Source organism: Lissotriton helveticus, chromosome 8, assembly GCF_964261635.1.
Source record: "Lissotriton helveticus chromosome 8, aLisHel1.1, whole genome shotgun sequence".
In the NCBI taxonomy this organism is placed as follows: domain Eukaryota; kingdom Metazoa; phylum Chordata; class Amphibia; order Caudata; family Salamandridae; genus Lissotriton; species Lissotriton helveticus.
Genome location: NC_136069.1, coordinates 24486892 through 24558980, shown reverse-complemented (window position 1 = coordinate 24558980; position 72089 = coordinate 24486892). Strand labels below are relative to the sequence as shown.

General features: G+C 44.3%; 1 protein-coding gene across 1 annotated transcript; it reads left to right on the top strand.

The window, feature by feature from the left end:
- Positions 1 to 25395: 25395 nt before the first annotated feature.
- On the top strand, positions 25396 to 52122 carry LOC144772255 (uncharacterized). The gene is made up of 3 exons (XM_078656478.1): positions 25396 to 25537; positions 47762 to 50798; positions 51528 to 52122. Exon 2 carries the CDS (start codon positions 48866 to 48868, stop codon positions 49838 to 49840), a length of 975 nt encoding a protein of 324 aa, XP_078512604.1. The 5' UTR covers positions 25396 to 25537; positions 47762 to 48865; the 3' UTR covers positions 49841 to 50798; positions 51528 to 52122.
- The last annotated feature ends 19967 nt before the right edge of the window (positions 52123 to 72089 follow it).

The window sequence follows — 72089 nt, the reverse complement described above, 5'->3', positions numbered from 1 at the left end:
TATGAATCCCAGGATGCCTGCATTCTATATCCTACCGAAAATACATAAGCCTGCCCGGCCACCGCCTGGCAGGCCGATTGTATCCGGAATCCAGTCGATCCTTGAGCCTTTGTCTCAGTTTGCAGACTATTTTTTACGGGAGTCTGTAATTACTCAAAAATCTTTTGTAAAAGATACTATGGATATCCTGAATGTGATCGGAGAAATTTCTTTTGACCCCACGTGTGAGATATTGGTTACCATCGATATCGAATCTCTCTACTCTTGTATCCCTCAGGACGCCACGCTGGTGGCAGCAGCAAGGGCCCTGAGGGACCAAGAGTGGTTTTATGATGCCCCGCAGACATTTGTGCTCCAATGTATCGAAATAGCACTCACTCGCAATTTCTTTTGCTACAAGGACAAGATGTATCTGCAAACCACGGGCACCTCGATGGGGGCCACAATGGCACCGAGCCTGGCATGTATATATGTAGGCCAATTCGAAGAGCACATCATCTATCCTACCAGCAATCCCTTCAGAGACCATGTGCGTCTCTGGAGGAGATATATAGATGATGTGCTCTGCATCTGGACTGGAAATGAGACTACCCTGCTGGAGTTTCTTAATTGGCTCAATTGTCAAGATCAAAGCCTGAGATTCACCTGGTCTTACAGCAGGGATTCCGCTGTGTATCTAGATCTGGACATTACTGTCAAAGATAAAACCCTGACCACGAGCGTGCACCAGAAACCCACAGATAAGAATTCATTATTATCTTATCAATCTTACCACCCGCGGGCGCTCAGGGACAACCTGCCGGTAGGCCAGTTCCTCCGGTATAGGAGGAATTGCTCTAGCACCGAGACTTTTGTGGAACAATCACAGGTGTTGGGGGAGAAACTTTTACAAAGAGAATACCCTGCAAGAACTATTAAAACTGCGAAGAAAAGAGCCCTCAATACACCACGCAGTGCTTTGTTAGAAGTAAACAAAAAAGAGAAAAAGGACTGCTTACCGGTAGTTATGACTTTTAACCCTCTAGCCTCCAAAATCCGGCAGTCAATACGAAAACATTGGGCGATCCTCTCTAATAAAGACTTCAAAATGCCTCAACCCACTTTTGCTTTTAAACGTACCAGCAACCTAAAAGACAAATTGGTCCACACTCGTGTACAAACAACAAACGCGAATAGCAAAATACATCTGACCGGACATCATCCCTGTGGCACTTGCTCTGTATGTCACCTTACTGAAAAAACAACTAAGGTCACCCTACAGTCAGGCAGAGAATGGGAGCTCAGGCAATTTAGTAATTGCAATACCACATGCGTGGTGTACAAACTAAGTTGCGAATGCGGCCTTCAATATATAGGCCTTACGACACGGAAAATAAAAACTCGCATCCAAGAACACCTAAGCACCATAAAATCTGGAAAGCTGACAACGAAACTTGTACAACACTGCCACACAAATAAACATACATTCAAGTGGGTAGTTCTTGAGAAGGTGACAGGGGACACATACACAGTGGAACGTCTGTTAGCCAGAAAGGAAGCTAAATGGATTTTCCAGGAGAAATCAGATAAGATGGGGTTGAATGATTTATTGGAGTGGAATAAAATACACTAAGTTTCGCTTTGGCATCTGTATGAGGTTGCTTGTACACTCTCATTGCTGTAAGACATGGCCCGGGCGCACTTATGTATACAAACTGGAGCACCCGTAATGTGTTCTTACTATGTTCTTGAATATGTATTCTGCCGAAGATATGAAAGCACGTTCAGTAGATTTACAGAAATAAAAATTGGGTTGATGACAAAATAACTGCAATTGTTCCTATCCAATTTTAACATTTGTGGCTGGTCCAATAGGTCCTATGAATTGAATCAGTGGTAATGGATCCCAGTTAAATATATTTAAGCAATGTGCATACTGGCTATTTGCAAATTACATATAAGATGTGATAGATAGGTGCATAAAGTTCCTATCCAATTTTAACATTTGTGGCTGGTCCATAAGGTCCTTTGAATTGAATCAATGGTAATGGATCCCAGTTAAATATATTTAAGCAATGTGCATACTGGCCATGTGGAAATTAAATATAAGACGAGCTTGTTCTCAAATAGGAGCATAAAGTTATACAAAGTGCTGTAAAAAGCGAGATCGAGATCACGCGCCGAAATCTCGCGTGAGTTTTCGCTTTGACGAGCACTTTTCGTTTTGTTGAATATGAACTTGCCCAATCCAAAATGGCCGACGCGGTTTCCCGCGAGATCACGGGCGGCTTTACAAGTACTTTCCTAATGCAAAGGAAAACACGGCACGGGCTGAGATACAGCAGCCGCTTCTTCACTGCTCGGTAAGGCAACTGGGGGTCCCAAACGGAGGGTGTCAGGAAGCGACGTTATGCGCATATGCTTAGAAGGTACAGGCGATGGCTTGCAGACACGCAGTGTCCGTGCTGGAAACCGATCTCCATACACGCTGCAACTTGGTGCAGGCATCAGAGGCGATCCGTTTTTATCTAACATGGTTCTTAAATAAATCGATGTGTGGAACGTGCAGGGCGTTTTGGGTAACTTGAGCAGTGCACAGGTTTGCTTCTTGCCTATCGCTTGTGAGTCGGTGTAGACTTAGTAATAGGGGAGGATAATACAGAAGGGCATGTCATATTGTCACTCCGCCTTTATCTATACACTATGTACCACGTAGTTATAAGTGAACGAGGGTTTGCATGATACACATATGTTTAAATACGAACTAAGTATGGTGTTTTGTCTCTCCCACCTTCATAGCACTCGCAAAGGGAGAAGTGAACAATCGACTTGTCGCGATTTGTTTTATCAATTTTTTTAAAAATACAACCTCGTCCCGTCTGGCTGGTAGGAGCACCTATGGCCTGTTGAGGGTAATTATCAGAGAGTCAATTGTGTGTGAGAGCAAGACACAGACTAGATGCTTTATGTTAACCACAATGGTGCGGATTTTATGTATTTACAGTTGCGAAGACATGTGGGTCCACCTGCAGTGGCTTTAATATATTTGACGCCCTGATGAAATTGCCTACAAGTTCACTAGGCAATGAAACATGTCGGCAAGTACAAGTATGAATGGTTGAATAGGTGATAACCATCTCTACTTGTTTTCTTTTATTATTTCCATACACAACACAAGAAATTGAATAAAAGTAGTGTGTCTGTGTTGTGTTATGAGTGTTTTAAGGTGTTGATTGACACTATTTTGGTCCTTTTGTTTTCTGTTCACTGCACTTTTTCCTGCACAATTCTTTTGTGCATTTGGACACTATTTTCTGCTCCAAGCTTGATGGTACCGATGATGACAACAGGGCAGTCCTGACGAGTACCAGTCAGGTCCCCGCTTGGTGGTGCGCCCGTGAGGTGCCATCTCGCTTTCACCCACTTTTTTCGGTTTATCACTATATTAGTTTTTGTCACGAGATTAAGTGTGGTATGATTGGTCTCGCAACTGTATTTTATTGTTTTATGAGAATCAGGCAATTTTTTGAATTAAGCACCAACCCAAGATATTTTGGCTACCCCAATTAATGATGTAACAAGGGGAGTTATGTTTGCTAAAGAATAGCAACGAACAAAATATTTCAAAAAGAAGGGTACATTTTCACATGTGCTTCTACAGTCTAGGTCATTGTGTTTTTGCTGCATACTGAGTGGAGGGCGACCTATTGACTGGCTTTTCCCTCTAAAGCTCCTCTTTTTCTTGAACTCCATTTCTGTTTAACCTGTACATTAATAAACTGGTTGTTTAAAAAGCAGATTGTTCGCAAGTGGGTTCCCAGCGGTCTGCCGGTGTTATTATATGCAGATGATGCGGGTTTTATGGCCAAAACCACCAGGGACTTGAGTCTCAGTTGAACTCCTTTGCTAGTTTTAGTGGAGGAGCTATCAGTTAAGAAGAAAAAATGTTTTGTGATAGTTGTGGGTACTCGTTCCACTAATGTGTCTAAGTTTAATCTTAGGCCCTGTGTGCTTCCAAAGACAGGGGTATTTTCATACCTGGGCTTGCTGTTTGATTCTGCAATGAGTTGAAAACCCCTTATTAGTAGGAAGAAGAAGGATTTCCCCACTCCCAGTTCCCACTGTTCTACAGATGAGAACAGTACTGTAATATTGGCAGAAAATGTTATGGTATGTGTATTGTGCATGCTACCATAGGTTTTACTGCCTTGTAGAACCATATGGTGAACATTCTGTCTGAATGTTCATATGTTATTATGTGTGCCTAGAGAATGATTAAGTTCGACTGTTATTGATGAGCTGTTGCTGGTGGAGGTAACGCTAGCTGTGTGTCTCCCCTACTCTGTAGTCTCAAGAATACATTTTACTTGTATAAACAGTTTGCCTCCAGCAGGGGCGGCCTTAGGCATGGGCAAGCTGTGCACCTGCACAGGGCCACCAAACCCCAGGGGCCGCCATGCCAATATATATCCTTAATATAATAATCCTCTGAGGATGGATACATATTTGCGTGGCGGCCCCTGGCAGGGATTTGGCGGTCTCTGGCTCTGTTCCACTTCCAAACACCCTGACCCCCCCATCCCCCTCCCTCTTCACTGGCCTTCGCACTCCACCCCGCCCGGACCCCCTCTTCCGGGACCCCTACCTACGCTCCCTGCCCAGGGCCGCCATGAGCTTGAGCCGCCCCTGCCTCCAGAGTTTCACTACAAGTACCTATCACCCGTAACAGTGACCTTGGACCATCTGAGGTCAAGGAGAGAGGAATGAGAGCACAGGGTGGCAAGACTTTGGCCACTGGCTGGAAATTCCCGACTTTCTATTCACATAAATATGTGAATAATGTTGTTTTTTACCCATACCATACTTTGATGTTATCAGGGTCTTCTGGGTCCTGGGTTTCAGAAATGTACAGAGTTGGTAAGCTCCCTGGTAGCCAGCTGGCGCAGAGCATGAAGAGTGCAGTCATTCACCACGGCAAGCGAGAGACAATTGGGATTTCTATGGCCATAACTTATACCTTTCACTGGCAGAGAAGGGGTATACTCCCATGTTTTCTCCCCCCGAAGGACAGAAATACTGTTTTGTGGCAGGATTTGGGGTCCGATGCCAAGGTGGCGTAGCATACTACTCCTTTAATATCTCAACTTTTTACTGGTGTGCATTCAGCCCCACTGATTGGATTGTTTCCCACCTATCTGCCTGCCCCAAGGGTGGTCAAAAAATGCACCAGACCACAAGGATACAAGTGAAAAACAGAATAGGGTGCAGGGCTAACCTGCTCTGGCACTTCATTGCAGACCCCACCAGCCAGGGCTAGCGCCTCTCTGCCCACTCACTTGTCAAAATTGCACCCTGAAGAATGCAAATGTCCTCATGCATGGAATGGTGGTGCTACAGTATTCAGGCTGTAGGCCCCAGGGGGGATAAAAAGAATGGGTGCTTTGGGGGAGGGTCTTATGGCCTTATGCCGGGCCATGCTGTCCCCTTCGCATTAAAAAAAATAACTATACCTGACATCCAGTGGCTTTCTGCCCTCTATGGGGGCAAAAAGACTGTGAAGGCTTTAGGAGTGAAGGGAAAGGCTCAGTGCTTGAAGGGGCCATCCCCAGTCAAATATCTGTCCCTAACATCTTGAGGAGGCCCCCTCTCATGCCCCACCAGGAAGTACAAACGGGGGTGGTGATGGACGGAGCATCTGAACCAATCAAGCACTCACACCCAGTCAAAAGATCTGGGTTTAATCCATCACCGTTCTTTAGCCTACTCTGCCACGCCAGTTCAGACATGGCCATATGCAAATCAGTCTGACCCTGTGCCTCATGAGAACAGTCCAGCCCGAACTGCCAAGCCATGCCTTCCCTGGACTGGAAACAAGCTTCCTAAGACCAGTTTCTGGCATTACAGCCGTCTTCAGCCAGGCTTGCTTGAATCCAGTGGAAAAATGAGCAAGGGACTCACGTCTGAGCATACCCTGCCACACTTATGACGAACAAAGCGGTACAAAAGGGGGTGGTGATGGACGGAGCATCTGAACCAATCAAACACTCACACCCAGTCAACAGATCTGGGTTTAATTAATCACCGTTCTTTGGCCCACTCTGCCACCCCAGTTCAGACATGGCTATATGCAAATCAGTCTGACCCTGTGCCTCATGGGAACAGTCCAGTCTGAACTGCCAAGCCATGCCTTCCCTGGACCAGAAACAAGCTTCCTAGGACCGGTTTCTGGCATTACAGCCGTCTTCAGCCAGGCTTGCTTGAATCCAGTGGCAAAATGAGCAAGGCACTCACGTCTGAGCATACCCTTCCAACTTATGGCGAACAAAGCGGTACAAAAGGGGGAGGCGATGGACGGAGCATCTGAACCAATCAAACACTCACACCCAGTCAACAGATCTGGGTTTAATCCATCACCGTTCTTTAGCCCACTCTGCCACCCCAGTTTAGACATGGCATATGCAAATCAGTCTGACCCTGTGCCTCATGGGAACAGTCCAGCCCGAACTGCCAAGCCATGCCTTCCCTGGACCGGAAACAAGCTTCCTAGGACCGGTTTCTGGCATTACAGTCGTCTTCAGCCAGGCTTGCTTGAATCCAGTGGCAAAGTGAGGAAGGGACTCACGTCTGAGCATACCCTGCCAACTTATGGCGAACAAAGCGGTACAAAAGGGGGTGGCGATGGATGGAGCATCTGAACCAATCAAACACTCAAACCCAGTCAACAGATCTGGGTATAATCCATCACCGTTCTTTAGCCTACTCTGCCAGCCCAGTTCAGACATGGCCATATGGAAGGCAGAAAGACTGTTGTGATAGTGGGGTGGAGGATGTGTTCCAATTGCATGATGCGATTGCCACCATCCTGTTCTCTTTTTTTAAATAGCCAATTCCTGGGTTCTAGTGCCCTACTGCACCCCACCTCTCCCCACACAAGCTAGGGCAAATTGCAGAAAAATCAGTTTGTAGGACAGTAGGCAAAACAACTGCCCATGCTTGTACGTTTGCTTCTCCCACCTTACACAGACCTTTTACTTTAATGATCTTTCCGGCCTCTCCCAAGCCTCCATGTGGGAAGGTTAATTCCCACAATCTTCCCCCAGAGCAGGGAAAGAAAGTCTGTTGGGGCATCAAGGCCTGAGGATGTTGTTTGATGTCGTGACGGACTACTTCCCACCTCATTATTTTTTCTTCTTCAAATGAACAATCCCTGAGGTCTAGTGGACCATCTACCACCTAGGAAGGACAAATTAGGTGTAATATCACAAATCAGTTTTACTATTAGACATGGAGGATCCACATCTCTAGTCTGTATGTTGTGTATAAAACAGGGACCCAAACCACTCTACTTTGTTCATTTCCAAGTCCTTTACGGCTAGGGAAAAAAGGGTCTCAGCAGAGTCCGCAAAGAACTGCTGTACAACCATGAAGCTAGATCCAGTGAGTTCCAGAGGCTGGGGATGCCCTTAAGAAGCAGACTAAGTGAGGGGGATCTGGAAGGACCCTGGACCTGAGGACCCCCCCAGGCTCTCGTGCAGGCTCCCTGTGGCAAAGGAAAGGCTGGGTGGGCACTGCCAAATGCAACTCTGCGCCAGACACCAAGTAATCTCCACCAAAGAATGCCAATGCAGCTCAACTCTCATGATTGCGCAGGCGCAAGAACATAAGAGCTCTTTTTTATCTTGTGAAGGGATAAGAGTTAAGACTGAGTGCATTTGTAAACTGAGGGTGATTGATCTGCAGTCAAGCTTAGTCCATGCTACTCATGATAGCATCTAGAGACAGAGGGGAGTCCAGAACCAGGAAAGAGAGCATGGGGAGGATTGCAGAGAGGGTGTAGGGTGGGGATAGTGCCTACAAAAGATATGGCCCAGTGAAACTGACTTCTATATGAAAGTTGTGGTGTAGTATTTTGTAAAACACTGTGTTTAAAGTGCTTCCTTTCTTGTAAAGATATTCACTGGGCAGGATATTAGTTTTATTGATCTGTTGGTTGATTGTTGAGCTCTGAGTGCGAGTACCCACTTCCTCGACTAACTCTCTGGGAAGAAGAAGAAGAATTTGTACTTGTAAAGCGCACTTATACCCCAACTGGGGTGTCCTGGCGCTGTAACGCATACTGCTGTGGAACCCTGCCTGACTTTTCCCTGTGAAATGTCCACTCCTGGGCAACCCCAAGGTGAAGCCAGGCATCCCAGCGCTGTTGGGGCCATTTTGGAGATTAAGCAAGCTATTGCCTAGAGTTGCAGAGTGGGACCCATGATTAGAAAAGGCACGATGCAAGAATTATCAGGTCCGAGGAAATTGAGCCCAAGTCCCGCCGAGGTGGGAATTGAACCCTGGTCCCGGGCCAGACCTCTGCATCAGGGTCTGCTGCTCTAACCATTGTACCACACTTCTCCACAAGCCTAGGTGTTATATGGGGTGTAGTGTAACTAATGGTAATATATGTATAAGAAAGTGTTTTTGTGTGAAATGTAATAAATGTAATGTTTATATGTCATAATATAGCCTTCTGGAAGTAAGGGACACGTCAGATTTGTAAAGGCACAGCTGGTGAACGGTCATGGGTTTCCTTGTGAATTAATCTGCTTTCAACTGGGATACTTTTAAGCTTCATTGCCTTTATTTTTAGAAGTTTGCAACTCCTTTCCTTTGTCCATGATTTTGGACGATCTTCTTTGAGGAACCGGGTGAGCTGAACAGAGACTTGAATGGACCATCACAGCAAGAAATGGAAACAGCACAAGCAGGAACAAGGAAAAGCCCAAGACATAGGAGAGAACTAACAACCGATCACCCCAATTGTCAGTGACACAAGTTGGCTGCCTGCCCAACGACTCTTAAGCAGCCAAGCTATGGTGTACTTTGAGACCTCTTCTACTAACCGAGGGTCTCTAAGGTTAGCCAAACGGCGGGCTGGGGGGGGGGGTGGGTGGGTGGAGGACACATAAATTGAGACACCTGAGGTACTTCTCGAAAAAACCCAATATTTACACCGACATTGGCTTGGTCCCCTATGAAACGAGGATGGGGGGAGAGGGCAACTGAATCCAAGAGTATAATCGCCCAGGGGGACAGAGCGGGGATATTGCCGTCACTAGTCCAGTATACAATATTTTGCTTGGGGGGGGTGGAGGGATTGAGGGGAGGAGGGATCAGGGAGGAGAGGGCTGTTTGTACTGTTTGTACTGTCTGTTTCGTCTATATACACATACGATATCCATTGTCCTCTGCTCTATCACTTTGATATCCACTTTTCATAGACTTACAAGAAGGAGCATGGAACCAGACCCTGGGGGGGTGGGCCCTGCACAAGAAAACATAGACAACACACACAGAAATCAAATGCGAAACCCATGAGAAAAAAGCGAACGGCCACAATCACCAATGACACACCCCAACGGTAGCTCATTAGCACTGAATCTAAAAATAGTGTCTCTGAATGTCAAAGGCCTCAACCACCCTGTAAAAAGGAAAAAGACCCTACACTAACTCGCTAAACCAAAGGGGACGTTCTCCTACTGCAGGAAACCAGACTCTCACTAGATGGCCTGCTCCCCAGCTTCGGGTAAGAAGCAAGGGGTGATCACGCTGGTATCTAGGAACTCCAACATTAAGATAGTGGACCAACAAAATGATGAGACAGGGAGGTTACTCATCACCGCCCTCATCGCAGTCACTGACGACATCAGGACCATGCTGGATAATGGTGAGACCGTAGCCCTCATCCTCCTGGACCTCTCCGCCACCTTCGACACCGTCTGCCACTGCACATTACGCGCACTCCTCCACGCTGTAGGTATCCAAGACAAAGCCCTGGAATGGACCACCTCCTTCCTCTCCGGCAGAACCCAGAGCGTCCGCCTCCCCCTGTAGTGGGGACGAGCTTTACATTCACACAGTGTTAAGTTAGCATGGGTTTATTAGAAGCTTAAACACCATTTTTGCTTTCCTGCTCTGCTTTGCACACGACACGCACTTGCGATATTGTTTAGAGAAGGCTGAGTATTTTGCTTCACATGAGAAGAGCTTGTTATGCTACATTTCTGAACTGCCTCGCTAGTTTAGTCTGCACATGGAGAGCAGAGACCGTCAAGGTTATCTTGGACACTGTGTCTGTTATTCGGAATGATCCTCGCACGTTCTAGCCATAACACATATGCAGCTGGGGCCAGGTCTGATACTGGCGCGTTTAATAATGCACTGTGCAGGCATGATCAGACACTTGGAGAACATTCGTATCCTGACAGCGTATGCAGAACTCGATGTGATCCACTACTGCTGAGTACCAGAGGTATGGGGCCGCCCATGTAATCCTATGAGACCTTCTTTAGTTATACACTTTCCTTATAGGTAGGGAGGGTGAAATCCAGGTATATTTTAAACCTGTTTCCCTTTAGCATTATAAGATGCTTTCTCCCTTTGTATTTTATGGAATAGTAACAATGCTGACAACCTTGTTTCTGATAATATGTTTGCTTCCATTATCTAAGGTACTGCGCATGAGATCACGGCGTTAGAAATAAACATTTCAAACTTGCTTGTGCCTCTATTTACTCCGTGTTTTGGACTGTTGTAAGATTGTAACGAAAGAGTGCTCCTGTTTTCCACCTGACCTGAGGTAACCTAAGAAGCATGTTCTGGGTTGACTAATCATTGATGTTTTTGCTATAGGACGAAGAACCAATGAGTCACTGATGCTAGTCTGGTAGGGGATTTTGGGTACTAAGGTGAGTTTTGGTACACTCTAATTCACTAAGGGCCTAAGTCGCTGTGCACAGTTCTGTGTAAGAGCAGAATCCCTGCAACATGGCGCCCAACGTGGTTTGGTCATATTTACAAGGCGCTTGAGTTGTGCTTATATCCGTCCTTGACCCCCTCACTATCGTTTCCGGATAACGATGGTGACGGATAAACCTACCTATAATGATATAGGTCTTTTCAAGCTTGAATCTATCAAAACAGTTTCCTTTTGAATTACTACCCAGTTGTGCTATATAGATTCTTCATTGTACCACTTTCTTACTGTGTCGTTATGGGTGACGTTGAAATACCGCAGCATAGTCGCATTGTGGTTCGCAATCATTTGCAACCTTATAACGTCGCCCTGGAGGGCATGGCAGTTATCTTGGTTGTGAGTGCTGTAGTAGCTTACCCTTTTGAGATCTTTTACTCGTGGGTGACCTTCCCGGCTGTGAACGCAAATACTGGTGTGCTCCACACATATACTCACACAGCCGTGCCCGTGGAATATGTTCCTTATAGGACACAGGATGTTCCAATTACAATTAATGCTTGGCAGCACCGAGTTTGGTTTAATGGCTACCTTCCCCACTCTTTAACGACGACTAGATTAGGTTCTTTGTCCATTCCAGGCGCTACTTGGACCGTTTTGGCTGGATTTACACCGCATCCTCAAGCAGGGGCGGTTCCCGTTGCCGACCTAAGGCGCCTACATACAGCCGCCATTAGCGTTATTAGGTCCTTAGTACAATACATTACCTGCAATCTCCCGGGCGGGGCCCCGGGTGTTGCGGCGCTTCCAGCCAGACCGAGCGGAATGAAACTTAGTCCTGAAATGGTTAATGCAGTAATGGGCAAGCGTCCCCAAGATAAGCATGATATGCCTTTCTGGCTTGCTGAGAAATTTGACCAGCTGGAAGCAGTATTTCCTAACACGACTCCTGTTGAAAAATACAGGATTCTTACAATTAGTTTTCCTAAAGACTTGATACCGGAAGCTGGTGACTGTGAGTCATGGGGTAAGATATTTGCGGCAGTGTATACGAGGTGCTACGGCACACAGTCAATGACTGTCCTTCCCTCGGTCATTAAGCGTGTTCAAGACGAACACGGACCTGAGGCAGCGGTTGAATTGGGAATGAGACTATGTGGCACATTTGAAGTAGTTTCCGATCTCATCCTTTCTAATATAAAGGGAGATGCGGTGAACTTTCAGGTGTCTAATGCTTTGCAAGCGGTCCCCAATGCCGATAAGCCCCGTCAGTTGCTGAGAATTACTACGGCTGCTTATAAAACCATTGGCCGTAATAGTTTGGGTGTCAAACCGTTTTCTACTAAAGAGAAAAAGCAACCCCAAGGGCCGAAGTCTGAAAAAGATGATCAGCCCAAATCTAAAAAGCAAAATTGGTCTAAGAACAAAAATCAGGGTAAACAACAACAGAAGCAGCAGTCTCGTCCTGCATCTCCCGTGCCTACGTCTACTGAACGCATGCATGACTTGCGCGATCGTGCGGATGATAAAATCACCTGATCGTTTTCAGGTTTCTGATCAACGCTCTCCTCGTTCTTTACAGGACACATCGGCCTCTTCGACCGGTGGTGAAGGTGGCAGCAGAGGTCGGAGTGGCCAGCAGAGTCTCGACCAGCCCCGCCCGAAAGACGGAAAAGGCAAGCAGGGCGATTCTATACCGAAAAGAAAAAGAAAGTCGCTGCATTAACAGCGAGATATGTCACAGATAGTGAGAACGCAGCTTCGGAATCAGACATGGGCGCTGACGCTGTTGGACAGCGCAGCGGAGATTACCATAGTTCGCGAGGCGCTCCGTCCACTACTGAAGGTGACAGCGACTGATACTTATGTTGTTGTGGAGACAGCTGACACTAGAGTAGCTCCCCCTGACAGGCTTTTTGAGATTCAACTCTTAATTGAAGGTGACATACAACGTTCTATAAAAGGGGTATTTGGTGAAAATCTAACTACAACGTATGATATTTTGTTAGCGGAGGCTGACTGGCCCCCACCTTTTGTTCTCGCTGCTCCGAGAGGGGAGGAGGTAATCCTCCCTGGTTTTGCACACACGGTGTCGAAAGAGTATGCGCTGAATTTTGCAGAAGAGTGGGCTAAGGCCCTAGCTCCGGCTTTGTACCGTACTCACTGTGGTTGGGATAAATTCTCCCCCGACACGAGATTCCCCTACGGTCAATGCCCCAGCCTCAACCTCAATATCCCATGCGACGTGAAGCCAAGGCTTCCGTGGAAGAAATCCTTGAGCAATTGGAATATCAAGGAGTAATTGAAACTTGGTGTCTCCGATGAATAACCCGCTTTTTACTGTGACCAAACCTTTGCCCACAACTTGTCTGGCTTAAGTAGTCAATGGACCAGTTTTACAAGTGGTGGCAAACAGGGCCAATACAAACGTTTACCTATGGGCTATAAGAACAGTCCAGGCGTGTTTGCTGCCCGTATTGTCTCTCTTTTAGAGAGAGTGGACCCAGAGGCGTGTTTGTACATGGATGACATCTATCTCACGGATTATGAAATTTGGGCGCATCTGTGTCGCGTTGACCGAATAATTTGTTGTTTTGCGGACTTCGGTTACAAATTCAATTTTGCGAAGTCACACATTGCAGAGCTCTATAAGAAAAGGTACCCCCTGTTTCTTAGAGATCCAAGAGGAGGGGGATCTGCAAACAAAACTAATATAATGACCTCTTGATGGATCTATATACTTTATCTACTTGGGTTACCTCTACATCACATTACAAAACACAGATACGAAAGGCCCGATTCACAGAATGAACTTAAGACTAAATCCTAAACTTACTACTATTTGATATTCACAGAATGCACTTACTACTTTCGGGATTCACAGAGTGAACTTACTACTTTCGGGATTCACAGAATGAACTTACTACTTTCGGTATTCACAGAATAGATGTAAGACTACTAACTTTACGTCCGCACTCGGGCTGGAAATTCCGGCCCGGAGGCGGAGCTTCCGGCTCGGGCGGAGCTTGCTGCCCAGAGGCGGAGTTTCCGGCCCGGAGGCGGAGCTTGCGGCCCAGAGGTGGAGATTTCAGCCATGGCTAAATCCCCACCTCCGAGCCGAAAGCTCCGCCTCCAAGCCGCAGGCTCTGGCTCCGGGCCGCAAGCCCCGTCCCCAAGCAGGAAGCTCCGTCTCCGGGCTGGAAACTCCGCCTCCGGGCCGGATTTTCCGGCCCGAGTGCGGACGTAAAGTTAGTAGTCTTAAATCTATTCTAGCTCCAAGGGGTCCCCTCGGCACTGAACTCTGGCCGGGAGAGCTCCTGATTGAGCTTGGAGGGGCCCCCCCTAAGTACCGTGCAGGGAGGCCCCTCTCTTTTCATTACGCCAGTGCCCCAGGGTTGACCCTCAGTGCCCCCTTCCCAGTATTCTCTTCCTAATCTGAGCCCGATGATCGCTCAGCAGGGGGTGAGGACAGCATACGTGGCAAGGCTCCCCCTCCATCCGGGGCCACGGGCAGTCCGAAGACAAGGTTTTTCAGTTTGCTGCTCTCTTGCGGTGAGTGTGGAATTCGAACCCCGCACTATTATTCCCACCCCCCCATCGTCCCACCTGACTACCCACGAGCTGAGGTACGGCAGACGCTCTTCTGGAGCCCCGAAACCTGATAAATCATGGCGGGGTGATGGGGATCCAAGCAAGGCTCACTGCCCCGCTTGGTCCCCCTTAGGCCCTGCCGCAGTGCTGCCACCTATTCAGAAACGGAGGGGGGGAGGCTGCCATAGCTCGCTGCCCCTCAGGCCCCTCACTGGCCTGAGTTTCCACCTGCCCGGCCGGACAAGGTGCGCCACGCCATGCTTGCGCAGTCCGAGCTGACCGCTGCCGCAGGCCCCCACCCCTAGTCACCCAACTGGAAGGGGTGAGAGCCGAGGGCTCTCTGTTTTTGCCCCCACCTCGCACGATCTCCTACCGCCAGACCCACGGGGCTGGAGGATAACCTCGCAGGCTCCATTCCCCTCACCCACGTGTCCTACTCAGCACCTCGCTCGCCTGAGAGCTGGCCATGACGGGGTGTTAACGGCGACTGCCCTGACTCCCTGGAGCTGACCAGCCCCCCTTCCCTAGCGTCAGCCCATGGCAGTGGCAGGGCATAGGAGAAGACTCCGCCGCCACGGGACCACATGGGTAGGGGGGGCTGGGGCAATGCACTCACCGCTTCTCAGCTCCGAGGGATCATAGGTCAAGTCTAAACAGCGCGACGGGCAGCGGTCAAGAGACTGCCTAGTGGGCAGGGGGAAAGTTAAGTACCCCTGTCCCCCCTCCCACTGCCGGAAGTGACGCGGCCAGCAGACCTCTTTGGTCTCTCGCCCAGGGAGCCTGGGCAGCCAACTTCTGTGCCTTCCTGTGGCACTAAGGCGGCCGCCCTGTTGGAGAGTCCCCTACGGGGCCCCTCGGGAAGCCTTGGCAAAACCAGCAGTCAGCTGCTTCTGCCTCCCGCAGCTTTGATGGTGCAGCGCTTGGTTTTACTAAACATTCATTTAGCATTAAGCATTACCATCAGTGCTAGAAGGATGTATGACGTTACAACGCATGCTTTTACCACGCATGCTGTTACAACGCAGTTTTTACAACGCAAACCTTTACAACGCATAGCGCTTTGGGGTGCTGGATAGTGAATAGTTTAATTTACTATTCCAACTCCAGTCGCCGTGGACACTAGGGAAGGTGTTGGATAGTAAATTAAATCTATTTCCTATCCTAGAGCGCCCCCCAGCGCAATGCATTGTAATGGCTTTCGTTGTAAAACCTGCGTTGTAAAAGCACTGCGTTGAAAAAGTTTTGTTGTAAAGGATGTTTCACGTGCTAGAAGGAGCCCAGTGCTGCAGTGAGCAAATATTGCATTTGGGATGTCACTTGACCATTTGTTTCGTTCCAACTGAAAACTATGGGAATACACTTACATCGAATCTATAGTTCAGGTTGGCATCTGAAGCTGTGAAGAAACCTACTGTCACTAGGGCACGCATGTAATGCATCAGCAACTCAGTGCATTGTGCTGGGCAGTAGCAGTGACCCACAGGAAACAGTTTCAACTCTTGCTAGGCAGGCTGCACTGTGAATGATCTCATTGATAAGCTTACTAGGCATTAAGAATGCCACATCTGGCGAGAGCAAAGCAACAAAATGCAACAAAGAGGGCCCACGTTTCCATGATCACTGATTGCCTACTCTACCATGAATAGTTCTAGACAGTTTTACAAATTCAGGTAAGGATATCGCAGTTCTGTTCCTCAAATTTAGAATTTACCATCATGCAACCCATTGCAAGTCAACTACAAATAAAAGGATACACAAAGCAATTCACAAAGGGATTTTAAGAGGCAAATGTATGCGTACGACTAAAAAAGTCTCTATTTTTGTTATGAGTTCACAGAGAGAATTTTATCAAATTGGTTTATTACTGTGAACTTCTATACCACAATTGGGGAGAATCCACAGTACTCAATCCCCTGCAAAGGGTGGGAAGAGGTTTGAAGTGAGAGTTACAAGGTGTAATTAGCCTTGTAAGTTTGAGAACACTCACAACTTGGTATATTTGTGGGCATTCCCAAACAGCTGTTCAAACCTTTTCCTCCCAGGAAAAGGTCTGATATTTACTGGGGAAAGAATCACCCCTTGATACAGTGGAGGTGTAAGGGCCTTTTCTACTCCGGGAAAAATGTATTTCAAAGGGACACCATTGCCCATCAATGATTCTGCACTATGTAGATTTACGCGTCAGGGAAATAGCTGCCTATGGGATGTGTCACGCAACTCCCAGTAATACACCAGGAGCCCTGAGACTGGACCAGCTTTCCTGTCATTCTACGGGGAATGGTTATTAATACCAAAAAATAGTAACTCTGCACTCGTATCGAGGTGAATTTTTACAGGTGCACATTTAGTACGTTTTTGTGAGTTGCCCCCCATAAAGTCCAAATGTTATTGTACTTTTCACAGTCACTGTATTAATTTAATTGTTAACAAAAATAATAATAAAATAATACTGAGCTTATAAAGCGCCTGGTTACACTAGCCAGTGTGTCCGCGCTGTGCCGCTGAGGAACCCATCCTGGCCTGTTCCTGTGAGGTGCCCACTCCTGGGCACCCCAAGGTGAAGCCAGACATCCTAGCGGTAGGGCCGGTGTGGAGATTAAGCAAGCTATTGCCCAGAGTTGCAGAGCGGGACCCATGATTAGAGTAGGCACCGAGGCGAGAGAATTATCGGGTCCGAGGACATTGAGCCCAAGACACTGCCGCGACGGTAATTGAACCCTGGTCTGGGCCAGACCTCTGCATCAGAGTCTGCCGCTCTAACCAGTGAGCCACACTTCTCCACGAGAGATGTATTTAATATTGTGATTCATTTACTGGCTGGGGGTGTTTTAACTCCTTTGTAATATGGAATTGTAGATATTAGTGTGTAGGATAGTCTGTGGTTTGTTTGGAGTTTTAGATGAACTGGAGGTTTAACTGCCCAGAACTGTTTTAGGTTTTTACCTAAACAACAATAAAGGCCTCTGATCAATGATCAGTCACATACTTAAGACTGGCTTTTTAAGGTATAGTTCCTCACCAGTCTTTTTAACTATTTTGGAGTCTTTTACAGTCTTTGCCTATCTAATTTTTAGGTTGTGCATTAAAGACCTCTTGTATATACTTTAGTATATATTTATTATATACTTATATGTGTATGTACTTTGTGGGCTCTGGGGATCAGCCCGAGGACTTGTCTGCTTCTGCTTAGGGACTTGGGAGGATGTGATCACCCTTAACCCCTGGGTATGCTGAGCTTGTGTGCTCAAGTCAGACTGAGTGTTCGGTTCTCCCCAGCAACTATGCATGCTCCTTGTGCAACAGGCAGCGTGCCCATCTGCCCAGACTACCAAGCATTAAAAATGCAATAGGTCTCGCCTATTAATAAGTTAAAGCCATTTGCTTTGCTATACAATACCATTAGCAAAGCAAATGGCTTTAAATTAAGCAAAGGCGAGACCTGTTGCATTTTCAATGCTTGTTTTGGGTTTCATTACAGTGAAAACATTTCTAGCTGACGCAACAAGAATTTTCAATTCTATTAAGGACACGGAGGCGAGGATTAGGCTTCTCTTTGCTTTACTGCAAAAACACAGCAATCAATCAATCAATCAATCAGTAAATTTGTAGAGCGCGCGAATTACCCGTGAGGGTCTCAAGGCGCTGGAGGGGGGGGAGGTTGCACCACTACTGCTCGAACAACCAGGTCTTGAGGTGTTTCCTGAAGGTGAGATGGTCTTGGGTCAGTCGTAGGTGAGCGGGGAGGGAGTTCCATGTCTTAGCTGCCAGGTAGGAGAAATATCTTCCTCCGGTGGTGGTTCTGCAAATCCGTGGGACGGTGGCGAGGGCGAGGCTGGCGGAGCGGAGCTGGCGGGTGGGGGTGTAGAACGAGAGACGGTTGTTGAGGTATTCGGGGCCCATGTTGTGGAGCGCTTTGTGTGCGAGCAGCCAATAAACAACTTTAAAACTCAGCATACCCCGGAAGTACAACCCCCTGTTCAGTATGCACCAATCACTATCAGTCCACTATATTATATAGTCCTGAGTGACCACATTACTTCCTCTTTCTTTGCATTAAACTTTAACACAGTCCACAAACTGGATCACCGATTTCTTCATCGCGGTGGATCCCAACTTGAACACGGAATATCATCCTCAGAACTAGAGTCGATGTCACCATGCTTATGTCCGCCTGTTCTGTCCTTCTTTCCGAACAGCGTCATCCCGATCGTTCAGGCCTATATTCCTTGATCTCCTATAAAGAGAGTAGTGGTCGTAATATGCCATTCATGAACTATGTGCATTTCATAACCATTATGACATTCACAAATTAGCCTCCCCATATGACCAAATATCAACGGGTGGGAGAAAATTCAAATCATCACCATGAATTATACATGAACATTCAATTTGCAATAAACATGTTATCATAGGAAAATCATCATTGTGTTACCTGGGTGGGATAATCCTCGCCTCCGTGTCCTTAATAGAATTGAAAATTCTTGTCGTGTCAGCTAGAAAAATTTTCCTTCTATGTCAGTCCAAGGAGGCTCCGACTATGCTAGTCTAAAGTTGTTGCATAACCATCGAAGCCACATCCAAAATCGGTTTATGATAAAATGTCTTAAACGTTGAGTCAGATGACCAGTCTGCCGCAGCCATAATATCCTGTAACCTAGAGCCTGTAAAAAGAGCCTTGGAAGCCATTGCTCCTCTAACGGAGTGAGCACCAAACATGGCAGTATCAACACCTGCAAGCCTCATTAACCAAGTAACCCACCTGGCTAAAGTCACTGCAGTGACTGGGCGGAAAGGTCTCTGAAGAGAGATTAACAATTGTCCTGCAACATCGTTCCTGAACTCTCTAGTACAATCCTGATAACATTTTAAACATTGAATCACACATGAATTGGTATGATTAGGAAAAGCAGGATATGAAATACATCTAGAATGTATTTTTGTCCGCTTGGATATCGTGAAAGAAACTCCCGAAGGAGTAAATACTCTACCTGCTATATCCAAAGCTCGCACGTCCGTGATTCGTCTGCAGGATACCAGACATAAAAGCATCTGAAGTTTTGCCGATAACTGTTTCCGGGATAAACCCTCATTGGCTGGCCAAGCTTTAAGAAAACGTAAAACTAAATTAACATCCCATAAAACAGAGTATTTGGGTTTCGGGGGTTTGACCAATCGGATACCCCTCACCACTTTACACACCAGGGGATGTTCCCCCACCGGTTTACCATCTATATGTGGATGACCAGCCGAAATCGCTGAACGAAAATTGTTCACTGTCCGATATGCCATTCCCGAGCTGGAGAGTTCTGAAAGAAAATTCACTATGAGATGGACACCGGATCCCACGGGATCTGTTTACCGTTCAGAACACCAACTAACCATGCCAAGCTGACTCATACCGCTTGTGCGTAGCAGGCACCCATGACTGTGATAAGAAAAACAGAGACTCTCGTGAAACTCCTGGCACCTGCCATCATCGCCTGAAAGTCTCCACGGCATGAGAGTCAAGAGGCCTTGCATTACCAGCGGATGAAGTAAACCCAGAGGGTCCTCCAGAATCTCTGGAAACGACTGTAGCCGAACCGGAAGAGTGCATGACAAAGCTAGCGCCACAGGAAACCACGCTTGCGCTTTCCAACAGGGAGTGATTAATATCACCTCCGCCCACTGTCGACGGAGTTGCGCCAATACTCTTGGAATCATGGCGAAAGGTGGAAATGCATATAGAATGCCCATCGTCCATGACTGAAGAAATGCGTCCAAGCTGATCGCCAGAGGGACTGGGCGGCAGCTGTAGAACCAAGGAAGTTGCGCATTGAGTCTGGACCCAAAAAGATCCACTGCACATGGGCTCCATTTGTTGTTCAACTGATTGAACACTCCGGGATGCAACCTCCAATCGCTGGCATCCCTCAAGAAACTGGAATTCCAATCCGCTACCACATTGGAAGAACCCGGAATGTACTCCGCCGTCACCGATATATGATGGGCCAGGCAATAATGCCCAAAGTCCTTGGCTATCTCCACCAGAAGACGAGACCTCGTACCCCCCAGACGATTGATGTATCGTACTGCTGACACATTGTCCATCCGCAGTAAAATACAGCAAGTCGTCCGTTGCTGGGAGAGTGTCCGAATCGCAAACGAGCCCGCAAGAAGCTCCAAGCAATTGATTTGGAGTTTCAGTTCCTCCCGGGACCACCGACCCCCAGTTTCGACCGAACCACAGTGGGCTCCCCAGCCCCATCTGCTGGCATCAGATTCTATGATTATCTCCGGACTGGCTGAGAAAATGGCTTTGCCATTCCAAGCATCCATGTGATCCAGCCCCAAGTCATCTCGATCCGTGCCTCGTCGGAGATCGAGATCTGCTCTGCATAACTCAGACCCTTGCGTAAGTGCAGAATCTTCAGACACTGAAGCGCACTGTAGTGTACGGGCCATGGGAATATCACCTGTATTGAGGCGGACAGAGGTCCCACCAATCTGGCCAATGTCCTCAAGGATATAGTCTGAGAGGCAAGCGCTCTCCTCAACTCCTTCTTGATAGCTAGTCTTTTCCTCAATGGTAATAGTAACTGAGCCACAATTGAGTCTAGCTGAAACCCCAAGAACTCCATCGACTGCGTTGGAGTCAGAATGGACTTCTGCGCGTTGATGACAAATCCCAATTCTTGTAAGAGTTGGACCGTCCAGTTCAGATGAAGAAATGTGTCCATATTCTGTGCCATAATCAGAATATCGTCCAAATAAATTATGAGTCTTACCCCCGTTCTCTCAGATATTGAACCACAGGCTTTAGTAACTTGGTGAAACACCAAGGAGCGGATGAAAGGCCAAAGGGCATGGCTGAAAACTCGAACCACTGGTCTTTCTATTGAAATTGAAGGAACCTTCTGTGAGGGGGAAAAATAGGCACCGCCAGATACGTGTCTTTCAGATCTAGACGCACCATCCGCTCCTTTTCCAACAGGATGTCTCTCAACAAGTGTATACCTTCCATTTTGAAGTGGCGATACACTACCCAGGAATTGAATTCCTTCAGATTGAGCACTAGCCTGAAACCTTCGTCCTTTTTGGGCACTAGAAAGATGGTACTTACAAATCCTAGCGGATGGGGCCACGTGTGCACGATTGCCCCTTTTATCAACAACGACTGAACCTCGGCGACCATGAAAACCATCTCTGCATGGGAAAAATGTAGGGAGGAGGAACCCGAACCTGATGGGGTGAGGCGTAGAACTCTATCTGAAAACCTCTTACCGTCTGAAGGATCCAATGATCCTGTGTGAGATTTGCCCATACATGATGGAACAAGGCAATCCGACCTCCCAACTTGGTGTCCCCAGTTTGCATCAAGCTTACCTGAGTAAGAGCCATCTCCGGAGGAAGCATTCTGTCCAATGTAACCTCCATGTTGTCTCCCTTGATCACCGCGATTGCGGGAAGGGTAGAACTTTGACCACTGGGGACCACGTCTGCCACGTTGTTCGAAGCCTCGAGAGGCCTGGTTAAATCCACGGCCGGCCGCTCAACCCCTGAAGCGCCCGGCCCTGTTAAAAAGGCCAGTATAGATAACTTTCTTGATATTCGCTTGAGCCTTATCTAGGGCGGAAAATGTGTTCACATATTTCCCCATCTGTTTCACAAATTTCTCTCCGAACAGCATGCCATTAGCGAGCGTGCCCGGTTCCGTATTAGCCATTTCAGCAAGTTGCGGATCAATACGCATAAGGAACGACCTTCTCCGTTCTGATGACAGGGCGCAGTTCGCGTTCCCTAGGAAACACATAGCTCGTTGCGCCCATTCCAAAACCTCTGTGGGATCCAATGGAGTGTTGGAATCCTTAGCGGTAATTGCGGCATCTAAGATCTCAGACAGGGGTCCTGTCCTGTCAAGGCGTTTATCCTGACACCCCCTCCAGGCCCAGTCTAGTCCCTTCTTGGGATCCTTCGCAAACTTTTTCATAAAAGTAGTCATGTTCGGGTCGATTTCTGGGGTGTCAGCCACCTTTCCCATCAGTGATGGTCTGGGACATTCGGAACGCAGGGTGGCCCTGACCTCCTTCTCGAAGCCTTTCCGGAGGTTGTTGTGAGGAAGGACCTACCAGCACGATACCATGGGCAGATTCCCCACCTCATAAACATGGGTTCCACGACAGCCTGAACCGACTGGCTTCCCTTGAGAGGAGAAATACAGTCCGCTGTTTTATGTATTCACAGCGGAAGTATTAGAACAGAACCCCGGAAGTACTGTCAATCCACCAATGAAAGGAGACGAACTAGAGGAGGAGGCGGGTCAGTGGAGAAGCGCAGAGGAACCAGGGAAGATGCCAGAAAGGATGACGGAAGAAAACGCGCCGAACCGGGGGAAAACCGGAGAGACCAGGAGTGAAGACGCCGTGGAGGACGTGGATCAGGAGTCCGGAGAGCGGTGGTGCGAAGACTGGTGGAGTCCGCCGGAGGATGCTGGAGAGCAGCCGCAACTCAGGAGAGTTGGGGCGGAGCGGGTGGGTGGCAACGGCTTCAGGGAACAAGAGGGTGCCGGGAGGACTGAGGGTGGAGACCTACAAGGAACAGTGGGTATGATTTCCGAGGGGGAATGCGTGTTCCACATACCATGCTAAGTAAGGATTGATACTCCGTTCTTGCATTACCTGATTTTGCATTACCTGAAGTGGCAAGTGTTTTCTTTAGCCGACCTCCTCACTGATTAGACGCCCTATTTTCTTTTCATAAGGAGAAACCTTCTTAAAATCCCTCAGTTAATGCAACATCGGGTCCATAAGTGACCCTGATACAATTCTACTGCCCTTATCTACGTTTGTTTCCTTCTTTAAATAAACCTACCACTAAGTTATTTCTGGTGCACTTCGCGGTGTGGTGAAGGGTTCTTTAAACACAGAAGTAACTGGAAACATCTTGCTGAGGCTCCTTTCTTTTCCCTCTCTATGATCCTCCGGGGTGAAGATTCTGACGAGCAAGAAGAGGAGTTGAAAATGTTGCCCTCTATGGACCCTTTCAGCTCAGCCAGCCTTACATCAGAGGAAGAAGATAAAGATTCTCTTGTTGTGTCATCCCCTTGTGTTGCTTCTGATGATAAACAGAGACCATTTGGCAAATACATACAGCCTCCTCGCCTGTATATCAAACCCGCCCTCCCACAGATGTCTTGTACATAATGTGCCACCTCGACACAAGGAACCCAATCAGTGGATCTCGGGTGTATAATGTTTCTGGGGTCAAACAAAAGGTTCTTATTGACCGGTTTGTCCTCAACATTGTGGGATTTGCTTTCCGCTTCTTCACTGTCTGTGAAACCTGCGACGCCTGATCGGAGTCGGACGGGTCAGGAACAGCAGGAGACGACTCATCAGTCTCCTCCGTCTGCGTCACTGGCGCCTTACGCGCCTTAGAACTCACACCACCATGATCATGCATCACATTATGGGCCATCTTAGCAAGGACCTCAGCCGAGGTGTGGCAAGATGTCTCCCCTTGCGCAGCACCAAACTTAAGCCTGCCATAATTCTTCAATGGCTTGGTAAAAGGTTGTAAAGCCTTAATTAATGCCCTGTTTACAGAGCCCTAGATGTGGGGATCCAGGGCTTCAACCAACTGCTCCTACATCTGGGGCTCTTCGGGCTCATCGTACTCTGCGTACTCATTGAATTCCACCCACTGATCACCCTCCTCGGCGTAGTATGCCATTGTGTCTGCAGGAGGTCTGAAGGAGCTTCAAGAGGGGGGGGAACCCTGGGGTGTATGTATACAGGCACTATTCTGTCCCTAAAGCACCAATCAACTGTCCCTAAAGCAGTTCAAAAATGCGAAGAAATAACTGCAATTGCCCAAACGTATACATAAAATATCAAAGTGGAGGGAGCCACCCCTACTCTCCCCTAAGGCAGTGCCCTCGTCCGGATAAAGCTCCGTTTAGCGTTCAATAGGGATCGGGGATTATGCAGTCAGACGTCTACTAATGTGCGAAAAGCCAATCGGTAACTTTCACTTGCATCGGCTCCTCACGCAGCGCAGCGCATTGGCACAGAAACAGGACTGCTCCCCAGCAAGCGAGGTGCGTCCCGCTTCCGTACCACTGAAAAAAAACATACAGCCCATAGAGGCGCCGGACCGCCGCGCCAAGAAAGCCAACAAAGCACAAATACTGTCGCGCACCTCACACGAGTCAAAACCCCAAAGAGTCGAAAGGCCAAATTCCTAAACATTAATTAGCGCGACCAAGCGCGTTGAATCGCAAGCGCTCTACAGCGCGACCAGAGAAATCCTGTAAGATAATTCAACAATGCCAAATAACAATATCTAAATCCCTCAAACAGAGAACAAATGAAAAGTACTTATCTCGCTGCTGCAGCAGCAAAGAAAGAGGAACTGATGTGGTCACTCCGGACTATATAATATAGTGGACTGATAGTGATTGGTGCATACTGTACAGTACTTTCGGGGTATGCTGAGTTTTAAAGTTGTTTATTGGCTGCTGTTTTTTTGCAGTAAAGCAAAGAGAAGCCTAATTGGAGCCTCCGTGGACTGATATAGAATTTATTTATTTATTTATTTATTTATTATTTTTGGGGGTGTTGACATTTTTTATTGAGTTTTATAATGAATTACATAGAATACACAATAAATGCAAAAGCAATATAACCAGAAAGGGTAAAATTGAAATACATATGAAAAGTAAATATGTACATAACGATGAGGTAAAATAGGAAAGCATTTCATATGTATAAATATGAGGTGAATAAATAGATTGCGAAATAGATATTAAAACTATTATGCATAAGAAAATACATTGTAACAATTCTAATATATGAGTGGATCTAAATTTAAATAAAAGACAATAACCATACAGAATATATTGATAGTAATAATATTAGAATAGGAAAAGAAAAAAAACGGAAGTACATTTTTCACTTCTCAGGCTGATGTTTCTCTCAGTCTAGTCCCTTGTCTCTTTCAGTTACTCTCAGCCCTGGGGCCCGTGATTTCCTCTTCCGGTCAGCGGTGGCAGAGACAGCACCAGCAGTGAATGCCGTCACTTCCGGCCTCTTCCTCGGCTCCAGCAGCAGCTGTAGGGGCGGAAGGATCCTCGGTCTGTGCGGTGACCTTCACCCTCTGACCCCGGACGTCACCTCCGGCCTCGGATTGTCATCTTCACCGTCCCAGGACGAGAGAAAGGGTCTGCACATCTCTCCACACGGACCTGCTCAGGTAGGAGTCTGCTTGTCCCCCCCCCTCCTGCCTCTCCTCCTCACCCCATCCTCTTACTGTCCCTGACCCTTTCCAGGCTCTAATAAGATCCATCAGACAGACACATTTACTCTCTCTTTACCTGGGTGCCCTAGATAGAAGCTGTGTAGAAAAGGGAGGAGGGGATTGAGGTGAGGGTAGTAATAAGGAGGGGAGAGCCCAGAATACAGTGGACATAATATTAAGTTTGGGCCTCAGAAGCAGGGGTTTGGAGGGAAAGAAGGGGGCTAGCTAAGAAGCTATTACCTTCTAAGATAGATTGCTAAAGCATTGAGGGAAAATTAAACAGTACAAATGCAATCACATCTTGGAAAACAGCGGACTACACTTACACCACAAACTCCAGCAACAACAAGCTGTAGTATTCAAGCAGATGTGCGGCTCATACTGCTTTTGAATGTGCCCCCCTTTAATGATGTCTGGGAGCCGAAACTGCGTCAGCACAGCAACAAACAGGGCATTGAGGGCTGCAGATGAAATCTCAGATTGGCTGCAGAGGCTCCAAACATTGGATACTTTTGCAAGAAGTGGGAGATTTGAAACTTACTCTGTGTTTGTAGAAATAGTCAAAATGATCCTCTTTGACTAGTCTTGTGATATTGATTGAGTGCATACCTTTGCACCCAGTTTCACTATTTTTAGCTGTGATTCTCCTTTGACAGAATTAAAACACATTGGAAGGACACTAGTCCTACACCTTGAAAACACCTCTTGCCGATAGTTTGGATCCTTCAGATTATTGGCCTATATTGAACCTTCCTCTGACCTCTAAATTTGCTGAGAAAGAATTTAACAAACAGCTTATTAATTATCTTGAATACAGTTATCTTTGTGGCTCTTCCCAGGAAAAATACACCGCAGTCGCTGGACTTCTTGCAGGCAGAGCTGAGCTTTGCATCATTTATTACCAGGGTCCCCCCACCGTCGGCATCCTGCTTGACCTTTCCCCGACCTTAAAGTATCTAATTTCATCTTCCTCAGACATATGAACGAAATTCAAATTATTGTCTCCTCTACTGATAACTTTTCTGTCATCCAAGCCAGTTTTCTATCTTGTTTGTCATGCATTGTGCCATGAAAAGACCCAAATACTTGAAATTAAACGGTGACAAAACTGAGGTCCTTCTATTCGATGAACAATCTTCCAGCTGGTCTCCACCCTAGTGCCCTGCTGATTTGGGGTCATGTTCCTCCCACATGTTTTTGACTAGAAAACACAGTCGTACTCTAATTCTTTGTGAATCCTTGCCTGAGGTCAATAAAGTTACAGTAAACTGCTTCTCTGTCCTTAGAATGCTGCGGAAATCTGTCACCTGGGTACCTATTATAGTTCAGAAATCTGCTATTTATGGACTATTAACATGCCATCTAGACTACTGCAGCATCTGTTACTGTGGCATGCCGGACTACCAAATGCACAAATTCCAATTGATTCAAAACTCAGCAGCAAGACTCGTTCTGAAATTGCTGTTCAATTTCTCAACATTTGTAGGACCTTCATTAGCTCACCATAAACAATTGTTCTGTTTTTAAGATTCTGTGCTTTCCACACTAATTCCGAACACCGTAGCAAATGATTTAAACTTCACCAACCCAAGTGATCTCTCTGTTCATTCAATCTCTTGCTTGTGGCAGTTCAATGTTGCTACATATTTGGCAGCCAATCTTTCTTGTATCTTGCTGCAAAGAATTGGAATCTCCTGTCCACATCTACTCGACTCTTGGCCAATTTTTGTTTTTTATAAAACATAATTAAATTGGTCTTACCAACCAGCATCCATTACATATATTTCAGACTCCGTCCCTTTTTAGCACTATCTTCTCTCACACTAGGACACCTTTTCTAGAATATTTGTTTGCACTCTATAAAATGTATAAATAAATCTTTGAAAGGCAGAGTGCGCAGCTGACATATTGGACAATCTGAAGGCATCCGGATATAAAAGGCTTTCTCCATCTACTCCCTGATACAATGACAGGCTTAGGGTGCTGAAATAAACATGCTGTCACCACCAGCGAGCATGGAGGAAAAATCAAGACAAACAAGAGGATCTCATATACAATCCCCAGTAAAGAATATAAACTTGCAATATTTGAAGAAAAGTCCAAGTACTGCACCCAGAAAATTGAAAATGCTGCCTCCACAAAAGAGCTTTTTTAAGCTAGTACAACTGCTCTCGGCCTCACAATTAAAGAGTGGAACAATAGAGCTTGCATGTGTTCTGCAATCAACTGGCCAACTTCTACTCCAAGATTATGGATATCCATGCAGGCTTTGACCTGACTTCCCTTACACCAACCCATCCCTCCACCTCCTGTGGGCCTCCCCTAGCATTGCAAGACTCATTACTAGGCACGAGCCATGAGACCAAGGGCATCTCCGTCTTCTCTACACTCTCTCCCAAGTTGGTCGAAAAATACCTCCTGAAAACCTACGTAGGGTCACCCTCCGAAGCCTGCCCCCCCTACGGTTCTCCATATGGTAGTCAGCAATATAGCTGCCCCACTCTGTAAGCTATTAATTAGTGTGATCCTCTTCGGATCATATCCACAGTGCTGGAAGCAGGCTATTATTAGGCCCCTCCCAAAAAAATGAATCTTGACACCACGGACTGTAAAAACTATCGCCCTATTTCGCTGCTTCCCGTACCTGCAAAGGTTCTGGAAAGGCTTCTCAATATCCAGCTGATGGAGACTGCTGAACAACAACACTTGTTCAATGACTCCCAGCTTGGCTTCAGAAAACATCATGGGACAGAAACTGCATTGATCTCAACCACGGACAGTATCATACGCCGAGTGAATGAGGGACAGGGACTTCTGCTAATACTCCTGGGTCCGTCTGCAGAGTTTGATACCATCCCTCCCACTCTGCTACTGGACAAACTCCAAAGTCTGGGCATCTCATTTCAAGCCTTAGCCCTCCTGTCCTCCTTCCTAGGGGAACGATATCAAAAGGTGAAGCTTCAGCGCTTTTACTCTGAAGTCATCTCTTTGCCCTGTGGAGTTTTACAGGGTTCCTCTTTAAGCCCCACACTTTTTAGCCTTTATATGGCACCCCTAGCGACCATCATCCATTCCTGTTGAATGGAGGTAGTGTCATATGCAGATGACACGCAGATCATGGTATCAATCCCTAAGAACTCATGTTCATTAGCTGAGAACTTTCAATGTAGCATGACTAAAGTGGAAGAATGGATGTCTGGCAACTTTCTAAAACAGAATGGGGACAAGACGGAGGTGATAGTTTTTGGCCCAGGGGCACCAAGCTGGAATAGCAGGTGTTGGCCTCATTCTCAAGGAATGTGACCTACTCCAGGAAAAAAGGCTTAGAACCTTGGAGTTCTGATGGACACGGAACTCAATTTCAACACCCAAACAAATTGCACTATCACCACCTGCACTTGGATCATAAGGATGCTGAAGAAAATCTTTCCTCTTATCCAGCAGCCTGCATGCAAGCAGCTCGCTCTCACATTGGTAATGTCCATCCTGGATTATTGCAACTCACTTTACCTAAACTCAAACAAGAATTTGCACTACAAACTCCAAGTGGTGCAGAATTCCCCCTTGCAAGACTGGTTCTGGACATTCCCAGAAGACATTTGGGTGCCTAGGGTCTGGAAACCCTACACTAGCTTACAATTAACAAGCGCATCAGCTTCAAATCTCTCTGTATGGGCCATAAGGCTCTCTATCTCCCCTACCCAGAGAGATGAAAGTCCATGTTCAGCTGGTACTCCCTCATTTTCTAACCTACTGCTCATTTTCTAACCTACAGCTTCACGTACCCAGAACAACAGGGAAGAGATAAGGCGACAGAGCATTCTCGACTGCCGCCAGTAAGCTCTGGAATACTCTTCCAATAACATGAAGGCCATTTCCCATCACATGCCCTTTAGAAAGGCTTTAAAGACCTGGTTATTCTGCATGTAGCCATCTCCAGAATCGCCCTCGGGTATCTGTCTTTATAAATTCAAAAATCAAATCAAATCAAACGTCTGCAAACAATGATTATTAACACTCATGCAACCAACATGATCCATTTATTTTTTAAATGATTTCTCTATCACTGTGTCTTCAACAGTACTTTTGCTGTTTAATGACAAAAATAATTCCGTTTATGGAATTTCATTCTCATAAGATGGCATGCACTGGCACCTGCACCATCCACAGCAAAACACTAGAACTTTATTTACATGTTGGTGGTATCTTTACACAATTAGGTCACTATGGATGATCCAGCAAGGGTAGTATGTGTCATACAGCTACGGTACATAAAATCAGGGCTGAGAGGGATAAAATAAATAGACCTGTATTGACATTAAAATAGAGAGTACATTCTTGAGGATTCAGGAGCAGCTTGGTTAGAAGCAGTTATTAGCCATCTGTATATGTCTGTCGGCATTACCCCCAGGCCTTTGTGACATCGACTCATATTCTTGCTGGGCTTCAAAATGGAGCATAGGGGGAGCAGGTTATGAAACATTCATTGTGGATTACTACAGAAAACGTTTTTGTGTTTCTGTTGACATTAGTTTAAACCAGCAAACAACATTGGTTGTGATCTAGGTAATTTTCGGGTGTGTGTAGTTGTAAGTCTTTTAGGTACTAACAAAAACAAAACTTGACCTCATGATGTGATCAGAGAATAATCTGATTCTTCCCACTGTTGATGAATAACTGAATTAAGGGTTCTATCTTAATCATGGTCTATCTTATTCCCTTGACTTTGCATAAAACTTCCCTCCAGAAGATTTTGAAAAAACTACAGGCTAAAAAACATGAGTCATTGTACCCCATTCAGGACACGCCCACTACCAAGCCTGTTAGTACGCAAATATTGCCTTCGGTTGTTCAGGAGTTGGGTATCTTCTGATCGAGATCTTGCATTAATTGTCCTTGTATCGGAAAATTAATGAGATGGAACCTGCTCCACCTTCAAAGATATCACTGTCTCCAACTCCAGGAGTTGTTTCCTTGGGTGGGCGAATTCTGACTGAGACTCTAAACTTGCTGTTTGTGCTCCAGAAACCAAAGACTGAGTCAGAGGAGAAGGATGGGGGGTTGTGATGAGCCCACTAGGAACTAGAGGAAAAGAGATTGGAAACACAGATTGAATGGGCCAGATGAGGAAGAAGGGAAAGGGAAAATGAATTAGAGAGAGACCAAATAGCCTTATAGAATAAAAAACTCAGGTTGGAAACAGGGACGGCTACATGTGGTAAAGGTGATTCTAAGTCGAACTCTGCAGAAGTACCTTCCAAGGCTTCATAGGGGCATGTGCACATGTATGTAGAAAGTCAGGATTTTTTGGAATAGTTTGTGAGTTTTGAGATCACTTGTAGAGTGCAGATTGATATGTCTAGGGGAGATACTTGAACAAGTCACTTACCCCTAGAAGCAGTGCCACTCATTGGACTAATGCTTGGATCTGATCAAATGAATTACAAGCGGATGAAAGAAGTTCTAATAAGACAGTTTGTTCAAAAGCTACCTCAGCAATTCAAAGAGAGTGGAAGGTGTTGTGTTTGAAACTTAGATATGTGCTGCTTGGTTGGATTGATTGGATGAGTGAGATGGGTGCCAAAGATTCGCATTCCCTTAACCAGTTGATGGTGATAAAGCAACCTATGCTTTAAGCATCTTTGGTTGATGCAGCATGGCTCTAAGTAACTAATAAAGGCAGAGAGGAACTCTCAATAGATTCCAAACTAGATGTTGAAGGCCACAGCAATTTCCAAAAGACACTGGTAAAAATGGAACTAGGTTTCTAGTCGGCTATAAAAAAAGGTGCTAAGGAAGTTCTGCCTAGCTCAAAGCTTGTTATGGTTGTTACAAGAAGGGGCACTACAACTATCAAAGAGAGAAGCCAGTAGTGTCAAATTTGATCTCATGGCTGCCAATGGAGGCCTGCAATTCAAATTTCAACTCACAATCTCTGTTCCAATTAAGAGGCTGTTGCCTCGATCCCTGCAAAAGAACCAACGCTACAAGGTTTGCAGATTGAACTGCGCACTCTGCAATGCTAGCACATAATGATATTCAGCAGGTGAATATCAGGACTTAAAACACCCAGAAGGTGATGGGAGGCATGCTTGCTGTTTGTCTAACCACTGGCAATCGCTTTGGTAGAATCCCAACTCATTGGCTTTTTGCTACCTATCGCAGTAGGGCAGGTTAGGGAAGAAGCAGCTCATTCTACCAGACTGAAGACTTCTACAACTGCACAGACACACAGTGTCGTTTGCCCGACTGTTACGTCTGTCCACATGTTCACGAAGTACTACTGCCTAGATAACAATATCCTGCGGAATGAGCATTTTGCCTGATCTGACTTGAAGAATTCTGAGTCGTCCATCAGAATGCAAAGCACCCTAAAAGAAACCAAGAATTAATTCAGCATTTATAGGTCCTGAAAATAATTCAAGATTAACACCTTTTATTCGACTCAGTCTGTCCTTTTTCATGATAAGAAGTTTCTTTATTGTCAGATGGTACATCATCCAATCCACAACGTATTGCCTCCTATAACTGTAGATGTGCTTTCATTTACGTCTGAAGAAGCATCACCCCGTACGCCACGTATGATATGTACACCTACACCATTACCAAACATGCAAAGTGCTCTGATATCCTGCGGAATGGAACCCTAACCGTACACCATTTACAGATGCTAGGTCGAGTCCTGGTGATTGTATTGTGATTAAAAGAAATAATGAAAAATGCTACTATTTCTACTACAACTAAGGTCAAGGTTTCACTTCTTTAGGACGTTTTAGCCCCTCATATTGAGGGACGCAGTCTTGAGCCCATGTTTCCGGGAGAGATTTAATTGGAATAGGGAGAAAATGATAAGTAAAAGGGATTGAGCAGGTGTGAAGGATACACATTTTGGCGTCTTTTTCAGTATGGTGAAATGGGTAGGTTATTGTATGGGTAGACTAATGCAAGAATGGCGTACGATGATGGAACCTTCTCAGAAAAGACATTGCTAATGCTAGTGATAGTTGAACCTGAACTTGAATGTTTGGCTTTTGTTTTGGATGGGTGCCATATTTAACAGTTTACTTGAGTGTACTTGGTTGAGTTGTGGTTTTATTGATTATTTTTATGTAATTTGCATGGGTGAGGGAACAAGGTTTTATACATTTTTCTTTGAGTTTTTATCATTTGCAAGGCTTGTCTGGTTTTGAGGTTCCTCTTGGTTTGCACATTCATGTACCTGGTAGCAGAGAGTTTATTCATGATGGCTATTTGCACTATGGGGACAACATGTCAACAGTGTTCCATATGATTTGGTGGTGATTTACGAGATCCTCAGTGAAGTGAGACGTATTTAAGAATGCAGCTGAAGCTTGAAAAATATGCCAACACTTTGTTTGTTTGTTGTTGTGCTCAGTGTTGTCTGAAATCAAATATCTATTTTCAGCAAGAACCAGGTATTAATTGAGGTTGTTAAGGTATTAATTGAGGTTGTTAAGATCTTTTCCAGTTTTTCAGCCATACTAATACCATCAATAGTCAGCAGTAGCCATTGCTTGATGAACGTGTTTGGTGCTAGAGAGAAAATATCCTTAAATAGAGTAAATAGATTTGAGATCAAGTTCTTATTTCCAGTATAACAATGGGGCAAAGAGAACAAATCCTTAAATAAAGTACATAGATTTGAGGTTAATTTCTTATTTCTACTTCAGCAATGGGAGAGCTGATTAACATAAGAGTGGGACTTGTACAAGCTAGTTCACATCTCAAGCAGGTGGAATTTTTCTGTAGACCAAGCTTGGGCATCTGCAAAGGTGGCATGTGTTTTGTGGAATTATCATATGTTGTGTACAGATGGTTTCAAACTCAGTTGCATGTTCAGGTTTTCTCATATTGAACTCTTTTCCACTATCTCCTTTTTTCTGAATGGTAGCTAACTTGTCTTTGTTGATACATTTGTTCAGTTTTGATTCTGAAGAGTATTGTATTGTAATATTTATATAGCACTTCCTACTCCTATGTGGGGCGCTGAAGCGCTTGCCTAGATGGGTAGCACATGACATCATGTGAGGTGTGGTTGGAAATGTGTTGTCTTTGTTTTGAGGGAAGTTTTTCTGTGTCATGCGGGCGGGCCACTGACCTGAGGTTGTTGTGTAATGAGATACGACACTTATCAGTGTGACAAATAAATAAGTCTAAGAGACGGGCACGCAATTTATGGTTTTCAGTAGGCCGGTAGCTTTGAGTATCTCTGCATGTCTCTTTATGGTATTTTTTCAGTTCATTCTCAACAAAGGTGGTTACTGCACTGGGTTGCCCATTCTGAGCTATTTTGTTTAAAGTTAATTGTTCTGAACAGGCATAAGTTAAAGGTAGAAATGGTGGAGAGATCTGGAGGGATGGACTTTGTTCTATATACGTTTTTTTTTATTTGCATTTGTGAAAAGCAGGCCCTCAATCAGGGCAACAATAAGCATTAATTCTGCTTAGTACAATTACATCACTACCAATTAAAGATGAAAACTAGAACAGCAGAACAAAAAACATAAAAAATGAACAATAATCAGTGAAATATCAAGTGGAGGTACACATAATTCCCAACACCATGTATCAAGGTATTCCAACCCCATTGCCCAGTGCTCAGTCTCAACTCTGGCATCCCCCATACTCCGGGCAACCAGTAATAAATCAGCAGTTCCTAAACATGGATACATCTAGGCTCAAGTTTCAGACCAAGGTGTGTGTATTCCACATCAACTCCCCATCTGTCTCAGGTGCAGCTAGCTACCCACCACCACGTGTTGTCCAACCCTCTTACTGTGTGATAGTGTGTTCCGTACCCCATGTTTCCAAGCCCTGCTCACTACCTCCTGCCATCTCCCTGTGCATACCCTCCAATTGAGCAGCCCACATCTCCTGCTCCTCCTGCAGTTTGTCTTCCAGATGATTGAGCTTCATGTGCACCTCTTTCCGCCAGCACCCACTCAGTGGCATCCTTAAACCCATAATGTGATAGAGAGGGGACCTTGTGTTTAACCATCCTATAGCTCATAGGTACTCACAAACATTTTCCCAGGGGCCGAGAAGTTAGGTCTTTGGTGTGACCGAGCACCGCACTAATGCCAAGGGTGGTGGAGGGGGGTGAGGGAGGGATAAAGTGGGTGTAGTGGAAGCAAAGTGCATCTAGTGGCTGAACTGAATTGCACAATGTGGCACTGGACAACCTGGGGTGCAGTACTCTCTAGTTACTACCTTTCTTTAATTGAAATGTCCAGTGCTGCTGTTGGCCAGGAGGCCGAATGCAAAGGTTGGGCGGGCCGCATGCGGATGCGGCCCCCGGGCCGTACTTTGAGTATCAGTACTATAGCTACTATCCTTTTCTTTCTGCTAACACCAAGGCAAGCTGCAGGAACCTCCAGTGCATTTTTCCCCCTCTGGGTTGTTATGACAATACTTAGCAAGCAAACCTGTGTTGAATCCTTGCTCGTCAAACCTGTCACGGCTCGTAGCCGGGTGAGCACTGCTTTCCAATATACAGCACCCTAAGACATGCTCATGCTCTATGGCGAAAGAAGGCATTCTCCCCCACAGCTAGGTCAATCGAGGCCCCCCCATATCTACGGCAATTAGCACTTCTGCCATCATACATTTGTATGAGCTTAATAGGAATAAGATATGTGCGATGCACATAGTTAAAGTGCGCTAACTTAAATCTAGCATTACATGAGACCCTCTTCCCTAACTCCCAAGTCACTTCCCAGTCTGCGTCCAACAGGGGCTTCACCAGCTCGTTCCCCCTCATGCTCATCAGGACGCAGGCTCAGCCATAAGTCTGTCCACCTTGAGCGATTTATATAAATGCGTGTCCATATGTCTCATTGACCCAGCCGTCAACAATATTTGTAGGGTGTCTGTCTGCCGGGGCATGTGCGGGATGTCTGCTCACATCTGCTGCGATGTGCTAGACTGGTTGGGGTACTGCAAAAAAATTCGACCTCCCACCGCAAAAGCGCCCCGTGCTTCTACGCATTTAAGGAACTGTTCACCTGAGTAGAGATTACCAAGCGTTTCACACCCCCCTCTCTCCACCAAGCCTGCGACATAGATTCACTAATGCGGCTACAGGGCAACAACGTCCAATGGACAAGGTCTCTAGCAAGACCCTGGTGACCATTCGTTTCCACAATTCTGCCAATTGTCGGTTCAGGTAGGGCGCATTCCTCGGTGTACGTGATCCACACATCCACAGTGCCATCAGCAAATGCTCGCAGTAGGTGTCTTGCAGTAGCCTTTTCTCCCATTTTCTTCTTGTCTGCCCATAGCGCTGCATGCTGCAGTTTAGAGGCATAATAGTAAAGCTCCAAGTTGGGGAGGCACATGCCTTCCTCCAGAAGGTCCCAAGTTTGGCAACACTACTCGGCTCCTCTTTCCAGACCACACCAATGAGACCATGAGGCTGTCACGGGTCTTAAAGAAACTACACTGCAGTATATAAAGAAAGTTCTGGACTACGTAGAGACACCGGGGGAGGAATACTATCTTTGCCACTGCTATTCTTCCTGCCATAGATAGCTGCTGTGTATTCCAGAATTGAAGTGATTTGGTCAACCCGCTCACTAGCGGCTCAACAGGGAAGGACTTTAATATCTTCCCATATCTGCTTGTCACTATTAGATGTAAAAAAGCGGATGTAGTATGTAGCTAGTTTGGACCTGCAGTGGTGGACTAAATGAAAATCCTCATTTTCCAGCAGAATGTGACAGATCTCTTCAGGTATTTATTGCCTGTTTAGCTGGTGATCGGTAGTTTGTTGCTGTGGACTGGTACAGTAGTGGGTGAAGGGCACGCTCCTTAACAGTTTTGTCTTATGTAAATGTAAGAGTGTCAAGTAGTAAAAGATAATTATTATGCAGTCTGTAGGAACTACAATTGAATGTCCAGCCACGGTGTAGGTGGATCAGCTGGTTAAATACAATTTTAATATTGTGGTGCTATATGTGCTATACTAGTGTCCTTTAAAAGCCTGAATAACTGAGTGTCGACTGAGAAAGTTTTCCTAGTTCCTATTCAAGTAGTGAAAAGTTTGGTTGTTGAGTACTGAAGGGCACAAAGGAATTGGTATGAGAAAACTGGCCAGTTAAATTCTACAGGACCTCCAAGATAGCAAGGTGACACATTTACCTTGGCAGTTAATTTCCGAGTTATTTCTGAAGTTGATATGTAGAGTTTCTGGGTTTTACAGCACATTTAAAACATACGTGTGAAAACAAGACATGGACCCTTTATAAATTCCTAGCAGATGTAAGCAAGACTGAAGCCTCTTATTAAAAGTAATTTTGAGGAAATAAGTTTCTGCAGTGACCCACCGTGGAGTTTCCAAGTTGTGAGCGCAACAGTATGCCTCACTGTTATGAATCATGATGCTACGGATACCACACTCAATCAGTCTTCTAACAATTTTGAATTTGTTCCAGGATATTATTATTTTTGTATATTTTTTTTAAAATCGAATTGTCAAAGTAGTTGTTCTGAAAGATTGTAAACGTAATTACAGTGCACTCAATATGTAGAAGGTTTGAGGAAGTAAGTTCAGCTTGATATTGTTAATTATTATTCAGAATTCGAAAGGATTCTTGTTCTTGAGTCTACCTATTTTTTCAATGTTGACGAGCTTTCTGTAATCAATTTGCATATTCAATCAATCAATCAGAGAATTTGTAGAGCGCGCTACTTACCCGTGAGGGTCTCAAGGCGCTGAGGTGCAGGGGTGCTGCTACTGCTCGAAGAGCCAGGTCTTGAGAAGCCTTCTGACGGTCTTGGGTCTGCCGTAGATGGGTGGGGAGGGTGTTCCAGGTCTTGGCGACGAGGAAGGAGAAGGATCTGTTGCTGGAGGTTGTTCGTTGGATCCGTGGGACAGCGGCAAGGGTGAGGCTGGCGGATTGGAGCTGGCGGGCGGGGGTGTAGAAGTTGAGTCTGTCGTTCAGGTAGGCTGGTCCGGTGTTGTGGAGTGCTTTGTGTGCGTGGGTGAGGAGTTTGAAGGTGATCCTCTTGTTGACAGGGAGCCAATGCAGGTCTCTTAGGTGGGAGGTGGTGTGGCTGCGGCGGGGGACGTTGGGGATCAGTCGGGCGGAGGCGTTCTGGATGCGTTGTAATCGTCGCAGGTGTTTGGCCAGGGTTCCTGCGTAGAGTGCATAGAGTGTATTTGGTAAGAATAAAATGCAAGTGTTTAGTCCCTTTTTTCCTGCTTAAGAGAAGGTGATTGTAATAAGACTTAATAACTGTTTTAGAAATGGGCACAAATCTATTTATAACTAGTTTTCAAGTTTACTTTATTTGCATAGTTAATTAAAACCATTGCAATACAAAAAAATATACTCATTTAAAAACTGTCATGTACATAATTAAAACTCTTGTCTCTAAAAAGCCATATTGTCTGGATTCTTGAATCATATACTCAGAGTGTTCACAGACCCCTTGCGTTTATGCAAGTGCTATTTCTGGTTCGGTTCCTGTTGTCAGTAATTCTGGCATCTTGCTGCCGCACAGTCTCAGATATTACTGTTCTACAGTTCAATTGTGGGTTGCTCGGTTCGAAACATGCTAGCAAACCTTGCCTCCTGGTGCGGGTCCCTCGTTGATTTAAAGGATATTTGAGAAATTTAACTTGTTCCTTTGTAAGTTCTTTACAGGAGCATAGTAGGTGCAGCATGTCTTCCTGAGCCAATCCACATAGGCGGCACGCAGAGCCAGCTTGGATCCGAAGCCAGGGAGGGAGATGCTTGGCACAAGGGAGTAGTCCGAGCCTATATCTCATAAAAGCAATTTTTACGTTTTTATCATAACCCAAGTTGAAATGGGTTTGTATGCCGGGCTTCGTGTATGTGTGCAGGGTCATCCAGCCGTGGGATCTCTTTGATAGTGCATCCTTGTCCTCCAGCCATGAGAGGAGTTTCATTTTATTTATAACTAGAATATCACTCTTCTTTTTATCTTGAGTTCCTGCCCTTAATTTAATATGTTTTTATGTACAAAAACTCAGAAATATGCTGTGCCTAGTTTTCCCTATAAAAGCGGCCATATTTAGTGGGCAACTAGACATTTTCAGCATCACAATTCTTTTTGCCTTTTTATTGATTGGTTTGTTATCATCAGGTTCTTTCGGGGATGTAAGGCAGAACACACACGCCTTTACAACGCATCTATTACAACGCATGCATCTTGACTATGAACTATTTTAACATGCATAGGCCATTTACCACGAAAATGTATTCAACAGGTAAGTACAAATCCTTTATTTATATTTTACAGGTAAGTGTAAACCCTTAATTTATATAAAGGGATTTGTACTTGCATGTAAAATACTATACATAAATACTATGGGTCCGATTACGATGCCGGACAGACCCGAGTCCATCCGGCATCGTTCTGTAACGAACCGAAAAACCTCCTGTCGTTGTTTCCATTTCAGGAATTAGAATGTGACCAAACCCTGTTCTGTCGCAGTCCTATACTTTGCTATGGGAGCATGCATTCCAAATGGAATGCATGCTCTCATAGCAAAATACTACGGTGCAGTTCATCCCTGCACCTAAGGCGACCCCTTAAGGTGCCTGCCACCGGGTGCAGGGATCAACAGGCTGCCATTCAGTGGCCTTGCACCCATGGTAGCCCGTCTGGGGGCACCCAAAGCTGTTTCCCAAAGGACGGCACAAAAAGGCAGTTGGAAACTGCCATCGTAATCCCTCGGCCGGAAAGAACCAGCCGGGGGATTACTGTGGGCCTTCGGAAGACTGATTTGGATTCCCTACCGACCGAGCCTATTGAAATGGCTTGGTCGAAAGCTAGCCTGGCTGATAAGGGGTGTTACCCCGAAATCAGTCCCAGGATGCTTGTTTCCAGTTCAGGGAAGACCTGGTTTGGCAGTTCAGGTTGGACTGTTCGCATGAGGCACAGGGTCAAGACTGAGCTGCATGTAGCTGGGTCTGAACTGAGGTGGCGAAGAGAGCTAAAGAACGATGATGGTTTCAACCCAGATCTGTGACTGGGGAAGAGTTTCTCTGTCCATCATTGCCTTGTGTTTGATTTCTTTTCTGGGAGCATTACCTGTGGAGAGACATCACTATGGGTCATGACAAATGTCTCCAGACCCATTAATTTTGTCCCTTGATAAAACAGCCCATATGCACCTCAGATTTTCCACAGGGAAAACAGCTGCAGGGACAGGGGTAGGGTTTTTCAAACAGGGACACAATCCAGCTCCCTTGTTACCCCTGCAACACAGTGGGAAGCCTGCATAGCCTTGGCTTTCGCTGAGCATGGTGCACCACCAACCCTCCCCAAAGACGTTTGCTACCTTCTCTGAGTAACTGAAAAATGTTGGTGAATTTGTCATCAGAGCTAGAGGGAACCACAGGAAAAGTACACAACATTTTCAAATCTGTGTGATTATTCAACATTCCCAGGTCAGACTTAATAATTACTGAATTTGGGTGTGGGTGTACCGGAAGGCTAGAATCTCTGCCAAGCGCCTTATCAGAATCAGCAACAGGGAATGTCCTATAGCAGAGGCCTTCAAACTGTGGGGCGCGCCCCCCTGGGGGGGGCGTGAATGGGTTCCCAGGGGGGCGCGAATGCCTCTGTAATTGCATGTAAATGAAGATGGCCTGGAAGTGCGGCGATGTTTATTTGCTGCATTTCCAGGCTGTCTTCATTTACTTCGAGCCCTTTTGAGAACAGTGATCAGCATGCCATGGGGGCAGAGGTCAGGAAGTGTGCTGGAAGGGTCAAAAAGGTTGCTAAAATCAAAAGACATTTATGTATTTTTAACAACTGCCTGTTTTTATTATGATGCATAAACATCAATAATTTTCAAAGCACCTGATGCCACGTTCCTTGCCCCAGCAATTTCCAAAGTATCAATAAAAATGGCAGGATAACTCCAGTGATTAATGTTCTTTCTAGGGAGAGACCGGAGCTTTGTCTGGAAGTGGAAGTTTCTTTTGACTCATCATAGCGCAGAAGGTTAATATGCCTGCTGCACAGAACATGTCCGATTCAGATCACAAAGTACATACACTATAAATAGGTCAATGGGTTATGGTTTTTCTCAGAGAGATCTTTTTGTTACTTGCAGTTTAAAAGTTAAAATACTAATATATAGCTGAGTGCTATTAACTGTCACCAAAGAGCTGCATGCAAACTGCAAGGAATATATTACAGCTACATATTTTTTTGTCCAGTTTTTCCTTATCCTAGTATTGCAAAAAGGGTTCATTTGGGTAAAAAGCAAGTCTTCTTATTAAAGAAAACCACTCACAATGGTGTTACATTTTAAATTCTGAATTTGTGCTTTTCCAGACCAAGGACTCTTAAACTGTACTGCCTACCAGTATGCATGACATGTGACTCCTACAACTTTTAGGCCGCTGTCTTATGTAACATTTCCCATACACGGATTAACACTTGTATGAATGTCTCCGTGCAGCGTATGTGTGATGTAATGTGTTCTGACACCTTAAACTGGTATGAGTGGCGCTATAAAACTAAATTAATCTAAAAGACAGTAGTAATGGAGACTTGGGGGGCATTGTCAAATGGTCGTAGTGAGGAAATCTGTGACGAGGTGGTCATTGGGGGGAGGGGGGAAGGGGACCGTCACCAAACATTGTCGCACAGGGTGCCACCAGGACTAAGGCCGGCCCGGAGGCCTTTATTACAGAAATGTCCTTAGTCCCGAATCTTGTGGTAGCAGTTTTTTTCTGCTTGAATCATGATTATAAGAAATGTGGTAATTACAGAACAACAGTGTTGGTAAATTCAATTGTTATTTCCTATGAGGTTTACATGCACACCACACAAGGAGGGACTTGCAGGGCACTGGGTGGATTGGTAGGTACTGCCCTCTTCACCCCGGGAGATTTGGGAGTGGTAATTGCTTCACAGCACTCAATTCACAACCAAGCAGTTACTCTAGGGAAGCACTGAGCCTACTAGCCAACTCTGGTACAGGGACAATAGGCTTCGGCAGCAGGTTGAGCACTGGGAAAGAGCTGCAGTCAGAGAAAGAGGTATTAGTTATAGAGGTGAAGCTCATCAAAAGGCACCAAGGGCAACGCAAAGTAAGAGGAGAATGGTGGAATGAAAGGAAGGCAGGCTTGGTTCAAGGGCAGATATGCTGATTTGGTGCAAAGAAATATTGGAGTCAGGAGAAAAGGCAAAAGGGTTTGTCACTAACAGAAGTTGTCAAGATGAAGTTAAAGAAGAAATTGTTAAAGGAGGTGGGAATTGTTTAGCGGCCAAGGGAATAGTTAATGTTTGTTTGAGTGCTGTGAGGACATATTAATCTGAGCGGCAATAAGAAGATTGTTTCTTTTTTGTACCTGAGCTCAAACAGCCTTATGACAACAGCAATAAAGTGTACATGGTGATCCAATCCCAAAGTATGTTTGGGAGATTAAATGGCTGCTGAATCCACGCTCAACATATTTAAAAAACATGGCAGAAGACCACAAAAGAAGTGAATTGTGCAGCAAAATAAACCGCAACATACATAGAACTAGGTTCACTTAAAAACACAAGTGTGCAACAAAATGTATTTGTCTTCCTGTACTGCACAATAAAGCAGAACTATCGAAAATACATAAATCTGTCCTCCAGAATACAATGTTTGTAAGTACTAGTTAACAGCACTGAAGAATTGGACATGCAGTACTATGCAGCAGATGATGGATTACGTAGCAAATGCGGTAATATAAGTGGCATTTTTTTTCTTTAAAAAAGGCCATTCATTAGTGAAGCAGGTACTGCTGCCAGGTGTGTAAGTGGCCACTGCTGATTATCAATAATTAAGCAGATGCAGAAGGACTGGGGCCTATGGGTTTGAGGGGCCCACTGCATCACAGTTATCACTGTCTACCTTTAAAAAAGAGGCATGGGAGCTTATTTTCCTTTTTAGCATTAGGACCGAGGGTACCTTTGCAGAAAAAAGTAAGACATAGTGTTGGAGCTTTATTTTTTTTCTGAAAGGAACAGAGAACCTCATTCAAAATCGGAGAGATGGGCAGGCATGGTGGGGAAGAGGTGAAAGATGTAGAGGAGATAGCCTGCTACTCAGGACTGCTGTTATCAATAATACAGCAGGTGTAGTTGCATTTGGGTCCAAGAGTGTGAGGGGCTACAACACCCCAATGATGGGGAGCAGTATTTTTGGGACCACACATGTTTTTGTTTGATGCATTTGCTGTTTTATAAGTATCATTCTTAGTGTGGTTAATGAGCTATAGAAAAAGTATTCCTGAAATCATCTCATAAGCCCGTCCCTTGCACACAGCCATGTCCCTCCCGCTCCACCAATCATTTCCTTAAAGTTTTGTAGGGGGGCCCGACCTCCAAACATTTTGCTTAGGGGGGGGGGCTCGGAGCAAAAAAGTTTGAAGACCTCTGTCCTATAGCCTTGCACTCTGTACAAACTCACTGTAGTCACGCATCTAAAGTCAATGAGATTTACCATGTTAAACACAAATTTTAGTGATATATTTGTGTAAAATATTATGTCCAGTTACCAGCATAATTCACTCTAGGTTTTCTATTTCACAAATTTAAATGCACAGAATGAACTAGGAAGCAGGTGCGTTGTACTCCTTAAAAGGTTCTCTTAAAGCAATGCTGTTAGACCTGTCTGGATTTTTTTGCGTAGTCCCTCCTCATTATTATTTATTTTGTCCCCTTTTTGCCCCTCATCCCCTTAATATTTTTGTGTCTACCACTTTTTACAGGTATTGGTCAAGGGGATAGGTGTTCTTTTTCCCCTCATAATCTTTTACCTCAGGCCCAGAGGCCTGTTCTGACAGGGAAAGTTGGAACCACAAAATGGTGGCTACCAACTGCCCTAACTGCCAAGTCCAGAACTTACCCATAGACCAGCATAGGGCATTCCAGAACCTTCTGGTCCATCCTGGACCACTGAAGGGCAGCCTATAAAAGGCGGAATGCGGGGCAGCCATTTTGTCTACCTGTGAGAGTCAGCTGGAGGACAGGCTGTAGCTAAGGGTGGGAAGAGGCTAGACATAGGGTTGACCTCCTGGACTGGGAAGCTGCCTTATTGATCCACCCCACCACTCCCCTTTTGGTTACTTGTCCTGGCCCCGCTGTTGAGGGTTACTGGAGACCCTGGGCGCCTAGCTTGCCCTTGTTTAAAATTAGACAGGGGAAGCCTTCAGGAGAAGGAGACTGCAGTGCTGCGGTGCGCAGTCCTCTGCCCAGCAGCAGCAGAGAGAGGCTCTTCTTGAGCAGTGTTTAGTAGAGGTAGGGGTAGATCCTGTGACCCCCCCCCCTCCAGTAACAGTGGCCAACTGTATCCTGCCACTGGCTGCCGTGACTCTTCTTGCTGGCAGAGCCTTTCCCCCCCCCCTCCTCCTAAGTTCTTCACTTACTGGCTGGGGCAGAGACTTGCTGTGAGGAGGAGCCCTCCTTTGAAGGGGCGGAAGCAGGGTGTGGCTGAGCGAGGTGACCCCCAAGCCAGCGCTGGTGAAGTGGCGCCGGATCATTGCCAAAGTCACTGGAACTTTGAGGACACATAGCGAGGCCGTCGCTGGAGCCGTCCTGTAGTGATTTCCCTGGCCCTAGTGTGTGAGGAGAGCGAGGGGAGGCGCTGTCACAAGTGCGCGATCTCTGGGCTGGAGTCACTGCTCCGTTGCGCATGCCCTGTGAGACCGCCGGTTTCTGGGAGGCGGCGCCGGCTGGAGCTGAGGAGAAGAGCAGTAGCGCGGTCTCTGTCCGTGAGACACTCGCTGCCCGCGCATGCTCAATAGAGCCCCGGGCTGTGTGAGGCGGAGCTGCTGAACCGGTGTCTTTGCCGCCCAGCGCTGAGAGGAGGCGCCGGCGGCTTCCACCAATTGCGGAGTGATCGGCTCATCCCTCCTGCCCAAGCGCCACACTGAAGAGCTGGCCCGGGCAGGGAGGGAGAGAATCGAGGCCCGGTAGGAGTCTGGGCCTTGTGGTGTCTGCCCTTGTGCGAGGGCAATAATAAGGAGTCGTCCTGAGCTGGGGGAAGCATTGAGGCGACTACTGAGGCGTGAGAGCCTCTTCAGCCTCGGTTCATCGAGCCCCCCCCCCCCCGCTGTCGCTATTCCCTCTGCTCCTGACACAGGAAACGACTCATCAACTTTGTGGTTACAAGTAAGGAGGTAGTTACATGGGGGAAGAGCCTTCTACATGAGAAACTGGTGTTCTTGCTAGATGCCTTACCAGAAAGTACACTGAGACTCTGTCCCCAAGAGTACAGGGTCCATAAGGAAGCCCAGGCAGGGCTTAATTAACTGCTGATTTAAGTGTTTCTTAACCAATTGCTTTTAAATAGGTTTAGTAGAAAAACTGTACTGTTATCCATGTAAAGGAAAGTGTTGCTCTGACCTGATTTAAGTGCTGTTCTTGCCAAGCTTTAAAGTAATGCTGTGTTTAGTGATGATATAAAGTAAGCAGAGTACAGTAAATGCTTAACTGAGTTAAAGAAAGTGTAAGAGTTACCTGCCAGTTTTGGTTAAGTGAACTGTCTATATTATAAATGCTAGTTGTTAATATGATTTAGAACTTAAAAGTATTCTTGCTAAATTCCAAAGAAACTGAAATGTAAATGTATTAGTGAATTCTGAAGGTAAAAGTCCAAAGACATTATTTTTATAAAACAGCTCATATTTTTCTAACAAGTTGGTGTAGTGTTGTTTTTGTGTGCTATTGCGTGGATTTATTCTTGGGTGGTCTGCAACCTTCACACTGTGCCTCTAGAAATTGCATGTCTTACCCCTAGGCCAGGCTACCCTAGGTGACCTGGCATCTCAGGTTCTAACAAATGCTAATTTGGTTATGTTCAGGTTTCAGATCAACTGTAGATAATCACCAGCCGAAGGGATGAGAAATTGGTAGAAGACCCAAGTGAATGGAGGAAAATGTGTGAGGTGTTTTTAACGCCAACCAGGATGAGAGTGACTCGCATGACTCCGATATTAGTAGGAGTGGGCCAGATGGGGAAAATGAGTGATACTGGCTGGAGTGAAGTATCCCAGTGTGCGGCTGTGAACAGTAAAGTTCTATACCATGCTAGTCGACTTACTAATGAGTGCTCTGTTGATTGCTGCCAATCTTGCCAAATGTCTCTGTATATCTGCTGCAAAGATGTTGAAAATTAAAATAAACGTATGAAAAAAACCCTGTAGATAACCATCAAAGCAATGCAAAACAGCAAGAAATGCCAAATTAAGAGGTTTCATTCAACACAACATTCGGCGCTAACTGTACTCAGAGGCTGGTTTACTTGTTCTCCGTTTTTTGTGACTCTCAGGCGATCGGTCAGTGAATGTACATATTTTATTTTTAAAATATAAATAAGCTTTTATTTTTAAAGAAAGGCAATATTCTGGCTCTGCAAAGCTTCAATTACATATTGATACATATTTGAAAATGACAATAACTTTTAGTCATTTACACCAAACATCTACTAGGGTATTCTGCAGCAAGACCAGTGCTTCATTTGAGCAGGTGGTTTCCGGTGCTCAGCACTGACACTTAACTGTCAACACCGGCCCATGTGACAGTCTGGCTAATTTAGAGATGACCACAACAGCAGTTAATTAGTAACTCAATATACATTAAAAAAGACTATTACTTGCCACCCAAGTGATTCTTATTCCTCTGGTGGCCTGGAATAGTCTGAATTATTACACTTCTGGGAGTGTGATGATTAGCAGTTGAGTTGTTACTATCTTGGGAGCACTGGCAGGGGCAGTGTGGGATGCAAGCTGTGCTGGGCTCCTGACAAGAGCCCTAGCACATATTGTTTTACAAATTAAGCCCTCACAAGACTGATAGTTACATAATCAAATTTTGTCATGTTTTAGATGCCAACATATGAGGAATACAGCACATCATGCCACATTTTGTGTCCTCTGTCCAGATCCTCATTTAGATTAGCACCCTTTTTTGTGAATCTATTTAGGCATACTCTGAGCCTTTGAACTGTGATCCTGAAGATTCTCACCAGTATATGGCTGTTTGTTTCCTGGCTAATAGCAGGCTCATTACACCAAGTTTGAGTCTCATCTTTCCCTTGGTAGGTGTTTAAATCAATCCCCGAACACAGTGCCTATTAACCCCTTCGCTGCAGCGCTAAGGGGGCGGGGCAGTGGCACGGCGGTCCGGTGCTCATGACGGAACCGCTCCGTCACGGCACGCGGGTGAGCTGTGCTTGTGACGGAACGGTTCCGTCACGCCCTGCACGCTCAATAGAATGCGCCGCGCAGGCGCAAAATCAGCGCCGCGCAGGCGGGGCCGTGACGGAACGGTTCCGTCACCAGCACAGCCCACCCGAGGCTCGTGACGGAACGGTTCCGTCACCAGCATGGGAGAGGTTAAACATCCAACCATCCATCTAATACTATGATTCAGTTTACTGTTCTATCCCAGTAGGGCACCAGCAGTTGATATCAAGAAGTTTCCACCCTGAATCCCAAACTATTTCTGTGCTATCTTGAAGCTAATAAACTCACCATTATCAAATATATGTGCAAACCCTGCACATCCGTTTTGTACCTGCATGATCATAGCAGCGTCTGTTAGTAACACACTAAAGTATGTTGGTCTTCCTAACAGTGCGTCTGGGTGAAACGGGAAATATCTGGTCGCTGTCTTAGATGATGAGTATAATGATATCCTAAACTGTGAAATTGTACCAACTAATTCTTATTTAGTCCCTGCATTTTGGCTTCTGTCTTGAGAATGATTCTATTGTTCAGACACTCGACATAAATTGATTCATTGTATTTTATTCACTGCTTATTTTTTGCTAACATATACATGTGTTGAAGTAAAGACATTTTAATAATTGGCTTGTTCTGCTATAGGCCTTAAGCTGCACCTCACTGACCAGGCTCCGCAAGTTAAAAACCTCTCTGGTGTTGCTTTGTGCCTGTTCAGAGGAAGCCTAGCCTTTTCGTTCAGATAAGACTGTTCCTATTGGAGCAAAACAATGCTGATTTGCATAAGGATGGTTCCTTTATCAAGTGGCACAGTGAGCAAAACAATTAACTGAATTGTGGCCCAGAGTAATTAACAGTGGCTAAGACATCAGGAACAAAGACTGCATTTACTAAAAGGTATGTATGAAGTAACATGTACATTTAGTGATTTCTAATTTCTTTACACCAACAGAAACCAGATTCATGAATACATAAAAGTGAAAATCGTGAAGAAAATACCTTAGTACCGGAAATAAATCCTATATTCAAGAAGAGCCAGCAATGATGGCAAACAGTAATAAGGAACTGGACTATGAAGTAGACGGCAGAGAATCTCTTACATGAAGAAACATCAAGAACAATCTGTTAGTTTCAAGGGGCTGAGGATCCCCATGCGACTAGATCGATAACATTTGAAAAAAATTAAGTTACAAAGTCAACACTGGTGCAACACAATAATAGATACCAAATGACACCCTTCAGCTAAAAACAACCTTGCTGTGTTATTAGTCCATTGTTAAGGCTATTTTGGCTCTACCATACAAACCACTGGAAAAGAGCAGACCTTTGAAGGCCACGTGAATGTGTCAAGGCTGTTCATCAATCATCACAACCAAGAGTCCTTTCCCAAACAAAGAGAGAAGTAAAACCTTGCCTGTGCAGTGCTTGGAAGAAGGATTTTAATCAACTATCAATGCTACACTTATCAGCAAATCACACGATCAAAAAACACTCCGTTCTAATGAATGTAAAAAGAATTCTAATGAGTAATCGGTTCTACAGGGTGATTTTAAAAGACTTGTTCAGGAGATAAAGCAAACACATGCAGTGAATGTGGAATGAGCTTTACCCACTCATCACACCTACAAAGCCATCACCAAACAACAAAGAAAAAAATCATACACCTGTAATGAATGGAGTTTTAGTCACTCATCCAATCTAAATAGCCAACAGCGAGTAAATCCAGGGGAAAGACCTTAAAAATGCAGTAAATGAGGAGCGAGTTGTATTCATTTAGTTCATCTAAAAATGCTTCCATGAACACACACAGAATACAAACCATACACATACGATGAATGTGGAAAGAGCTTTACTGAGTCAATAAGTCTTAAGAGCCATCAGAGAACACACACGGGGAAAACCATTTAAATGCAGTGAATGTGGACAGAGATTTACTTATTTGCCAGTCTTAAAGGGCCACCAGTGAACACACACAATAGAAAAACTATATACATGCAGTAAATGCGATAAACTCTTTGTGCGCTCATCAACATTAAAATACCACCAACAAACACACATGGATGAGAAACCATACAGTTGCATTGAATGTGGCAAGAGCTTTAGTAAGTCATACAAGCTAAAGTTGCACCAGGAAATACACACGGGTGAAAAAACATACATATGCAGTGTATGTGGAAAGGGTTTTGCTCACTCAGCAACCTTAAAATACCACCAAAGAACACACACAGGTGAAAAACCATACAGCTGCAGTGAATGTGGAAAATGCTTTATGCAATCAGCACACCTAAAGACCCATGAGCGAACACATACAGGAGAAAAGCCCTACACATGCAGTGAATGTGGAAAGAGCTTTGCTCACTCATCAACCTTAAAATACCACCAACGAACACACTCCGGGGAAAAACCATACAGCTGCAGTGAATGTGGAAAGAACCTTAAGCAGTTAACAACCTTAAAATACCACCAACGAATGCACACAGGTGAAAAACTGTACAGTTGTACTGAATGTGGCAGGAGCTTTAATAAGTCATTCAATCTAAAACTACATTGCCGAATACACACAGGGGAAAAACCATACACATGCAATGAATGCGGAAAGAGCTTTTATCAAGCAACAACCTTAAAATACCACCAACGAATGCACACGGGTGAAAAACTGTACAGTTGCACTGAATGTGGCAGGAGCTTTCATAAGTCATTCAATCTAAAATTACATTGGCGAACTCACACAGGGGAAGAACCATACACATGCAGTGAATGTGGAAAGAGCTTTCATCACTCAGGAAACCTAAAGACCCATCAGCGAGTACATACAGGAGAAAAACCATACACATGTAGTGATTGTGGAAAGACCTTTATGCAATCAGGAACCCTAAAGGTCCATCAACGAACACATTCAGAAGACAAACCATACAGATGTGAATGTGGAAAGAGCATTAGTCAACTAGCGCATCTAAAGATCCATCAGAGAGCACATGAAAAAAACCATGCACCAGCAGTGAATGCGGAAAGAGCTTTATTGAATCAGTGAAGCTAAATACCCTTCAGCAAATCCAGACTGGAGAAGAACCCTACCTTATAGAGAATGTGGCAAAATATTTATTGACTCATGAAAATTAAAGATCCAACAGTGAACTTATATGAATAAATCAGTGCCCCTGCAGTAAATGTGGAAAGAGCTTTATTTGGTTATGGGCACCAGTGAAAGCATGTAGGAGAAAAAGCATTAACCTGCAGTGAATGTGAAGAGTTTTATCCTTCATTATGCCTAAAATGCCATTAGTAAACACAAACATGCTGGGGTGGGGGGAGTAAAACCTGTAGGGTAAGTTTCAGTCCTTCCTCACTCTGATCTATAAAACCACACAGATCGTAATATGATAAGGGTTTAAAAGACTACTTAAGTGAGTGGTGCAATCAGTGCAGCAAGCCCACTTGTAGCATATAATTTACAGGCCCTGGGTACATAAAGTATCACTTTACTAGTGACTTACAAGTCAATTAAATGTGGCAATTGGGTGTAAGCCTATTTCATCATGTTTAAAGGAGGGGGACAAGCACTTCAGCACTGGTTAGCAGTGGTAAAGTGGACAGACTCATAAAAGCCTACAGAACGTGAGTCTCTTGGTCAGGTTTGGTTTCACACCTACGGGTGAAACGAATGAACTTAGTTTAATGCACCAGTGCTGACTGTGAAGACTGGTTATTGCAGCCCCACAGAACCCCACCCAAAATATAACGTGGAGCAATGGTAATCCAAATAATTGTTCATTAATGATGTACACACTCAAGATCACTAGAAAGGGTATACATATTTCCACATATTTAGTTTAAAATAGCTCTTTTAACATGCAGAGAACATAATATTGATAACATCACAAGAAAATAATAAAAAGTAGCTGAGAATTTCAATAACAATGAAAACGGAAATAAACGTATAATCACAATTATAGCCCTTACACTCGCGCTATTGCATCTGTATGAGCTATGTTAGTTCTAGCAGATTAATAAATAATAAGTCTGAGTTTCAGAGGTGGTGTGCATACCTGAACAACAGTGTTTGTTGTCTGCTTGGAATAGCTTTGCAGCTATTTCAAGCACTAGGAGATTGTGTCTACGAGAGAACACAATCCTGGCATCAGTTTGTGAAGGCAGAATGGAATGCCTCCCAGAACCTCGGAGTCTTGCTGGTGGCTTATTCAGTCGAGATGGAATCTGGTGCTGTGCTCATCTGGATCTGCATCTGCGACCTGGGTTAAGTTTCCCTCCTAAGTGGTCAAGTGACAGTCCTTGTATACTGAATCTTATCAGATTGGAATTCCTGATATAATTCGAGGAATGTCTGATATAGATCATGTGCATCAAGATGTGCTTGTGGACCTTTCCTTATGGACATATAAGGGGAGAGAATGTCAATTCAGAATACACTATTTTGGTTATATGTCTGTATTTGTTCTTATTTGACTTTAAAAAGGCTCCAGCCCCAGACTGATGGCACACTTAGGATGTTGTTAATGTCTGTGTCTGAATAACAGTTCTAAGAAATATAGGCACAGACGACATCAGCGTCAAAGTCAGACATGTTGATGATTCTGTTCAATTTGAGGAAAAATGGCAGCCTCCATTGTCAAAGATGCAGCCTCCGGGGTCTAAGATTTACTTTGGATGGATTCTGGGCCAAAGGCAAATAAACTCAATAGGCTAAATGGAGACCATAGCTAAAATGGAACCGTCCTGCATGTGTTTAACAACCTAAAACTACAAGAAAGAAGCCTGAAACCGAGCGATTGGAATAGATCAAATTAAATTGTGTAGGGAAACAGTCATAAGATTTAGGACATTCCTGAAACACTTTCTAAGCAAAATTGTCACAACATTATCAATGAATGAAATTTTGATTGATCTTGCTTATCGGACATATTTATTATACGCTTACAGAATAAAAGCACATGCCAGAAACGTGCATTTGATGAGATAGCAATTCATCACTTGTTACATGTTCCATAACGTGTCTTCAAACTAAAACGAAAAAACTGGTCTCCGCGCTGGAAAACATGATCCTTACACCAGCCCACATTTGGTAAGAAAGATGCATTAAAAAAATTCACTATTATGTGGAACATCATATGCAAGGAATATGAACAAGGGGTTTATGCACAATGAAAAATAACGTTTTTTTTTCATTTTCGGACTATGTTGACTGGGTGCAAAAAGAAAGAACAGTATAAAGAAAGCGAAAAAGTGCAACCAGTCTTATTTAAAACTTGCAAAAAAAATAATTAAATAAAACCAGGTTCAGTTTCTCTCTTCATGCATAGAGATGTAATCCGTTCACCTTTGTTTCTTTCCGGTGGTGATATGGACGTCAGCTCTCCACTGAATTTAAAGGTTGAACATTGTTTAGTCTTCAGTGATGGTTTGTAAAAACACAGCGGTGCAAATAGAACAGGTGCTGCTGGATTAGACAACGCAGCTCTTGATTTGAATGGAGCAGAGAAAGGACATCATTTTCCAATGTTGCTGGAGCAGGCGGAGCACATACTTGCTGTCGATGGAATCCAATGAAGAAGAGAAATCTGTAGCCTTTCTCTGGCAAGAACACGTTTTGGATAAGTATTTGGTGACCCATCAACTTCTGCATGCTTCAGGATTGGCAACTGCAGGGCGGTGCAACCTATTTGTTAGAAACCGATGCTTTGCTTGTACAAAAGTGCTCACTTATAGTTTCCCCGAAACCAGAATTCCACTTTTATGGCACTGCTTCTCTGTTGATAACTGTATTCCATGTTGCTTGTTTAAAAAAATAGTCGTTGTTGTGTAACAGGGCACCCACATCAGTAAAAAATCCAGTCTTTGAAAGTCTGCCACTCTGAGATAGAAAATAAGCTCTTTGCAGGAAAAAAATGATCTTCTTGCAGCTTGAGGTTAAAATACCTGTTTTTGAATTTAGGTCGTAACAACCTCTTTTTTACTTTCTAATGGGGTCGCGCTGGGGGTAGTGTAGTGGTGTTTGTGCATTGTAAGGGGTCGCGCTGAGGGTAGTGTTTTAGGGTTTAGGGTAGCACAGTGGTGTTTGGGTAGTGTAGGGGGTCACGCTGGGGGTAGTGTTTTAGGGTAGTGCTGTGGTGTTTGGGTAGTGTAGGGGGTCGTGCTGGGCGTAGTGTAAATGTAGGGAGAGGACTGGGGGTTGGGGGAGGGTCGTGCAAGGGTACTACATTAGGGTTTAGTGTAGGGAAGGGTAAAATCATTTACCTTGCAAACCTTTACCATGAGTATACCTTTACCACGCATGCCCTTGCGTTGTAATGGCATGCATGCTTAAGGCATAGTCGTGGTAAAAGTTTGCGATGCAATGGCATGTCGTTGTCATTGACGTTGCGCAGTAATGCCCGCGATGTAATGGCACGCATGGTATTGGTGAGTGATGTAATGTCATACATTCGGTACAGACATCCGTTTTTAGGCATAAAATTACTCTTTTGAGTGTGGAATTAGAAACTACTAAAAAGTCCAGAAAATCCGAACGCCACACGTTTTCCACCAAATGTTGCATAAACTAAGTCTCTGGCTCAGCTCTACAAGGTATGTTTTCACACCCACGGGAGACCCGAGTGAACTTAGTTCAATGCATCAGCACTGAATGTGAAAGACAGGTTATTGTATCCCCACAGAACCGCACCCAATATATAAATGAGATGGTATTAATGTTTCTTCTTAAGCCATATTGAACTTTACACACTATATTCTTCTCCATTGCCCAATCTTTTAGTCGTAGTAAAAGTATTCTTCCTCACACCTTATGGGAGGAATCTAGGGGGGATATTGCCTTGTAAGAGCACAGGCCAGCTTTGTTCCCTTTCCGAAATAACGGAACAATAACCAACTTGTTCCAAGACGGACCCACTTTCGCGACCGCATCTAAAATGTTGGTAAGAGGGGGAGACAAGTCAATATAGCCTAGAAACAAATCTTAGGGCACCCCATCTGGCCAGGGGCTTTGACCCTTAGACAACCATATACAATGCAATACTAACTCCTACTTTAAAGGCAATACCACATCCCGCCCTCCTCCTCCTTGACTGACCTCCATGCCAAAGTATCCAACTCTGAATTAAAAGTAGCACCGAAATGAGTCACCCGCTCCTTGGGTGGGATAATAGATTCTAGTGTACGACCTGATGCCTCCTGAAAAAAAGGACTTTTGATAATTTTCCAGAATGCAACTTTAGCAGATTGCCTTCTTGCTTCTATTACAGCATCCAAGTCCTCATTCCTTTTCTGTTACCTTTGTGCAAGCTTTTTTTTATAACGGGATCCAGTCCCCTTATTTCTCAAAACGGTGTTAAACATCTGCCTGAGGTCCTTATGTGCTTTACTACATTCTGGATCAGACACCCCAACCACCCTTTACTATCATCTGTGGGCTTCTCATTAGTCCTGCCTTTAAATTTGATGTTAAAGAGGCAAAATGCTGTTATATAGTACACCCGGTGCATTATCATCCAGAGACGTCTCTACCAGGACGCTATGCTAACTCACCTAGTCCATGAAAAATGTCTCTGTGTCAATCTTTTTCTCTTACACAACAACACCATTCCTTCTGCTAACTATTAGATCTTCCCTCAATAATGACAGCCTGTCCTTCCCAACTGGAATGTCAAAGTCCACAATAAGGGGATTTTGATCACATAGAGGGGATAAAAGAACCTGTAACGTCTCAACTTAAGCTGTGTGACACTCTTATAAAGTCAATAGTACTACATTTACCATTCCGACAAACAAAGGTCACCTCACCTTTAAGGGGCTGGAAATATCCAAAGCAAAAATAACATTATACTTAATAAAAGATTGCTTAAATCCTCCCCATACTTGAGTGGATAAAGTGCGAAATCTCCTCATTGCTGCCAAACATACCGCAACATTTAATGTTGAACAATGCATATTAGAACCACTCACCCAAACTATATAAATATCTGAACAGTGATATTTTTAAAAATATTTCCAGTTCCCTTTCCAATTTAAAGATCAAATCAATTCGAGAGCTGTCAAAAATAACAGACTTGTTGAAAATTGGAAACTTGGTACATTTGTGGCTTAGTCTGCCCAGCATAGTTCTAGATGAGAAACGTCATGCTGCCCTTCGCCCTCCCTTTAGTGGAAGCAGTAGCTGAGGTACACATGATAACGTAACCCTCCAAATGGAAGGGAATTGTTATCCAAGTTTTCCGAAATCACACTACAGGAAAATGAAGGTGCAACAATCTTTGTACTCATCCCAGCAGAATTGCAGCCCGGTAGACTCAACTCCCTGTTGTTAAGATCTGAGTATCTTGCCATTGCTGGATCTACCTTCCTAAGAGTGAATAATGAGGTGCACTCGCTGAATTATCTACTGTTTTAAACAATTTGTTCAATTAGCAAATTTATCTGTGTGGGGTGCTACATTACATACTTGTGTTGGCTAAAACAGTAAATATTAGAGGAGAGGATGCAGACTGGGGTCTGCAAGTAATGAGCACTGTTCCCTGGAAAAAACTATTTTCCACAATATAAACAAAGTAAATACATTTTCAATTGTTATTTACATTTTTTACTGAAAAAGTCATCATAGTTCATATTTTTATGTCAATTTTTTCATCAAATATAAAGATATACAGTAGTTTTCTGCATTACATCATGCATATTGCATATTTCTGTACATTTATCTGTCTTATAGCAATTCAAGACATATAACAATGTTTGATCAAATAACCTATTTACAGCAAATCATAAATGCCAAAAATTGCTCTTCATATGAATGTCCTGGATTAACCGCTGATAAGAACAAAACTCTTGCAGTAATGCGGATTCAAAAGAAAGTTCAACAACGCTGTAATGCTGGGAGAATCCTGTTGAGGCTGCGGTCGGAGATACGATACGCTGTGTTGTACTCTCGCCTTAACACTGGTTTTACGGGAATCCAAGAAACTGCCAAAAGCCTCCGTGCTCTTCACTATCTACTGTTCTCGCGATCTACCTTCCTACCACTATCTAAGTGCCGGTCCATCCCCTTAATAACTCCATCATTTTCTGCACTTAGAACTAAAGACCCCTAACATCTGACAAGGTAAATCATGATCCTCCAGTGTGCTAGGGGAGTGAACCATTACGCAATCATTTTCACAGTTTCGACCCAGGCCTGATCCATTGGGTGCAACAAACCATGTTAATGCCCATTGTTGTATATATATGTCTTCCAGCTCTCATATAGATCCATTTGATGTGTTTTAGGGCCTCTTACCAGCTCAGGATTGGGAGTCTCATAATTTGTTGGGAACGACTGCTGGGGTGAGGGAGGGTTGTAGGGAGTGTGTACGGGAGAGGGAGGCATCATATAGAAAATGGAAAGTACCTAGTTTCTTTAGAGTTTCCATTCCAGCTGCAGGATGAGGTCCTGCCTATCCTCAAACACCCAGTCCACATCTGCGCTGCCCAGTACTTAAGACAAAGGTTGCAAACCTTCAGTCCCCCGTCTTATGCCAACAGAATGCTCTTTAGCTAGGATACTCTAGGACATTTTCCTGCGCACAAGTATTTTGTGTTCATTGATTGCAGGTCTGAGAAGAAGGTGAGAGGGATAACAAAGGGCTGCTTCTGTAGTATGTATAGGAAGTGTGACAACGTAATCATTTTATAAACTGCAGTTCTACCCATCATGGAAATGGGTAAAGAGGATCAAGCTTCCAGCTGTCTAAGAGTGCGCTGAGGAAACTGAACCTACTTACTCTTTTCTATTTATACAAGCAATCCCCGGTGTGCTTAATAATATAATGCGAATTAGGATGGGAGAAACTGTGGAAGTGTTGATGACTCCTCCTCTTTCCTTTAATGTGCTACTCCATGAATGGGGCAATGGGCTCCTATAAGATAGGTGTAAGATACTTTGTGGAGTGTAGATATATATCATGGGCATATCCGGTGTGATGGGTTCTGTGTGCAGGGAGCCAGAGGGGAGATTTAGTTTGGATGTTGCTTATTCACTCAAAATTATCTGTGCAAGCTGCATTAAGATGATGAGTGGACAGTTCTATAGTATTACCAAGGAAGACAGCTCTTGTCTAAGACGGCTGCAAGCACATTAAAAAAACAATAAAAAAAATTATTGTAAAAAAGGCATGTCCTTGAGTTCAACAATTCCTTGCTGACTGTCTCTTTATTTACCCTGGGTGTAGTAGAATGCCATTCTTTTGATTACTGTCTTCAAAGCCTCCCATAGGGTGACTGGGAAGGATACTGATGAACTGTTTCGGTTACAGTAATCTTCAGTAGCATATTGGAGAAAGTCTGTGGGTACCTCGCCCTTTAGCCACCCAGCACTGAGATACTTAGTGCCCCTAGGGCCAGATTGTGAGCGACAGAGCAGTAACTCTACCAGGGTGTAATCCGACAACCGTATGTTTTGTTTTGTTATTTTATTATAAATCTGTTTATTGAGAAAAAAAACATAAAGCAAAGTAAAACAATACTGGTGCAGTTGCAAAACAAAATGCAATTCCTGAGGACAACCGGAAATAAGAATGAGTCAAAAGAATACATTGGGTCAAAGAGAAAAAATTACAATGATATCATCAGCCCCTACAGCAGCCCGCTGCGGTGTAACGTTGTCAACATCGACCGTCTCATCAACATCGATCGTCTCATCAAATGGGGTATTTTACCTATAGTCAGGCATATTGTTAAGGATCTTGCGATATGTCAGGGAAATCGCTCGTTCTGGGAGGTAATCATCAAGTAATCTATCTGGTAATGGTGAGGAAACCGGCAGAAATTGTAGTAGAGGTCGTTGTGTACTGGTGCGCATATTTTTTCCCTCCATACAGAGCTCTGATTAAGTTACCCGGAGACATATTATACCTGTCCATTGTGTTTGCCAGATCTGCGATGGTCCGATGCCTCCAGTGGTTGAGTACCACCAGCTGCAGGGACCAATAGTAATATTGAATGGCAGACAAGGCTATGCCTCCATCATACCAGCTTTTGGTGAGCTTGGCGGGGGCGATTCTGGGAGTGCCATTATTCCATAATAAGGAGCATACCTCGGACTCGATAGAGAGAAAGTATTGGGAAGACTCCAAAAAAGGCTTATTTTGCAATGCATAACGAAAGCGGGGAGAGACATAATTTTATAGAGAGCAGCTATGCCCAAGAGTGTAAGGGGTAAAGATTTCCAGTGCTGTACATCGGCATAGAACCTCTGGAGCGGCGGGAGCAAGTTTTGCCTTTGGAAAATACCTTCATCTTTGGTGACATACCGAAAACCTTCAGTAACGATCTGGGCCGGACAGCCCACTGGGAGGATTGGTGGCTCGCCGCTCAAGACATAAACCAGAGATTTATCCCAGTTGATCGTGTAACCGGAATATTTTAGGAAAATTGTGAAAATGTGCAATACTTCATGGATTGAAGACCGGGGTCGGGCCAGATACAGTAAAATATCATCAGCATAAAGAGAAATTCTGTCTGACAATTCTGGTGACCAATTCAGACCGCGAATCCTGGGGTCCCCTCCAATCCATATGGCCAGGGGTTCTAAGGCGAGGGTGAAAAGAAGAGGTGACAGGGGGTAGCCCGGACGCATTCCCCAGCCCAGCTCAAAAACTGCAGATCAGCCTCCATTTACAGTCACCCGGCAACCGTATGGTTAATTTGCAGGTGTCTAGGGTGACACAGAGGTTGGCAGCTGGGATTGATGAATAATCTGGTCAGGAAAAGCATTAATGAGTGGCTGAATAATGCGTATACTGTTTCATTCCGTGCTGCCATATATGCCAAGCATCTCCTAGCCCATATGAGATCTCCCATTTGATTAGGGTGTTGATCTGACAGGTTGTGAATGAGTGTCAATGTCAAGAGCTTTATTCATGATAGCATTAAAGTTCTATCTGAGCTCTATCATCAACAGAGTGCAGAGTAGAACTGAAGAGACTATCTGAACCATGCTGTTAATCAGGGTAGGAAGAACGTGAACACGTTATATTGACCATGCTATCTCCTGTATTTCTACAGACCTACCTAGTTTTTCCACGCAGATCTTGGAAACCACCATTGGTAATGATTTGTGCAGTAAAATTGCCACCTCATGAGAACCTTTAGCTGACCCTGTGTCGTACACAGTGTTTAGATCCATGCCTCCCAAAGAAGTCCGCTCAGAGCTGCGTTTCCTGAAATAGCATCTGGGGCTTGTCCTCTGGTATACAGATTGACAGTCCTTCATTTGATCATGTCTAGTTTCCCATTTAATTTTCACATACCAATTTTATTATGCCTCTGCATCGTCTGGTCTATGACCCCTCTTCTGCCTTAATAAATCCAATTGAGCTCAATCGAATTACTTTCCTAACAGCCCACCACCCCATAATTCCTATCAAGAGGTTCCCTAACTTCTAATAGACACTTACTCCCCTCACCCGCTTGCTTTGCAATAGAACTACAGCACTTTTCAAGCTTGTGCATAGAGCAGCAGTTGGTTTGGTTACAGTCTGTCTTTTGCCAGTGTTCAGTACCCTGGCTGGATGCCAGTCAGAGCCTGAGTTTGGGCTTTCGACACTTGGCACTTCATTGCTGTATTCCAGTCTCGGCTCTGTCATCTGTACCTTAGTGGGCATTTTGATTTCTGGCAGTGCCGGACTTTCCTGTCTATCGGGTCATACATCAACCTGTTCTGCTTCTCAGATGACTGCAATTTCTGGCCTTGTTCGGAGGGCAGTGGGCATGCTCCTCTACCCACTCCCAAACTTGGTATCGGTAATCAAACAGGTGTGCTTTCCCTTGTTGAATGACCTTCATTTTTGCTAGGTACAGTAGGATATATTTGATCTTCATTCCACAGAACTCCTGCTTTACCAGTGCATAGGATTTTCTTAGCTTTTGTGCTAGCTTAGCGTAGACTGGGAAGATTAGCACCTGGTGAGACACCTGCATCACCCCTCCCAGGCTTCTCACTGTCTGTAGAATGAGGTCCCTGTAGTTAAAGAAGCTTACTGACGCACACTTCTTTTGGAGTCTATCTTTTCTTTTTTCTTTATTTCATTTTTCTTCGGTTTTGGATTTACTAACAAATATAATTGCATCACATTTCATTTAATAAAGAGATGAGGTCAGGAGATATGTGTCTGACTCCCATAGCGGGAACAATAAAGCTACAACTTCAAGCTTTTTCGCGAGTAGTTTAAACTATTGCGGGTTTTCAGTCCGCTTTCTACGTTATATACACAGTCCGTCGTTTACCTTCAGGTTCTGCTTTTATAGGCTACTGATAGGAGAATAGAATACACGTGATCCCGTACACTTTATGCACGGCGGCGAGATTGAACATCACTAGCGACAGACGAAAGGGTAGGCTTAAGTTTTGAAATCAGTTTAATTAACTGTTGGAGTCCCCGTATGGGATCCGGTATTCATTTGAGATATTCCTTACAGACAATTCGACGCGGAGTCACACACATTGAAGCACAGCACTCTAACGTGGGCGACTGAAACTAGCGGGTAAGATTTGTTATCGGTGTGAGTATACAATGGCTACCTCACTACTTGTCCGGCAATATACTAAACCAACCGTACTTTTTGGCAGGTTTCTCTTGACACTAGAGCTCACATTGAAAATACGGAAGGTAGGACAGCATGTGTCTGCATTAGTAGTAGGCATGTCGGGTCACCCTTTAGGATATAACTATTCATTTCCTACACTCGAGGAACCCAGTGCATGATGATCCCTATGTTTTCCATTTCACTTAACACGACACAACATTTTTCTAGACACTTTCTTGTGCTTATGGTTTGTGATTCGGTGTCTTTTGTATTTCATTCTAGATCACACTAGTCATAATAGTCCACTTTAGGTTTTATGATTTTCCCTTCTGGGTCTCATTTGCATGAGTTGGACATTGGGTGTTTACCATCACAGTAATGCTCTCAGTATTAACTACAGATATTTTATGTATGAAACTTAAAACATTAGAATACTGTTTTTGTGTTGTAGATCCGGACGAAACTGCCTTTGAAAACTATCTTGAGAACTATTTTTGGATTCTTCGGCATTATATTGTGTTTCAGCTTGTAATTCACAAATCCCCTGACGAAGGGTTCAGTTTGAACCCGAAATGCATTGGAAGAAACTGAAAAATCGCATTTTATGTTTGCTAAATATGATGTCACTTAATTAATACATTTGGATACTGTTTTGTTGAATTTATACCATATGTTCAAAATGTGATTTCTACAGTCTTCAGAAGTGATGATGCACTGTAATGAGATAAAGTGAAAAACATAATGAAATGTAATTTTGAGTACGTTTTCTATAATAATTTTTGATAAAGTTGAAGAAAAACTTGTTAGAGATTAGATAGGCCTAACCTTTGGGCCAGTGAAGCTGTGCGATACAAAGTCTTTGGTTTGCAAAGACTCATTATTCAGACTATATTACCCCTGGGAGTGGGTACTCTCCCAATCACGTGTCGGCACGCGAAAAATTCCCTTACACTTATAATCTTCATATGAATATAGAAGTTTAATAATTGTAGACTCAGGAGTGCTAATCTATCAATTTCTTAAACAGATTATGGGCCTAGAACAGGTTCCTGGCAGAGGCTTTTGCATGAGTGTCGCAAGGGTGGGCTTGATCAAGAAGCAAGACGAGATCTGGTCTGCTGGTAAGAGGCTTTGGATCCAGGTTTTTGGGCACTTCTCCAGATTTGTGCACTCAAAACCCTCCGGGAGTCGCACGATGTGGAGGCTGTTGCTTTTCAAGCAGCCTTTAGTGTCTTCTTCTCTCACCATCACTTCCCCATTTAAGCTTTTCAGTTTTTGAGCTGTCCGGCAGAGGAATTTGACCCTGCCTTCCAAGGCCACAAGATGGCTCAAGACATCAAGGACGCGGCCTGTGGTGTTGCGGATATCCTGTTTACGTCAAGCTACATTTGCTCAAACTTTGTCGATTTTGGTTTTGAGTGCTTGACGGGAAGAATATACTGCTTGAAGGATGTCATCCATGCTAAGGTGAGCACCATCAAGGAGATCGCTGTGCCCTGCTTGTCTGGTCCACTGGTGAGCTTAGCGTTCCCATTGTGAGAGAGGACTTTAGCAAACTTGTCCAATGTCCCTAGCTTGGGGAGAGCCTTCTCCTTGGCTGTTATTATTATTGCCGGTAGCGTGGACACTCGTCATTACACATTCTGTGATAACTGCTTTTTTGGCACATAGTAGTCCAAATATTTTCCAGTCACCACTTCCTGGGCAGCAAGTGCAGTCAGTCAAGTCCGGGGCAGTCCAGGCCTCTCAAAGCTAGTGTGTCTTTGCCGCTACCGTGAGGTTACGTTAACTGCAGGACGCAGTTCTAACTGTTATATTACTGTTTAGTTGGACTTTGATAGGTTGCAGCTATTGATCTTTGGATGCTTACTATCCACCTTCCTTGTACTGCACGCATCGCACTTGTATTGCGTTACGTTACTGTCTATTAATACTATGTTAGTTGCATTTTGATAACTTGCAGCCACTGATCTTTCTATGCTTATTTCCACTTTCCTTGTACTGTACACATTTGCACTTTTATGGTCATAACATCCAAAATAAAGTTATAATGGAGGTTAACTCCAGGAGGTGATGAACTTTTCTCCATCGCTTCACCAGGTGCGTGTCTTTCAAGGAGATCAGTATGTAACAATCAAGGACCCCCTGATAAAGGTAAATTTCCTGGGTCAGGGCAAACAATTTATGAAAAAAATAACATACCCAGGCAAAACACAAATACTGACGAAGTTCAAGTCACGAAAAATTAGTAAAAGATAATCAGGCACAAAGTTTGCATATGAGAATTTAATTTAATAAGTTTGATAAAAGGTGTCATGAGGATAATCAATGACATAAAGACAACTAAAAATAACAATAAAAATTCTTTCAATTAAGATTCGATATATGCAAAATATTGTATGTACAAATATTCCCAATGACGAAAACCATCTTTCCTTCATATCATTGGGAATATTTGTACATACAATATTTTGCATATATCGAATCTTAATTGAAAGCATTTTTATTGTTATTTTTAGTTGTCTTTATGTCATTGATTATCCTCATGACACCTTTTATCAAACTTATTAAATTAAATTCTCATATGCGAACTTTGTGCCTGATTATCTTTTACTAATTTTTCGTGACTTGAACTTCGTCAGTATTTGTGTTTTGCCTGGGTATGTTATTTTTTCATAAATTTCAAGGAGATCAGTCCATGCTTAGAGCATCATCTCACCAGGCTTCGGGACAAGGCCCCACTACGACACCTTATTTGTGCGCGGTGACAGGTACATTCTGATAATCTGCTACCACTCGAGCAGCCAAGCGCTTTTGGGTAGTCATCGATATACTGATGACCCATGTCTTGGTTTTCCAATACCACACTGAGGATGGGGGGGACAGTCAGCTTCCCGAGATCAATGGAAACCTCGGATTTGAGGGGGGTACCTCCCTCAAGTTAATCTCATGGGGGACCCCCAACTCGCTTGTTGTCCACCCACTTTCCCACTTCACTGTTATAGTCACCCAGGGCACTGCAAGAGCCGGTTCATCAGACTTCAAAGCCTCTGTTTCTTATGTTTCTAAACATCTCCTGGCTGGTAGTGGGCTGCTGCCTTAGCGTCCTGCATTGCAGCTAGGTCTTCCGCCGGGCCCTCGGCTCTTTCTTGATCCTGCCAAGTAGCCTGTATTTTCCTCGTGAGACTGCCAGACTCTCGCCTTCATCTGGCGCTAGGCCCTACTTACAGACCTGGGTGTGTTTTTTGCTTCGACTATTACTTCTGCCCGTCATACTATTTAGAAAAGGCATGCGCCCACTTCAGCAGTCCGTGCAGAGTCTTGTTACTACCTCACTACTGTTCTTACAAAAGGGAGGCCAGAGCACGACTCCGGCGCACTCTTCTTGAGGCCTTGACCAGACCTCATTCTTTAGAACCCATGGTCTCTGTCACCCCAGGTTCAGTCCTCCTGGAGACACCAGTATCTCTGGGTTAGGGGGAGGGACCCTGGATCCTTCCATTACTTCAGCAACTTGTGCTCTCCCGAGCCCCCAAACTATGACCATGTTGACTGTCTGCACTTTTTTCTGTTCTTTCTATGCACATTAGGGTAGTAGATGGAATTAATGAATTAGGTAAATGTTTTGGTCCAAGTATATTTCATCATATAATCATTGTTGATTTTTTTATCCCATGTAGAATTAAAAGTCGGTAATAGAACAATCTGGTCCTCTGTCTCTTTTGAGTTCTGGTGACATCATAAACCACAAGGAAGAAGGACATGTGTTGTGTACATGTTACTAGAGCCCTTAGATAGCAGGTTAGGGTCATATTGCAATGTGTTTATTTTGTAACCGCTTGAAAAACGTGTTTTTTTTGGTTTGTTTGCTTAAATGTGCACTTAAAAAAAAAAACACTAAATGAAGTCTGCAGAAAGGACATTATTAAAGCTGTTATCCCCTAGGTCTGATTTGAACCGACATTGATTGGAATAAGAATGTACATGGTTTGTTTGACTTTCATGGATAGAATATTGAATCAACCAAGGGCAAGAGCAAAGCTCTGCAAGTGGATTGTGGCTTTGTTTGTGGTGATCAAACCGTATGTCACAGGGACCCAGGGAACTTTTTACATATTACACCGGTCCTGTGAATTAGCTTCCATATTTTATGGGTTTCTTTTGACTGTCTGTAATATAAACAGGAGAAAAATACGTAATTGTGTAGTTAATAAATACATTTTTAGGTAAAAACCATTCTGTTATTGGTTAAAACACAAATGCTGTCTTTAGAAGAAAGCAGTGGTTTAAAAAATTGCACTTAACAGGGGGCACTGGTTGTAATTAGAATGTTTAGTTTTTGATTACCTTTCATGAATAGAAGATTGACTAAACATTGGGTGATAGTAAAGCCCTGCATAGAGGTTTGGAATAAAAAAAAGTATAAAGCAAGTTGTGGAGCGCGACCAGCTACTTCCAAAAATAACATTGTGAAGGAGCTTGAATACACCTCTCTAAAGAGGATCATCTTTAGCTGGGATTTAAAAGGCAGAATCCAATTCCATTTCCCATGGTTATTCCAAAATGGAATTCCACACTGTGGCCACCCAAAGAGAAAAGGATTTTCCACCTGATCTAGATTTGCAGTCCCTGGGAATATATGAGATGCCCTGATTAGAAGAGCGGGTACCCTGCTGTAATTATTATTATGAAAAACATTTTCTGTAGGTCTTCATGAATTGCGGGTTTTAATACTGCCGCATTTGTTCAATAAAAGTAACTATCTGTAATATATAGGAAATATATGAACAGTAGCTGTTTAATATGGCCCTATATTGTCTATAAGGAGTTCTTGAGTCAAGATTAACCACATGGTCAAAAGCGGATTGGATTGTAAATGTCAGCAAGGGCATGGAGATGTAAGTATCAGATCATATTACCTGTTGCATATTTTTATACTACATGGTTTGATTGTGTCATGAATAAGATTTGGATATTATGTATATGTTTAAATTATAGAGTGTAGTACTTTAAGGTTTATAGAACCAACCCTTAAAAAAAAAAAATTCTATTTTAGTAATCCATGCATGTAGGGTGACCAGATGACTCCTTATCACACCGGCCTCACTGTCCTGGATTTACTTTTAACATCGAAGTGTCATCAGATACATCAGTTTAAATTGAAAAAGAACAAGGACTGCAATAACCACAGTGGACTGTGATGACACATGAAATTGAGGACTCATAAGTGGATCACTTGATCAGCTCATCCTCACGTCATTTCACAATTCCTATAACAAAAAAATTGAATTCATAATGTACTTTTGTAACTTTTTTAATATTTGGTTTTACTTGCTGTTAGTAATCTTTTTCATATCTTTAAATGACAATCCTGTTTAGAATATTTCTACCTCTACTTTGTGAGCAGATTGCAGTTAGACTAGAGATTGTATTATCCTCTTTTTGCGTTTTTTCACAATGTTAATATATAGATTCAGCGTTAGCACAGATTTTCCCTTTTTAATCCGCAAATGTCCTTTTCATAGCACTCTACCTGCAGTGAACACTGGAACACAATAATGTTCCCAGTTAAATAAGGACATTGTTTTAACCGCATGCGTGCGGGCGGAATTCCGCCCGTACGCTGGGATTTACTCATTCCCATGTTTCATGACGAGCTGGGCTCGTCATGAGCGTAGCAGGAGGCTACCTCATGACGAGCCCAGCTCGTCATGAGCGTCGAAGGGGTTAAACACTGGGGAAATAGGTGTATGCTTCTCAGATTCTAGTGGAGAATCCTTCAACATCAGAATCCCAGCCAATGTCCTACACTGACTTCAATCCATCAAGAACACTGCTGTCACACTCAACCTAAACATCCTGTGAAATAACCACATCTCTCCACACCTCAACAATCTCCACTGACTCCCAATCCAGGAAGTTCAAGCTACTCACCCACGCCTACAAAGCTCCCCACAACTCCAGTCCAGCTTACCTCAACCACTGCCTCAACTTCGACCAACCCACCTTCGATCTGCTTCCCAGGCTGTAACACCCCTCCATCGCATTAAGTAGACCAGAAGCGTAGGACGCTCCTTCTCAGACCTCGCAGCCAAGACCTCAAACAACCTACCGCAACACCTCAGAACCTTCCCGTCTCTCATGGCCTTCCGAAGGAACCTCAAGACATAGCTGCTTCAGACGAAAGAGGCATGATCTCCTCCGCCCTACTCAGCACCTGGATACACTTACAGGTGATTAGCCAGGCTCTACAAATCCACATAACTTTGCATTCTACCAAACTTGTGTGCATTGTGGGGAGGTATGTGAAGCTTAATTTCAGATTCCTGTTAGAAAAACAGAACATTTTATGGAAAACCGTACTTTAAGTAGATCACTTCTTTGCAAAGCATGCTACTTTCTTTACAAAATACAAAATTGAGCCTAGAAGCAAGCATCCTTCACCCCAATGGTCCATACTGCCTTGATCAAACCTAATCTGCTTTGACAGCAGTTTGAATGCTTTGTCTGGTGACTCAGCATACAGATGTTATGTTATGTTATGTTATGTTATTTATTGATTTCTATAGCGCACGGCTACTCAAAAAGAGTGTCCCGGCGCTTTAATGGAGAAAGAAACAATGCTGCCACACATAAAAAACATAACACCAAGATAAAAACTAACAGAAGAATAGGCCGGAAGTTAGCGGGAGACCGGCTACTGAGTAAACAGCCACGTTTTGAGGCCCTTCCTGAAAGCCAGTAGGCTGGTCGCTCCCCGTAGGGCCAGTGGTAAAGAGTTCCAGAGCTGAGATGCCAGCAGTCCGAAAGAGCGGCCTCCAAGGCGCGCTTTCTTTACCCGGGGAACAACTGCAAGGTGCAAGGCTTCCGACCTTAGAGACCTGGTCGGATGATAAAAGACCAGTCTCTTTTGGAGGGAAGACTGGCTCCCACGCTGGAGCTCTGCACTCTTCGAGGATGGCCCTGTGTAAGATACAGATGCTTTTTTGTTTTTCATTTCATGAGTTGTCTAAATGTTTCTGTGCACGTTATTTGACACTGTAGAATACGGGAAATATTTCATGGGGATGAAGCACTGTCTGTGAAAACTAGTATTAAACTTTAAATTAATTCACTAATCATATAATGTACAATATAGTGTTTATGCACGCACATAGTATGCAATATGCTGCTATTTACCATTGTGTGTGAGTGAAAGTCATGGTTCCCGAGTATTGAAGCCACTACCCTCCGTCAAGAATGGTAACAAACAGGATATTGCACTCTGTAGATCTGCATGTATGTGTTTTATGGCATGCTGTATTTTCAAGTTCAATGCTAGTTAACAGTCATTGGTCATAAAGAGAGCACAAGGTATTAAATCTCAGTAGAGAGATAGAATCACAGCACCTAGAAATTGAGTGTATTGTTCCAGTTTATGTAATTTGTGAAGTGATTGGTTTTCTTTGGGATTAAACTTTGGGTCAATATATTAACTGGGTCGAAACGCCGTCGACAGTTTAAAAAGGTGACCCAAAATGCAGCATTTAAGATTGTATAAAGTGTTGTGGATCACATTGTTATATTTCCCATGGTCGCTGAAATGTTCTAAAATTGAAACCTTGCATATATGTCACTTTAAATGTCACTGTTTAGCTTAGGTTCAATTGTTCTTTCACTGGGACACCACACACTATTGGCTAATGTTTAGCCATTGTACAGCATATCTTTCAACTTAAACACCTATGCATGTATTGTGTTACTTACTTATTTCCTATATAAATAATTTCACAAATTGACTGAACTGTTAATGTGTGTAGTTAGCTTTCTTTCTGACATCACCCCAACCCTTTGCATTGCCATGTGCATAACTCTATTAGAAATATACCTTACTCCTCCACAGGAGCCATTATTTCCTCAATAGCACTGGTTACGTGAAGGGCTGTCAGGACATCACAGAAGGGAGTCATCTACTGTTTTCCTCAGGAGCTTAAAGGAACCTCCGCAGTTGAGTTGGAGGGAGCCAGTGAGACAAGCCTTGGCAAAGCCAATAGGTCTCACCTATGTAAGAGCTATTGGCTGTACCAAAGTGTTTTTAAGTGGCATAGAGTGGAGTGCTGGAGAGTGGGATGCAGTTGCGTAGAGTGGCACAGAGTGTAATAGCGTAAAGTGGTGTTGAGTAAAGTGACGTGAAGTCCAGTGGTGCAGAGTAGATTTGAGTGGTGTACAGTAGATTAGCGTGGAGTGCAGGGGCATATAGTTGTGTTACAGAATAAAGTGCATTGGCATACAGTGCAGTGGCGTAGAGTACAGCGGCATATGGTGGAATTGTGCAGAGTAGATTGGTGTGGCCTAGACTGGAGTATTGTAGAGTGCATGGGCGAAGAGTGCAGTGGTGTAGAGTAGAGTGGCGAAGAGTAGAGTGGTATAGAATACAGTGATACAGGGTGGAGTAGAGAAGTGTAGAGTGCAGTGGCATAGAGTAGAGTGATTCAGAGTAGAGTGCAGTGGTGTGAAGTGCAGTCGCATCCAGTGGAGTACAGTGTTGTAGTGTTGAATATGCATGGTGTTGTAGCACACAGCCATGACTGACTACACATTTTCAACTTAAATGACCATTACATTTCCACATACATACAGTTTTACTAATAAAATTATACAGTGCACAGACAAAAATGTGTGTACATTTCCTCACCTAAAGTAAGAATATGTTTTGATCATATTAAAGTATTTGTTATCAACACACTTCAGAAATAACAAACAAATTACTTTATTTGTGTTCCTTGTTCTCGTATATTCTAACAACCCTAGTAGTTCATTTAAATGTTGGTGTGTGCACTAAAAACGCTTTCCTACCCATAGTATCCAGCAAGATTGTGACTTTGAAGTCAGAGAAAGAAAAGTAAACAAACGCTCTTGGAAGACAGCGCCTGACATTTGCCCTCGGTCTGTATGCACAGTAAATCTGACAAGATAAGAACAAGATTTACAGACCTGTTTACATAAAGGGAGCATTCAGACGGTTGCTGTAAATAAGGTTTGGGCAAGGGAAAGTACGAATTCAAGCTGGCCAGCCTAAAACAAATAAAGCCAGCAAATGGAAAGCAAGAAAACACGAGTTACAACCCACAAAGCCAATGGTAAGCAATGGGCAGATTGCATTCCTAGGTCTACTTTCTGAATGTCCCAAGATGTCTTAAGCAAACCAGACAGTTACACTGTCTGGTAAACTGCAACCTAAAAAGCAGGTACAGGTTATCAGCTGTGCTCCTTTTTTTTTTTTTTTTGTAAACTCTTTTATTTGGTTTTCATTGTTCATAAGTGAAGTATTGCTACATCATCGATCAAGATATACATAAGAGCTTGTACATGCAATTGGCTTCAATTTTGCAATATCTACTCACGTATGGTAGGTTTGGTGTCCTGATTGATACCCTGCCCTTACCCTGCTATTTAGCAAGGGGTGTAATTTCAATGTTATTATATCGTAACTGCGTCTTGCCACCATCTTGAACGTAGATAGATGTGAGAAGCAATTACTCAGGGGAACCGTAAATTACCTAGGGGATTAAACTGAACTGGGAGTGGTTGTGAGAAGGGAGGTACAGGAGGATGGGTATGAAGCAGTGTTGAGAGTCCACATTTGCACTTGCGGAGAAAGGGCACCAGAAATGTAGGTTTCAGTGGGGTTCGGAGGGGGTAAGTCATGTTTTCTACACATTTGTGGCCTATGTGTTAGGTTCATATGGGGGGTCTCCTTGTCCTCACTCAGAGGTGGGCACATTTGAAAGGGTTTGCTAGGGTGCGCCGATGACAAGTGGGACCTTGTGATTCTCTAGGGTATATATGTTTAAAGGTATGTAAGAACGTCATTCATTGCATGGAGATACATTTACATGTGCCTCAGGCTTCCTCATATCGCAGGGAATCTTCTTCCGATGCTCCCCATTTAGAGACTCCTATCCAGGCTGGTAATGGAGGCCCCGCTGGGGTTCTCCAGTGCATTGCAATTCCACACTTAACTAATAGGAGGGCCAGAGACACAAACTGTGTCCCGACTTGGTGGTGTTTGCCACGTTTGAATATGCCCAATGCGCCAGCATCCCATGTGCTAATATCTATGAGCCCTGTTACTTCGCATATTGAGGTATATATTGCATTCCAATACAGAACATGTGAAAGAAAGTTGCCCTGGGGTGTGTTAGGATAGGATCTTTGAAGGTGCTCAGGTGTTAGGTATGCACGATGTAAGATGAGAAATTGTATGTTATTAAATCAGGATTGCGGGATACTTTCTTTGGGTACTCTAATCCTTGTTCCCACTCTTTTCCGTGCAGTGGCCTCTGGACTTCCGCCTTGCATTTATCCCGCAGGGGGGCCAATGGCTCTGTATATCCACGTCACTGTATGACGTCCAGGACCCATTTGCAGGATAGCATGGAGGACCACATGAGTTTCTGGTTCCCTGTCTATCATATACCAAGCTCGGCAGCTACCTGCCACCAATTGACCATGTAGGAGGGACTGACCTCTGGGAAAGCCAGTATCGGCTACTAGGTCATCAAAGGTGAGTAGGTGGCCATCTGTGAACATGGATCCCATCTCCGTAAGTGAGTGGTCTGTCCAGACTTGAAGGGTTCGTGCAGTATAGTGCTCGCGGTCTCAGGGGCAACCTACTTACGGTAGCAGTGGGAAATAAGTGGAGTTGTACGTGACATTCGATGAATGCATTGCATGCAGGCGCACACCACTTTCACCGGCAATCAGTGGGTTTCCATTGGTCTGGATCCTTTTATTAGCCTACGTCGAATTGTTGGGATTGATATTGGCCCGGTGTCTGTGTTGATCTCTCCTAATAAAGCAAAACTAAAGGGGATGATTGACAGAGAGTTGAACATTGCAAGCACTCACCCCCAGTCAACTAATTTGGGTTTAATCCATCATCATTCTTTAGCTCACTCCGCCACCCCGGTTCAGACATGGCCATATGTAAATCAGTCTGACCCTGTGCCCTGAGCCCGAACTGCCAAGCAATGTCTTCCCTGGACAGGAAACAAGCATCCTGGGACCGGTTTCTGGCTAATCAGCCAGGCTAGCTTGAATTAAGTGGCAAAGTGAGCAAGGGACTCACGTCTGAGCATACCCTGCCAACTTAGGGCGAACAAAGCAAAACCAAAGGGGATGGTGGACGGAGTGTTGAACATTGCAAGCACTCACCCCACTGGATTCAAGCTAGCCTGGCTGAATACGGCTTACTTATTACCTCACCCGTGGCTTACCAGCTTGACATTAGGGATCTTCTTAAAGACTTTGCTAAAATAAAGGCAAAGAAGGTACCATTGGATTAAGAAAAAGAACCCAAAACACCATTGAAGCTAGAAGAGAGAAATTTAAAAACAAATAAAATATCATGAACATTGCTAATTTAGTTATTTAATGTTTGATGTGTTTTATTGTTTAATGTTGAATACAAGTTCTTTTATATCTAATGCATTAATTCTTCTAGGCTGGATGACAGGGGGAGAGAGTGATGGTAGTAAATAGGAGGGGTGACATTTTTCAATTCTCGCCTATGATGGCAAAACACCTAGAAACGGCCCTGGTCACCTGGCCGTTTTTCTCATTATCTTCATCTACCCTGGCTATAGAGGTACCTTTATGGTCTGGAGGAAGGCAGTATATGGCTCCATGTTGATGTGTCGACAGCTCTTCACAGCATCAGTGTCACTTACCCA

What these genes read in the sequence shown, in the direction of transcription:
- LOC144772255 (XM_078656478.1), top strand. Translation starts at nt 48,866, where the DNA reads ATGGATGAGAAACCATACAGTTGCATTGAATGTGGCAAGAGCTTTAGT.